We start from the raw sequence: 72089 nt of genomic DNA, 5'->3' as shown, positions 1-72089 counted from the left end.
TTTTGCTTAGAAACCTTGGATTCAGTAATTTGGACTTTTAATTTATCATTTGTCATTCAGTGTTTTGAGATATTCATTATCATATATATCATATATTATATATATATATATATATATATATATATATATATATATATAATATTTTTTAGTATTAATGGTTTATCATGTACATACATTTACAGCTATATCAATGTTCATAGGTAGAGAATAATTGATATGCATTAAGTTTGGTTCTCATCTCTCTTACAACTCTGCCACGTGTGACAAGCTGAGTTATATTCTTTTTCTTGTGGATTTGTATGATTGGTGATTGTATTATTGTGTTTTCATAAGGTGGAAACCCTGGGTTTTTTTTTTTTACTGAAATATATTGTATTCCTGTATGAATATCTTTTCCGTTGCGTATTGCGCATTGCTCTTGTATTTTCATATACTATAGATACGATTGATATGATCTATTAAAAATATGTTCACAGAATCTTGTTGTTGTGAAGGCCAATAGAAAGGTGAACGTGAAATTTAAAGGGGCCCTGAAATCCAAATGCATGTTGATTTGGGTTGATTTATGATACCCTCAACATCACTTTTGCGCTGAAACGAATATCTAGAAGCATTCCATGTATTTTTATCATTTTTTTTTCTTCTTTTTTTCTTCACATTACTTGGGAACGCCCACAAAAATCCTTCCAAACCAATATTCTTGAGATGACCTCATCTGTCAATCACTGCGAAAGTACTGAAATGTTTAACAAAGGACATTGGAATGCACCTTCCCCTCGACTCAGCATAACTTGCATGTTCCCTCGCCATGTATTTTGTTAGTCACATTAATATCACAGAAACAGTTACTCCAATATGAGAATCGCCTGGTATTTAATTGATGTACTGCAACGTCGCCATCGGTGGTCGCATCGCGTCGCGTCGCGTCGTCTCCCCATTCAACTTTTACCAATTTCACAAAGGTATAGCGCCATCATCTGTCGGTAGCACTACCCAAGCCTCATCCTTACTGTGAACTACTGACGGGCCAGATCTCCGATCGCGGCTTCCGTTGATACCCACTCCAGCAGTTGTATCATCAATTTAACATCATTTTCGTGATATCGTACAACGATGTTGATGAAGGCGCTATCATGGAACACTTAGGTAAAATCGTTCCTTTAAAGTTAACTCTGCTTTTGATTGGTACTTATTTATTTCGATATAACTATCATGAATGTTGACGATTTTACTCCCGCTCGGGATATGACATGGTTATTTTGATAACACTGTTAAACCCTTTCTCTGCCAATGAGTCAAATATGCTCAACGAAGGGAGTTCAGTATTTGTATGATAATCCTTTTTTGCCGATTTTTTTTTGGGTTCCTTATTCGTTACACATTTTATTCTTTCTAGGCTTTTCATGTTTTTTACTCTTTGTTCTTATTTTCCTGCTACATACATGAAGTCTAATATTTATAAATCATTAAAAGCCATATGTTTATAAGTCAATTCATTTCCAGAATCTCATATACAAAAGTGTAAATGAGTTAAAAGTGATTGCAGTCAAAGTATATTTGAAGCGTTCACAAGCAAGTGTCATGTCTGTGTTCAACACTTGGCATAAACCACCCTCTTGCGATACGTGTTTTTTTTTTTTATATGAAAATTTTCTTAATAGTTTAGTTACATATATAGCTTGAGTTATGATTTACTGTCTCATCCTTAATCTGGTATCAATATCGATCTTGATAATTAAATATGCGTTGATACAGATATATTCCACAGTCTTTCTGCTACTTCGGTTGATCATCTTGTAACTTATTATCCCAACAAATGTAAGAGGCATGGTGTAATACATGATGGGCAGTGGTCAATTCCAAACTTTCTTCCGTATCTGTCACTACATGCGGGGTCCCCCAAGGCTCCCTTTTTAGGACCACTGCTCTTTATAATGTACATTAACGATATGAAACAACATGATAAATTTTGTAATGTGCAATTGAATTATGAGCCGATATTACAGGTTTTTTTTTTTAATTTTTCTTATTCATCAGTACCCGATATTGAACTTGCTCTTAATTCGGATTTAGTAAATGTTTACAACTGTATGTGTCAAAACAAGTTAAATGTGAACTGCTAGAAAGCAATATATATGTTAATCAGAAGCAACCACATGATTTCCATGGAGAATGTGTTGCGAGTCTCGTTACACGACACCCCTCTGAATCAAGTTCATCATTTTTAAATACTTAGGTTTGTATTTGCAGAAATTGGTAAACTCATATTAAAAAACATGTTTAAAAGGATTGAAAAGATGGTCGGCTTTGTTGGAAGACTAGACACTCTGTTAGTGAGTCAATTTTTAGATTGATTTAAAAATCACTCACTCTTACTTTTATTATATAGTCAGATAGTGGAATTATATGACTCATCGTAAACAACACCTCCATAAACAAACAAAAACATCTGAAAAGGGCTTATTGAATTATACTAAGATAAGGCCTACAACCTGACTCTCATGTTTCTGTTCTTGAGATGCATAACGCTTTTAATTAGCAACTTCTTGACCTGAAAAGACATGATCGCTCTCTTATTTTTTTTTTTGTTTACTATTACTACTACTACGACTACTACTACTACGACTACTACGACTAGTACGACTACTACGACTACTACTACTACTACTACTACTACTACTACTACTACACTCTAAAAACACAAATGTTGAATTAGCATTTAAAAGGGCCGAGGAGTGACAGCATTTTCAAAGTGTTGGTTTTCCTGCTAGATTCAACATTTAAAATGCTATCTTAAAAGTTGGATGCAACACTTCAAAAATGCTGTCACTCCTCGGCCCTTTTAAATGTTGATTCAACATGTGCGTTTTTAGAGTGTACTACTACTACTACAACTACTAATTCGAGGGCATGTATTAACTTCAGCCTATGCCAACTTGGGTTCCATAAACGAAGTTGCACCTCCAAACCTGTCTATCTAACACGGATATCCTCAGTTAATTAATACTATCAAGGCTTGTGTCCTTCTTCAGTAAAATTCGTTTAAAATAATGAGTAATTAACTCTTTTTATTTAAGATTTGAATTTGAAACTCTAACTCATTTTTATCCTTCCTATTTCTGGCAAATTAAGATTACCCAAACCATATGATTAAAAGGACTGAATATTTGAAGCAATCATTAAAGGGGGTGGCTAGTAACCGATCAGTGGGAATCAGTGGGAATGCTGGGGGATGATTGTTCCAATTCTTGTGGGATTCATTTAAGAGTACACTATATATCTGTTGTTGTGTGAAAATTATTTGCTTCAGAACGATCTCAATATTCAAGTAATGTGCAGTTTAATGCCCCGTCACTGTACAGGCATGCTAACCTGGAAACATTAAACTGCACATTAGAATATGAGACCATTCTGAAGCAAATAATTTTCACACAACAATACAGATATATAATGTACTCCTAAATGAATCCACAAGGATTGGAACAATCATCCCCCAGCATTCCCACTGTTCCCTCTGATCATCACAGGTACTAGCCATCCCCTTTAAATGAAGAACATGGTAGAACTACGATGACCTTCCTGAGGATAATAAGTTTTCCCCCCAGAGTTGATATATTCAAATGTAAAATAGCATGCTGTATAAGGTTATTGCCCAAATGATTCCAAGATTTTCTAAAAATAACAATTATTGTTACATCAAAATATTACAAGTAATGTAAGCTTTGGTTTGCTATCATTCCCTTCTTCCCCCTTTTCAGCTTTCCTTTTCGTTATTTGCACGTAGTAATTGTAATATGCGAATTTTTTTCCTTTTCAATTTATTTTCTTTATATTTTACATTAGTTTTGGAGTTCTAGACCTCAGGAAAGACCAGCGATGTCACGTTGGCATCGCTGAATATGGGCTATCCAGCCGATCGGGCATCTAAAATCAAAATATCTTTCTTTTTTGTACTATTTTTCTTTCATTTCGGGCCATTACATTTCCTTTTCGGGCCCCCAAATTTCAAACTTAAAGATTTTAGTGACCCAAATTGGACATCAAAGAAAAGAATTGGGCCAAACTCTTATTATGATATGTACGTATGTATATATATATATATATATATATATATATATATATATATATATATATATATATATATTTATATATATATATATCGATCGTATGTCCCCCCCCCCCAAAAAAAAAAAAAAATCAACGGCACACTCAGCAATAATTTCTTTAAAAAAGGTGAATCAATCCAAACACAATTTTAGAGTATGAAACTATAACTCATCGCCAACATCATACAGAAAACACCATCTGATTTGCTTCAGTGGCCAAAGACAAATGAGGAGTTTTGTAATGCATGTCAGGAATCCATTCCCTCCAAGTTCTGTCCATTGTGTTCACACACCAATATGCAGTTCCAAGAGCATCCAAGTGCTAAACTATGCTTTACAACAATCCACATTTCTCTGGGACCACTTAACCAAATTAAATGGGGTTTTCTGTAAAATAGAGCTAAGGTGTTTTATTTTAAGACCCTGAAGTAGCATTGAGACAGTTTAATCATATTGGGAGTTATCAATGCGAAAATTCGACTGTATTCTCTTTTTTTTTTTGGGGGGGGGGAATATACGTATATATGTATATTATATATATATATATATATATATATATATATATACATATATATGTATCATATATATATATATATATATATATATACATATACATATGCATTATATATATATATAAATATATAATATATATATATCAAGAGTAAAAACAGTCGTATGAACACCGCAGGAGCCAAAAAATTGGACTGACGTTTCGGTCAAAGACCCTTATCAAAGTAAGTCTGAACATAAACAATTTGACGCAACAAACTAACATGACTAAGTTGCCAAGATACAAATAATGATAACAATCTTTTGTTATTATTATTTGTATATTGACAATATATATATATATATATATATATATATATATATATACATATATATATATATATATATATATATATATATATGAAGAGTTTGTTTGCAAAAACCGATAAGTCCATATTTGCCAAATGGAAATATTTGCGATTAAAGCTTAAGAAAAATAAAGAGAATAATAAGAAATTTATGCTTCTTTTGACCATAACTTCAAAAATATACCTTTATGTGTAGTGACCAATGTATCATTTAAAAGGTATTATTTTGTACTTTATGATAGAGATCGTACTTCAAAATCTTCAAAAATGGACTTATCGGTTTTTGCAAACAAACTCTTCATATGTATATATGTAAATATATACATATATATATATATATATATATATATATATATGTGTGTGTGTGTATGTGTGTGTGTTTGTGTGTGTGTCTGTATATAGGTATTGTATCACATGAGTGTATGTGCGTGTGTAGGGATTGGTGTTTTATGAATAAAAGCATACTGAAATCACCCCTAGGTAAAGTATGACGACAATTTCAAAAAATTCAAATTCTAGTATAAATAAGATCTCCGGAGAATTTCTGGCCAGATGCCAATCGTGAATGCTATGACTTAGTATTTGTACGAACTCATCATGGTTGCAATATAGATCTCTTTGAGGGATCATGGAGAGAGAGAGAGACAACTGTAAAACGTATTTCAGTTAGCTCATTTGGAGAAGTACCACGGTGAAAACACACAACGTGCGAGTGGCCTACACAGGAAATATGGCACACGGTTTGACGTAGACGTAACTTCCTTGGTTGCAATGGAGAGAAAGAATTACACCGTTTCCATGACGACAAGAGAGCCTGCAGTGCAATTACACTTCAGCGAAGGAAGGAAATCGGACGAGTGAAGTTATAGAAATTTAATGAACATCTGACTTAGAAATAGAAAGTTAGTAACTTTTTCATTTAATTTTACAATTATTAAACATGCTTTCATTGAGTATAGTGATACATGGTGCGGCCATGTAATCAAATGAAGACCTGAATATAAGAACGACCCAAGTCCAATTTGTGGCCAAATTCAGTTTTACATGGGAAATTGTAGCTTATGCATGGACTCATCTTGTGTATAAATGATAAATCCTAATTACCCCCGGAAGTGGCTTAAATGAATGAGTTAAATCTTATATGAATGTAAGAATGAAGGACTTGGGTCATTCTTACATTCATATTATAGCGCCCTCTCTCATCCTTCTCTCATCTCTATAGCAGAATATCATGTATATGAATCAAAGAACGACCCAAGTCCATATGATTCAAAGAACAACCCAAGTCCGTCAACCAAAATGGCCTCTCCACAATTAATGTAAATGTTAATTGTCATAATAATATATGTTTTAATTTGTATATACAATGTTGCCTTCCCATCATAGTTAAATAGAATATTATTGAACAAATAAAAAAGATATGAAGTTTTTTAAAGTTTACTCGAAATGGTCTTCCATGGACTTGGGTCGTTCTTATGTTCAGATTAATGTAAAATTATGTCGATACTCTTCAATAAACTTGCACATGATACATATCGTAAAAAAATAAAACTTTGGCATATAATGAAGCAATTACAAACCTTTCTCCTTGTGAAGGGTCACTATTTTCCGCATTATAAACTTATGCATATCGTATAAATGACAGAAATAACATAGTGCCAAAATTCAAGAAGAGGTACCACATCGACCTGAATGTAAAAGTGATGTCCTGCGAGTATCAAGTTAAGTTGTAAATTTACTGGCGTTTAAATAAAGTGTGTAAAAGTAACCAGAAACTCGTTAGGAGCGAAACAAAGAATGAAATAAGTTTGAAAATAAGTGTTCCTCCCTCCTGCTTGTTCAGAATTGACTGGGCTGATCTCGAGTCCTTGAATGTAATGAAACACCATTGTGCGATGTCGAGATATCGACGCACTTAAAAAGAGCCCCTTCAGCTTGATCAAAATTATATCGACTGCCGACTGGAAATTGGCGAAGGTAACAGAGAATATTAAACGTGCGTACATACACACTCACACACACACACACACATCCACACACACATCCACACACACACACACACACACACACACACAAGGAAACACACAACCACATATATGGGTTCACATCAAATAACACAGCTAGGCAGTTCGCATGAGTATTTCATTGCGATACGTTTCACTACAGCCTATTGAACATGAAGATCATTCTTTGACAATTTCATGAAGTGTTGGTTTCTCTCGCATATCTATGCGATATGAATATTCGACGAGAAGATTAAAACTGCTGTACACTTCCTGAATAACCTGAATTACCTACGATGACGCCCGGTAAACCTGCTTGTTTTCCGGTTCGTTAAGCCCCGATTTTGATTAGCCTTTTGTTGTTGTTGCTGCTGATTTGCAGTTTAAGTGTTTTGTTTTGTTTCTATTCTTCCTGAAAGCATAATGGGGCTGCCACCCTAATACCCCCCCCCCCCTTTCCTCTACACAATTCCAAAGGGATCATGTATATCCTATCGTATAGTCGGGCTGTGTCGAAGGATGGACGAAACCAAGCAAACAAACTCGGGGATAAGCAAGACTGCCAACCTCGTGAGATTAATCTCGCGATGATTTTAATATGTTTTCAACAAGAAAAATAAATGCACTCTTGACAAAGACGTGGCATTCAAAAGGATTGGCTCTGGCCATTGTCTATTCAGGGTTACAATCATCAAAATGAACCCATCAATGCGGCGATGTTAAAGTGAAATTAAAGTGGAATACCCCGTTGGAAGATACTTTTCAATGGCGATCTTCCATTCACCTCAACGTGTTTTATCCTTGCTCGACGTGATATATTCTTTATCCATTAGATTTTATATAAGCATTATTCTAAAAAAAAAAAAAAAAAAAAAAACATGCTGCGGACGCTCAAGTTAATGGAAGACCATTTTATTGAACATGTTATTCCTTGCTATCTGTGTATCATTCCATAAAGTGAATGTCAAATTTACGTGTGTGTGGGTGTGTGTGGTGTTTTTGTTTTTGTTTTTACATTTTGATGAAAAGGTGAAAATAAAGTTTGAATTGAAATGAAATTTAATTGCAAACTGAATAGGACTGTTTCATATCACTTCGTTTCCATGGTTTGTGCGGTAAATATTGTCTAGCTAGCCAAACAATGTAATTAATCACTTTCATCAGAGGCTATAGCTTGTCAGTAAGTTTATCAACAAATTTCCTCTTTCGTGTAATCAAAGTTTTCGTTATATTTCATTTTATCTTTGTGCGTGAATCAGACAGTGAAAAATGAATAGATTTCAAATGAATTTGGTATCCAGATATGCATCTGTCGTCGATCTATATATCATACAAATATACATTGCCTTGAGAGTTTCTGGTTAAAACTATGGGCAGAGGTGACTCCAAAAGAACCTTTCACTGGCGGGCGCAGCCTCGAATTGAATAGTTCTTTGGAGGCGCCCAGGCGTACAGTTTTAAGCAGAAAATAGAAATTAGGCAAATCATATTTGTTTTATACTTATATTGTGGATAAAAAACACATACAACAAAAGAAGGGGAAGATGGGGGATGCGAGGCGAGAAATCGTGTGGTGGATGCGATGTTGTGAAGGGACCTCATACACTGACCCCAATGAGCAGCGCACGGTGTCAAAACTGCTTTATGATGTTACAATTATTGTTTTGTTCAAAATGTTACATTTAATAGAAAGACAGTTACGAAGCAGTGCCCAATATCAGAATTGCTTTGTGACGGCACAATCATTTTGTTGGATTGTTACATTATTTTCACAGAGTGACGGTACGAAGCAGTGCGCGATGTCAAGATTGCTTTGTGATGTCACAATTAATTGTTTTGTTAAACATTCGCGGTACAATTAAAGCTGCGTACAATTTCAAAATTGCGTTGTGACATCATTTTGCAAAGAGTGCACTAGTGCACTACATAATTAGGATAAGTATTTTCAGTATATGTAGCTAATATTATCAACATGTTACCACTATAATCTTCGCGAAATCATTATCGTAACTGACACATTCCTTGCAATATTGGCACCGTTATCACCATCATGGCGGCTTTTATTTATATAAATATTTTTTTCCTCTTCACCAGACATGTCTTCATGCAATCCGTCCATTTAGAAAATGTTGAAGTGTTTGAGCAGCATTGCTCGCCACGTGATGAGACGTGTCCTCTGGCTTGAGGCATGCAAGGACACATGGTCCCATCGCATGAACTTGTGCTTTGTCATATGCGAGGATAAAAAGCAGCGGCAATTCAGTGCAGCACCTTGCACCGTGATAAAACAACGATTGTACTGCGATCGAACAAGGTCATCTTTGCATTGGTTTACTGGGCATGCGCAAGCTGAAAGACCAATGATCTGCGAACTTTGCAAGAGGATGAGGAGGGGAGAGGAATTATCGACAAGGATGCGTTTTCCAAGAGCTCATCAAGCCCTGTGGTGCAAACATCGGGTTGTTGATTTCTCCGTTGCTGTAGTTCGTTATTGTTGATGGAAATATTGTGGAAATGCTGTCGACTTTCACTCACTTCTCTTTGGTATTTGGCATCCCTATACTACGTCCAGAATATACAGGTAGTCACCCAGAGAAAGAGTTTGAGTTGTGAACAATCATCATTTGTTTCCATGACAACGAGGTCCTTTCAATCTGTTTCTTTAGGATGAATTCTGCAGGTTTATTACATCGAGAATGTGAAACAAGCTAGCCTGATGCAGCAGGCCAACTTTGGAATAGCAGGAGGGGATGAAGTCTGATATTTATACTGTCATTGTAATAACAACTCTAGGAAAGGGAACAAAAAGTATTTGCTCAGTTGCCACCTGGGGGATCAATTCCAAGAATCTGCCAGACAAGTTAGGAATAAGGAATGAGATGGTTTGCTGTTGATCGTCCAGAATCCAAGCTGCATGTCTGTTATATAAAAAGAAAATCATCAAGACAACATAACGCTCGCAAGTGATGATGTGACCACTCGATAATTTGTCTTCAAATCCGTCGGGATTTTTGTGCAAGACCGTCAAAATCACTGTAAAGTTCGGCTGGTCGCTAAACAAAATCATCTCTGACTTCCTTGCCCGAGTGTATTGGAATGGTACACGGTTCGTGGATGTTTTGGTGTATAGAGAATATACAAGTGTTTGCGCTTTCTTCAAACAACGACGTTGGTAATGGTAAAGAGAGTATTACCAGTCTTTCATCATGCTAACTGAGATGATGTTAATGAACTTCACTGCAGGCTACGACCACGATCCCGACGAGAGCGGGACTAGTCTTATGTTAATTTCCCAGGGACTCATCATGTTCGTCTTCGCCATGCTCATTATCGCTACGAATGTGCTCAACATCGTGGTCATCCCTCGCCTACCAGACATCAATGACGCAAGTAAGGTCTTTTACAATTTCCTTTCGTTTGCCGACCTCATTCTCGGCTTCGTTCTTCTCCCGGCGCTTCCCTCAACCATAGTCGGGGGTTGGCCCTTCGGCGAGGTATTCTGTAAGATCTGCGGGTACTGTATGACGCTGGTAGCTGGTATCTCCTCGGCAAGTCTACTGCTCCTGAACTTAGATCGCTACTTTAGCATCTCATCACCGTATCGCTACATGGCCTTCATGAGTCGTCAAAAGGCGTTCATGATCGCCCTCAGTCTCTGCTTGGCGGAAGCTCTTCTCCTTCTTGCGTTTCTTTTCGTAAATCCTTACGGTCTGGACATTGTTGAATACTCGCCACTCGGGGTTTGTTCCGTGTTATTCAACAAGCCTAAATTCATTCCATATACCTTGGTCATTTTCTCTCTCTGCATCTGGCTGTTCGTACCCATCTTGTCCGTCATGTACTCAAGGATTGTCTGCATAAGTAGACATCACGTCCGTCGCATCCAGGTCCAAGAGCTGACTACAGCTGACAGGAGTAAGTCATTGAAGCGTTCCACAAAAGACGATAGTGAAGATCAGCCGAATACTGGGAGCGAGAGCAAGCAGAACAAGAAATCTACCGGCCACCGCGCCTTGAAGATGACCATCATGGTGACGGGTACCTACGTTATGGCCTGGATGCCGTTCACTATTTGCCAGTTGTATGTCGCCATGGTGTGGCCGAAGGAAGTGTCAATGATGATTAGAGGCATGGCGTGCTGGCCGCTGATGATGAATCCACTCTGTAATGTCGTTATATATTCAGTAACGAAACGCTCATATCGCATCTGTGCCAGGAACATTTTGAGGAGCTGCTTAAGGTGTTCGCTGGCTGATATGAGGAACGCGTCTCCTCACGAAGTACTCTCTTGATAAGATAGCGCCTATCCTCCACACAAGGGATCTATGCGTGGCTCATGGATGTGGCACCAGTTACACGTATCCTACATCCAGTAATATTTTATCACGATCAAATAGATAATGGTCACTTATGCTTTTGAAATAAGCTCACTTAAATTTGTTTTATTTCGTTGTAGAATTTTCAAAAGTCTCTGAACTTCAAATTTGTAGCACATATTAGGTAATGAAATTTCTCTTTTCTCTCTCAAGTGCATGTACAAATACCAGTACCATTAATCGTCGGGTGATAATGTTTACTAAAAAATGGGGTTGTGGTAAAATTTAAGATGAGCTATTCAGGGACGTTAAGGCGCCTTTTGACAAAGTAAAGGATCAAAGTAATCTTCTGCAGTAACAATATTTACGATGCATATGCAAATGAACTGATGAAATGATGCAAATGAACAAAAGTGCTTTGAATATGAATTTCATAAAGACTAACCACAAACAAAATACTGACTAAAATACCACATCTTAATGGCTTGTAAGAACACCAAGAACAAAACAAATATGAATACTAATAATCTGAAAGTACATTGTATGATATGTATTGTAGATACGGATATCCGTGGAGTTAAATTGGTATATTTGCACCAAAAAAAAAAAAGAAGAAATGTTTTGAAAACTTAGGTCTTTTTGTGTTGGTGGATAAATCCAACATTTAGCTAATCTATGTCAAGTACAGAGTCACATGGTTCTTTGACTGAATGTGAAAGATGTCAAAACTTGCTCATCTATGAACCTGAAGGACCAAAAACAGATGACATGTGAAAATATTGTAAATTGGACTTTTTTTTTAATGTGTTTCAATAATTTAATGCAGTGTAACGTGTTCGAGAGGACGAATACAGAAGTAGGCACGACCACTGCGACAAAACCATTTTCGCCCTCTGAGAGCAGCAGTGGTATATGAAAACCAAAATATTTCTTTTGAATGTAAATTAAATACAAGCATTGAGATCATAATATTACAGAATACAGTATAGAGTATACAATTCAGACACTGATTTGTTGTTTCCGAAGAAAGAGAGACGATGTTATAGACACATGTCAAAATCAATTTATAGAGCAGAGCCCTGTTTTATGAAGATTTATAATGGATTATATAGTTGATTTCTATCATGAGTCTATGGCAACCTGTGTGGTACGGAAATTTATAATCGATTATATCTTTTGATGAAACAGGACCAAGGAATGACAACTAAAGAAAAAAAAAATTGAGTGCCGTAATTGATAGAACGATGTCATATATATAATGTATTATACAAATAATGAATGTTTATGAGTGCAATGGACAGTATTTCATGAGGTGAAAGATGAAATGATCCATTCAACAAGGCGCAACCGAGTTGAATGGATCAAACATTTCATCTTTCACCGAATGAAATATTCTGTCCATTGCACGAATGAAAAACATTATTATTTGCTTTATATAATGCCTAAAATAGATCCTTGTCATTTGATGTTTTATTAATTTAGAAACAAGAGAGAATCTGAGATCGCGAGAGTGCTCACTGAGTGCTTTACGCTAGCGCGGTGTCGCATACACACACTGCAAACGCAAGCGCGTTTGACACGCGCAGTGTGCCGGGCTCTCAGCGAGCGTGCAATGGAGCAAATCGTATGGATCCAAAATTGCACGGTAAATGGATCCACAATTGCACGGACGATGACGTCATAGTGAAATGGGTAGAATGATCAATGTCAAACAACCAATCACATGAGAAGGATCTCTTCAGGCGTTTTATATATATATATATATATATATATATATATATATATGCATATAAAACATTATACCTTAATTATAATACATGATTGTGTGAGTGTGTATGTGTGTTTGTGCAGGGGTGGATGCTTGATGAAAACTCAAGCGGGGATATGTGTCATGTGTGTGTGTGTGTGTGTGTTTTTATTATTGTTACTATTGCCTAAACTTTGACTATGATAAGATCTTCTTTAACCTATACTTCGCAGTTAAAGAGTTTGTTGTATGTTCTTTTTTTTTTCTTCTTCTTCTTTCTTCCTCAAACTTCCGAGGATCGTTGTCCCTGCTGCATATTCCTGTCTATTCTGTTACCTTTTTTTGTCACGCTATAGTCTTGTTTCCTCTCGTGTCGTCAAGTCAGTTTTCTTTCCTACAAGTAGTCTTGTTGCTGTCCCAGTCTTGTCTCATGCTCATTACTTTGTTTGTTGTTTATTTATTTATTTATTTATTCTGTCTTCTTTATACAGGGTAGTCTCTTCAGTACATAAAACTGCTTTACAAGAGAGCCCTGTTGTTGTTGTTTTGTGTGTAACTGTTTGTCCGTCTGTCTCTTAGTGGGCTGCCAAACTTTTTGTGCCAAACTTTTTGAGGTCCTTTGTTGCTGTTTTCAATTCAATTTTTGCATTGAGCTTTCAATACAAGAGGGGCCCACACTCTACAAGAATTGTCTTTTTAGTGGGTCCCTCCGTTTTTTCCACACAGTGCATATACTGCTATTGACAATTATTTCACTTTCTATATCTCAGCAATTATTGCAATGTATTGCTACTGTTAGTTTTTTCCATTACTGTTGTTTTCTCTGTACAAATTTACATGCATTGTTTCTGTCACTCAAGAAAGTGAGATTTATGTTTATATATTGTGAAAAACGAACAAATTTGAACTTGAATTTGAACTTGAACTTGAACCATTTCTTGACATCAAAACTCTCGTAAAAATGCAATCTTTGGACAATTTCTGATCAGGCGTTATTCGTGAGCGACCTGGTACCTGTATATAGGCCTACTTATCTTGGTCGAAAAATATATCTCTTCATTGCTCTTGATGAAAGGTAAATCTAGTTTTCTCATTTTAAAATATCGTGGTAATGCTCAATTAATGCGTGAGTGACGGACAGTAAATACGGTACAATGCTTAACGCAGAGGTAATTTTCAAATTTGCTGCACTGAAGAAAAAGAATTGCACCGTTTTCATTATAACCTGTAGTGCAGTTCCACTTTTCAATAGTGAAGAAAGAAAATCGAATGATTAAGATGATAATAATTATGAGATAGTAATCAATTGAAATGGTGAGTTATTATAGTGCTACGATTATGCCTTAAGGTAAGGCCCTATGTGGTGCCACCACTTTGGCTTAATCTGGCTTTTTTCCAGTAAGATAATGGAGCAAAACCTGCACAACACAAACCATGACGCACATCTGCTGCCTGTGACCACAGCACTGGCAATGATGGGAATACAATAATTTTCTCTAAATATTAAAGCTTTGTATAATCATGATTATCAAATTGTATATGGAGTTACAATGTATATGGCAAAGTCTGTCGTGTGCTATATTATAAAGCTCAGTCTGACATTTTAAGGACTGGTGGAATTAGGAGATGCTGCTGCTAACAATCATTACACAATCATTACACACTCTAAAAACGCAAATGTTGAATCAACATTTAAAAGGGCCGAGGAGTGACAGCATTTTTTGAAGTGTTGCATCCAACTTTTAAGATAACATTTTAAATGTTGAATCTAGCAGGAAAACCAACACTTTGAAAATGTTGTCACTCCTCGGCCCTTTTAAATGCTAATTCAACATTTGTATTTATAGAGTGCAGTTACCCTGCTGTTGAGTAGTGGGTTATTTTCTTTCATCAGTAGGCCAATCCAAAATTTTCAGTGGTATTTTGTGAAATGACATCTTTGCGTTGATGCTTCTATGAACTCTGTGTTCTAATCATACGCTTTGATCATGTAATATGCTCTTTGTCACGGCATACGTTATCTTGCTCTACTCGGAGAGATTTCGCGATAACAAATTGTATCGACTTTGTCTCGACGTTGCCTATACATGTATAAATAATATAGAACTATTCAGTGCGAGTTTTACAGTTTGACACATTATACCAACTTGATGCTGATACTGTTGAATACTGCTCATAATCAAATAATATCATAAAAGCACAAATTGCAAGCTATGTGTGAGATATCGTAATCATTCGCTTTGGTTTAAAGGGTTAACTCAGAACACAATTTAAATTTAACTCCTCACATGTATGGAAGCATGATTTGAAGATATTGCCTTTGCGTTGATTCTGTAGCTCAGACAGTGCATATTATGGGTCACATAATTATGTGTCACTGCTGTATTTAGATATGCTTCTGGAGCAGATACTTTAGAATTCTTTGCTATAGTTTCTTTCGCTTTTACCATAATATATTGCACATACTCATTGTAAAGCAAGGCAAGTTGTACAGATGTATTTGGTATTAATGTGTAAATTCTTATTTGGGACACTGACGTGCTCTCTCCTCTCTCCCTTTCTTCCTTTCTTTCTCTTTTTTTTTTCCTTTCTGGTTACACTTTAAATGGTCGATTATCGATACGTTTATACTCTCTGCGTATACCGTCCTTTTTACTTCTGATTCTTTCATGCTGTTCTCCTCTTGAACTCGTTTGCTTTGTATTTCATATTAATCGGAGCCTTTATGTAGCCCTAAACAAATGATATTATAGAAGTTTCACCTATAAGTTATGCACTTTTTATTGCTGTAGTTCTGTTCAAGGGTTTGGTTATAGTTATATCATTACCGTCATGTCACTTTCACTTTCACTTGAATAATAAATGATATTCTCTTTATCAAAAAAAAAAAAAAAATCGCGTGATTTCTTGCGTCACATATTATTATAAATAAAAAGTATATATTTATATAGATATATTTATAATTATGTAGGTCCTACATTATGTACATAGTCATAAATATATCTATATAAATATACCTTTTTATGATTATCTCTCTCTCTCTCTCTCTCTCTCTCTCTCTATATATATATATATATATATATATATATATATATTTATATATATATATTATATACAGCATGTAGATATATAATCATATATAATAAATACTTATATATATTCATATGTATGTAAATATGAACTAGCAGTTTAAAATCCTCTCGCTTATCAGATACCAAAGAAGGGCAGTAAGAGAAAGTTACCTAAAGGAATTTCTTGTGAAGGATGAGAGAATAGGAAGGAGATGAGAAAACAGGCCTTCAGGAAAAAGGAAAATCTACTTAACGAAGTTAAGCTCAGTTTATTTAAGACACAAGTCAAGAATTCAAACTTTAACGTACTATAGCGTATAATCGCGCTCACTGGTTTTCCATTCATTAAATTCATTGTTTTATCAACAATGTTATTTTCCGCATTCTATTTCCTAAACCGTAACATTTTACGCAGTGCTTTGTCCCAAGTGATTGGATATTCTGTCTGCATACAAAGTCAGTTTCATTTAATCAAAGTTTAATTTAAGTTTCATTGTCCGGACGCTCTATGACTAGTCATTTGATTTCAGAATTACCATGCCATTCAGTCTTACATGGTGTGTATTCAGTGTAAAAGCGTTGTGTCTGAGCTGTTATTTAATTCACATTGTTTCGAAAATGAATATAAATGAAATGAAGTCAAATACCTCTTTAAATGGCACAAAATGCGAATTATTTGAGTTCAGTGCAACAAGCACTGGATTTCTTTCACACAATGACGATTTCCCTTATATGACGTAAGGCATATATCTTTAACACACATTATTTACATACATAATATACTGAATCGTGTGTGTGAGAGAGAGAGAGAGGGAGAGAGAGAGAGAGAGATAGCAACAATATTGATTCGTAAAAAAAAAAAGAAGAAAAGAAGGGAATTTATGTGTATGGGAGAAAAGAGCTAGCAGTTCGTGGTGACTATACTCTTGCTCCTTTCCCACTAACTCGGCCTTCATCATGTTTATACTTTGGAGTCAGAACAATCTCACATCGCTAGCGATCATGCGCCAAGCCATATCACTTTACTGTTAATTACTGTAATTGACCAGAAAGCCTAGAGCAGTATATAGCATGGTTTCATATGGGACCTCTGACCATTCGTGCTAAGTAATTGATATTGTAAGCTATAATCGATGTTTTTGTAACGATCTGACGCTAATTACCTAACATGGTGTAGTAATAGCCAATTCTTTTCTTTTTTATTTTTTTTTTCACAACACTTTGAGAGATTCACTTTTCTTCATGTCGTTGATATAACAGCCTAATGATATGTCTAGCAGATATAAATTATTTCAAAGCTGATAGCTTTTAATTGCACTGTCCCATAGTTAATGTGCTGTTCATTATCCAGCTGTTCCAATGCTTATAAACACACTCAAAATATGCTGGGAGAGTAAGGATTTCATTGCGTCGACAGGTAAACACGAAACATCATTGTATAGTTCTGACGTAAATTGATCAGTGGGCCATAATATTATCAATTCTCAATCAGATTGGATGGGGATACGGATGAGGAGGCCCCGTATTTGTACGCTGTTTGTTTGTTTATTTGTTTGTTTGTTGTTGTTTTGTTTCATTTCGTTTCATAACTCAGTACGAAAATGTTGGACGAGGTGGAAACATCTGTTCGTAGCTCTGCTGTCCCAGCTGATCGTTGGTATGATAAGCGATTTGTAATAGGCCTACATGAACTTTTCAAAATCTCAGATCTGATCATGCTTGTATGAAAGACAGAGTGATCATGTGGTATTATAACCAGTAAACTATGTTGCCATCCATCCCACGTGCAAGGGGAGGAATATAGGAGGATATTTGAACACCACTATCTGTGTGTGAAAGTGTGTATGTGTATGAGTGCGTGTGTGTTGATGCATGTCGTAAATGACAAGTTGGTCATGATTCACTATGCCAATTATTTTGTTTCATTTTCTCCTCAAAAACCTCGTATGATGATAATTTGTTTGTATTATACAATTGTTTTCGCTGCTTCTTTTTCATGACATCGGATAATACTTGTACTTTGTATGTTCCTTCGTGTTTGATTTAATCTTTTCAAATTTCTCAATTTTCTCCTTCAGCTTTTATTTATATTTCCTTTAGCTAATGTGTTCCACTACTGTAGACTAATTGTTATCAATTTGTTCCAGCTCGATATTCTTTTTTTTTTTAAATTTCAAGGGCACAATGTGATAATATCATTCCGGTGACATTATTGTTGTTGTAGTACAAGTTGTTGTTTTTAAACATTTATCTTTCATTTCGGGTATATCTAGATCAACATTGGTCGAAGCTTGTTTAAATCCAAAATCATTGTTCCAGACAGCATGTGCGGCAATGTAATCAGGACCGTGGGATTGTTAAGTCCTCGCTTTCTTTGCTTAGATAGCATGGATAGTAAAGTTGTGATGAAAATCGATGTTCAGGTTTGCGTTCCGCGTCCTCGTGTAAATGTCAAATGATTAGCATCGCTAGCCCAAGCAAAAAAAAAAAAAAAAAAAAAAAAATGCTCAAAGAGGGGGCAATGGACAAGAAACATTACCATCTATAAGGCCACGCGTATATGAAGCGAGTCGATGTGATTGGACGATAATTAAGTACGATAACCATCATAAGCACTGCAATCGGTAATCATTTATGTACGTCTGCTCTCTTGAGCAATCACTTTCTTAATTTGACAAAATGTCGTTTGGAAGATGACTATTTACATGCGTAGACCCAATGTCGCTCTCCAAATTTTGTGGCAAAAGGGCCTTTAAAGTGGCAATTGAAAAATATTCTCAAATGTCATTTTCTCTTCTCTAAAAGTTGTCTGTATCATTCAAATGGTGCACATTCGATTTCATTGATTGACAAATTGCTCAATTGCAAAGTTTGCAAAAGATGATTTGCAATCGATTGCAAGTAGACTTTCTTTCAACGCCCCATGAGGTAGTAATGGAATGTTTAGTTGCACATGCTTTCTCTAAACAGACACATTGGAAACTTTCGCAGATAGGGAATAACAGAGAAGGATGTTTCTTTTGTTTTATCACCTCTCTTCTCCTTCCTCTTAGAATTAGTGTTATTATTTTCATTATCATTATCAATTCAATTTAATTTAATTCCATTCGATTCAATTGTGATTCATTTCCATCAACGGAAGGTAATACAAATACAAAGTACATTTGATGAATCATATTTTAATCAAAAATGTAAAAATACCAATCATGATGTTTAATGCAAAATAATGCAACGGATGAAAGAAAGAATGCATACTTCGCAAGGTTGACAAAAGGTAGCAAAAATATCATTATATTATCTTTATTACTCATTCATTAAGAAAGCGATTTTCTCACCTGGAATAATATTCTATTATCCTATTACTTTGTGTCCCATTTTGATGAACTACGCACTTTTATCTTTTTTTGTTGCCTTTTTTCATTTTAGTTTGTTTGTATACTTAAAATTAAAAGAGATGACTTTCTTACCTATCTCATGGTCAGTAATGAAAGTACAACGGTCTGCACTGTCATGTATCATCATCAATGATGTGAAGTGATGTGTGGTGTTTATTTTTCTTCATGTGACCTTGGTGATTTTCATAGATATCCCATGTATGACAACAACTGGATTCATTATTCATCCAGTCTTTCAGGCAAGACGTTTCATAACAAGCTCCCATCCTTGACCGCTCAATCTTGTTATCGCGCTTGGTCATAAGAATCAAAATATGGACGGCGATGCCAAACTCTCTATATGAGACTACTGTTCTTTAATGCAAACGTTATTTGTATCGAAAAAAAAAAAAAACGTCACAGACCATAGACATGAAAATGAATAGCATTCCTTCCACATAAGAGCTCGTCTAGCCACAACGCTCAGTTTCATTTTAGCAGATGCGTAAGGAAGCATGAGGGCTTCCTTATATATTATACACAATGTTTTGTCACGAACATGGGTTTTAATCTGCTGAAGTGGAAATTAATTAATCGGTTCATACTACCAACAATGGCTGCGTCTACGGTGATATAAACAAGTCGTGGTGTTATACAACACTCTTTCAAGAGTACTGAGTAGGTGATGCCATCACAGACAAACACGTGTCACAAGAGAACATAATTAAAATCATGATAATGATCACGTTGACATTAACATGGCTATGTTATTTTCAACTTGTTGTTGTTTCATTCTTGATTCACAAAAGCATGGAGGATAATGTGAAGCATAGTATCCAAATAGTATCTTATAGGAAACCTGCGCTGAAGTCACAGCATTCTTTATTTTAATCTTAGTTTCTCGCGGAAAATCAAATATTTGTATACCTATTGCTGTTTTTGTTTTTGTTTTGTTTTTTCATTTGAAGAGAGAGAGAGCATTGTTCTCTAAGTACTTCAAGTTATTCATATTCGTTGCTCTTGTTGTTGGGCCCTGCAAATGAATTGCCGAATTATGATTTAGAGAAATCATTTGTGTACTAGTATACTGAGCTTTGGGCGAGATTTCATTCTCTGTGACTCTTACTTTTTACACTTTGAATAGACCTGTCTTAATTGAATTTGATATGACAAATAGTCTTCCATCAGTTTACAGGAGAGATTTCAGAAATAAGCTGTATATCATGTAACATTAGATTGATCATAGTCCTTTTTCTTAAGATAGCTATACGCAGCTAAAAAAGAAACTTTCTACGAGTTTCCTAATCGGCTTCCTTATCACGCAGATCCTTAAAAACTTCACTCTTTAGGGTATTTCTGTCGAACTTTAAAACGGGCAGCGTTAACTGAAAATGTCGTGATGAAGTCCAGGGAGAGAGGCTGAGACATTCAAACTCTCCATAAGGCGATGATGACGAGAAAAACTACTTGAAGGAGGGCAATGACCACGAGGACGTTGACCTTCAGGGCCGTGTTGCGATACTGGCGTTGTTTCTCTTGAAGTCGGCTAAAAGGATTGTAATGGTCACAAGAATACAAGAAAGGAAACTTAAGCGAAAAGAAAAGGTGATATTAATAGTCCTCTCACTTCCAAAATCGTTTGCTGGCAATTATTGACCCAAAGTCATCTCATGTTTCTTTCACATCAGTGAAAATTTGGGGAAAATCGGACAATCGTTCAAAAGTTAAGAATTTTTAAAAGATCTGCGCAGTCACTGTTGGATGAGATGACTACTACAGTGTGTGATGTCACAATATAAGTCATGCGCACAACAATATAAGGAAAATAAAAAGAGAATTTCACATAACTTTACTTTTGAATAAAGTGCACATTTCTTCGACTTATTACTGACGTATGTTAAGGGTAATATAATTCCCCCTGCCTTGTAAAAGAGAGAAGTCGAGTGATCTTTTGTTATGCAAGAAAATTGAAATATGTTGAATTTTCTTTATTCTTTCTTTATATCTTTGTACACATGTGACATCAAAAGCCATAGTAGTCTTCTCATCCAGCCCCGCCTGAGCACAAATTTCAAAAATTCATAACTTTTGAACGGGTTGTCCGATTTTCCTCAAACTGTCATTGATGTGTTCTACTAATATTGCTGCAGTCACTCAATCCACATGTCTATGAAGGTGAACTTGTCCTTTAATGTTTAATCTCAGAGTATAATAATACTGGAATACTATACGACTTTTAGGAGCCCTGCAAAGAGCTCACCTTTATGTTTAAAAACAGCACCCAAAACGTATTACTACAGTCAATGGCTGGCGACAGGGTGTATCTGCCTAGGAATTATTATACAGCGTCGATTTTCCTAAACGCCGTCAAATCCCCGAAGGCGGCTGATCGTGATTTATGGGACAGGTAGGATAATTTTGACAAAATGTGGTAAAAGGGGGTGGGGGTGGGGGTGGGGGGGGGGTAACTTCCCTGTAAAAGAACATTGAATTCATTAAGATTTAGGGATATATCGATGTACCCGGAAATTCAAAAGTGTATAATAGAATTGAGGCACAGATATCAAGTGGGTTACATATGCCCAAAGGATTTGATATAACATCCATGTTAGCCCGACCAGACGCCGTGCGCTAGCACTAGCACAGCGTCTGACGGTGTGTGATACACATATCTACGAAACCCCATACACATATCTACTAAACCCCTCGAACACGGCCACACAACAACAAAACTGTTGAAAATTTGTACATTGTTATAATAATAATAATACATACATACAATTTCTATAGCGCCGTTCTCCACTTTGATTAAATGCTCAAGGCGCTTTACAATTGTACATCAAAGCAAACAGACTGAAGATACAAGTACATCACCGTGATAGAAGAAGATGAAGAAGCAGAAGAAAAAAAAAGACATGAAAGTCTGTCTTCAAGTTATCACAAATTTTACGAATCACTCACGTGAATTGAGATGTTTGGACTATGAGCATGGTATTTCAGTCCATAGTGAGCCCTCACGCAATATACACTGAGCAAAAAGTCCAATCTTAACCCGGAATGCTGTGATCATCGCTGGGCCATTCAAAATAAACCTTTCCCAGCTTTGAACGATGCAAATTGCGCTGCTAGAGTTTGTACGCCCGCGAAGTCGACAGCCCCCTCTTTGCCCAGTGCTGCGCCGACATTTCGAATCATTTCTGCGATTTCTACGATTTCTGCGGCGTACAGGATTAAAAAAGGTGCAATTTTTGGTAAGTTGTAAAATGAGTATATCAATATCAATAACTGAAAACGGTAGCTAAATAGATAAAGTTTTCACCTTATGTAGACTTAGTAACAAATATGGTGCAATAAATTCAAAATCGAGTCGGCGCCCCGGAATCCTGAGATTACGTAGTGTCCACACCGTATACAGCCCTGTCGCGACTTACACTTGTGTACAGCGACAGGGCTGTGTATAGTCACATCCATGTATGACATTCCAAACTATTAATAATACCTGTTGCATTGCTCCATCTGTACTTTCCTTTCTTTCTCAATCCTGTGATCGAGCAGTTTGATCTCGCCCGCTGTGGCTCGGAGCATGATGTCGGTCTTCCATTCTCTCCGCTTGAGAGCGCGCAGGTCATTCTCCACCGCTCGGCATCGGGATTCGAGGGATCTGGTGTCTCCTTCCATGCGGGAATAATGTAGGAGAGTTTCCCTGGATGGTATGATGAAATGGAGACTATCAAATACGAGACAAACTAAAACAGTCCAAAAGTATGAACGTGTTAGACTTTTCCTATACTGAGCTGATTAAGTCTTGGTACAAAGTTTAGTGATCAAGGCCAATATTACGCACTGTGCTTCCGATTCATACTCCGCGAGTTTTGAGTCATCGACCCACGAATTACTTCTTCTTTTTTTTCAGTCGCGCTTATAGAAGTGTCCTTCAATATCTTAAAAAAAAACACAAAAAACCCGAGACATTGTGGAAGCCTGCATATATCCAAGAAAATTCAATTCAGTAAATGACAATAGGCACAACATGCATTGTCTGAAGTGATATTCAATGCAGCTTCCGGCTCAGCTGGTAACATGGGTTATATCAGAACAATATCACCAGGAACAACAACAGTATATAACAAGATGTACCATGACATTTGATGCAGAATAGTTTGCAGTAGGGATTTCTGACTTTCGACGTTTTGGGTTGTTGTATCAAAATGAACATTAAACCGTTATTTGAAAACTACGAAAGATAAAATGTCTGAATAAATTTTACCTGAACAAGTTTTCTTCTTCTTCAACGTCCTGCTCAGACCCTTCGCAGTCCACTTTAGCCTTCTCCATCATCTTCAGTGATTCATGAAGCCTGCTTTCGGCTTCCCGAAGATCCTCGCTTGCCTGGACCAACTCGACCGTTGCCTTGGCAATTCGGGTCTGTCGTTTCCTCCTCACTGCTTTGTTGTGCTTGCCAGTCCGAGCAGGCATCACAACGACGTCATCAAGGAAGGAGCGGTTGATGGGTGCAGCAGTGCGTTTGAATTTATCGCTGTCAAAGTGCGAATCCACCCCTTCGGAATTTGAAGTATCTGTGTACGCGATGTCAGTATACTTCTCATCGACGTTCTGAGTGTCGGCAAAGACGTTATATTTTTCATTCAAACATTCCTGGCTTAAGATGTGTGCTGGTTCTGGGGCAGCAAGATGCTCAGAGTTGACTGGAGGTGACGAAAAATCAAAATTATAAACCGATTCGCTGTTGGCCTGAACTTTCTCTTCCTGTTGCGCACATTCCACCAACTTTTCATGGCATTCTTCATTCTGTAATACCGGCGTCCCTTCAAGTTCTAAAACAGTGGCACGTGTGGCTTCGAACTCAAAGAACCAATCCGGGACAAGAGGAGTTGTCAAGAATTTGATCTGTAAACGGCCTTCCGCGTATTTCATCGCGGCATCGTCGAAGGCAGTTGAAATATCTTCAAACAAGTGTTGTTTGCGCGGGTCGACCGCATAAGCCATTTGCTTGCTGCTCGAAAATTTTGACTCTACCATGTTGCCCTCTTCATCTGCAGGAACGGCAGCTTCAGCTTCTGTTTTCAAATCTTCTTCCGGAGTGTTGGTGTGGACCACGTCAGGTTGATGTGCCGTCGCCGCGGACGTAGTGAAGATAGTGTCTGCTTCTAAAATCATTGAAATCTCAGTTGCTTCGTCGTTAGCGGTGGCAGTATCGTCCTCGTCATCCTCGTCTTGACCATTTGTACTATCTTGATCAGGCAGAAACCATCTCGCAGTGACTGAGTCGATGTCGTTGTGATGAGATTGATTGTCTCTGATATCAGCTTCAACCATTGTTCTTCTGTCCGTTACTGTCTTCACATCGAGGAAATTATCGCCCTTAACAGAGTCGCGCTTCTCATGCTTGTTACTGTAATCTCCCGTTGCTGACATAATTTCCGACAGGGTGATCCGGGTGGGAGTGCTTTGCTTCATCAAACATCCTACAGAGTCCCCAGAGTAGGAGAGGGTTTCACTTGCATTTGAGGAATCATTGGGTATTTCATCATCAAAATCACCTTTTCTTGGCGAGTTCTTAGTATGGTCGATAGTGTCTGAAGATATCGGCCCTCGAACACTTTGGCTAATTTCTGTCAGCTCGTTTGCTGGAAGGGCAAGGTCGCCTTTAGCAGACTCATGTGATGATTGAGACCTGTCCTGTGTCGTCGTCAGTCTTTCGCGCTCTGTTGCCAATATAAAGTTATCTCTTCTCGACTCATCTTCAACTTTGTCCGCAGTGTGGCTCGATGGACTACTCACGTCACTCTTCTCGCTGCTACTATTGGCCTCGTTTGACGATTCGAGGGTATCATTTGCGTCACTATCAGGTGTCCCTGGGTCCTTGGGTCCACATTCATTGGTGAAATGAGGGCTTTCGATTTCTACATTGTTTTGTGCAGATTCAATTTCCTCCTTCAAAGAGACGAATCTCGGTCGGTGGTGCAGGGAAGTACGCCTGGAATTATGGTTGGAGAGTATTTGCCTTGCACTGGCATGTTTGTCATCTTCAGGCCTACTTATCTGGAGGTTCTGTCCTTCTTGTTCTTGGTGTCTCCCTTGTGGCTTGTCCTGAGTTACTTCTAGCTGTTCACTAGCGCAGTTACTACTTATTACCGTTGGGACAGAGGCTATAGGGATGCATTTTGTTGGCGTGCTTTCATAATTCCTGGCTTGTTTTCTTGAGGTAGTAATCTGGGCAGAAGTTTCAGTTACAGGCAGGTTTTCCACTGTGCATGGACAGTGTTCGTTTTGGTCAACATCTTCTTGACAGAACCCCGATCGTGATTTAGCCACTGTGACGTCAGGAACCACTTCGGGGCAGTCGAAAAAGTCCTCGGATGAAAACTGTTCGTCGGAACAGGTCGACCCCTGGATAAGTTTTATGGCATTTGTTGAGCTTGAATCGAGGGTGCCCTCCGAGGTAATGGCAGTGGTATCCGGGTCTTCCGGTGAGGTTATTAACTGGTTGGGCGAGTGTAATGGAGAGTGAGATACTGTTTCAGAGTCCTTAGAATGTCTGGATAAACAAAGAGTAAATGAAAGGTTTTTACAATACATACAATGTAATGTATTATAAAGTATAGAATGTTGATGCATTTCTTCTTTTTTTTCTTCTTTTTTTTTTTTGTAGATCAGGGGGCCGTTTCATAAAACTTGTTATCAGTGACAAGTTGTCATAGATGTGACAAACTACTGAAATCCTTGTATCTGATTGGCTGAGGGAAAATTTGTCATGGAAATGTGGCAGTTGTCACTGATGACAAGTTTTATGAAACGGGCCCCAGGTTAACTTTGAGTACATTTCTTCTTTGAGGCAGGTACATGATTGTAAAACAAAAGTACAAACTGTACGAAAGTTTGAAAACTTAGGCCCTACATCATAACAGAAAACATAATAATTTCTATAGTATGATGTACAATGTAGAATCCAAGCATTCACACGACTTATTTTTTCGATGGTACTGCATCGTTCCAACTCTTTCACTGCTTAAAATCCCAGTTAACTCGTTAGAGAACTTTATTTACCAAAGTAATATATAGAGGCTAGGAGTTTCACAGAAATTTCCTCACCATTTGCTCAGTACATCAGCTCTTTGAGGTAAATACACAAACCGGCACTCCGGCATTCCAGCACCCATCCACTCCGCCAATCATCTATTCCGCCCTCGCTATCCTAATGTACTCTCATCTCCCTCAGCTGTTTGGTATGATCATGTAGTATAGTTGAGTGTCCAATACTCAAAATATCTCAGATTTGCTTGAAATTTTACTCAATTGTAAAGAAAATAATCATGAATTTACAGACTGCGGTCCAAGATAGTGTCGATGTGTTGGACACCTACCATACTATGTACGCTGCCTAAGAACGTACGACGTATGCTGTCATTATTATGATGTAGGCCTATATCAGTTATAAACTCGAAAACATGGGGGAGGGAGGTAATGGGGGCTAGCAGATATAACAGAAATAACTTACTTGCCATCATAGAAAATGATGAAATTGAAGGAAATGTACAATAAGCAAAGTATTAGTATCTTGAGGAACCCGCACCCCGCCAGGGGCCCTGATATCGTCACCCTGCGTAAAATTGCTACAAGCGCACTGACCAAAATGTACACCCGGGACTGTGTTCAGTACACTTGAAACTTTGTAGGGTTACCACAACCAAGCAAAATAATGTGAAAACCAAAAATATTAGATCTATCAGTATCATTACGGTCACCGGCACGCGTGGTCTGTGGGAGTGCGTGGTGGCGAGGTGCGGGCCGGTGAGGTGCGGGCCCCTTCCTAAATAGCGCACAACTATTCTGCTTCGTTCACGTTTGATGACGATCGATGGCTACAAATTTACGGTATCCATCACTGAACTTGTAGTTCCGCTGGAATCTTCAGCATTTTTCTCTTTGTGAGTGGGCTTTCATAGGATTTCCAGTGAGGCAGTGTGATATTTAAACATGCATAAACATTAAAGCCCAAACAAAGTTCTGGTACGCCTGCAAAAGTTGTCAAATTTTGCTCCAAAATGTGAACGTATGCCTAGGAAATGTGCGGAATAACGCTGTAATAACAAGCTATTCGATGGGTAACGACGAAAATGGGAAATATCAACCAAAAACGTTCAGTCTCAGAACTTACCCGAACGGGGTCAGGCTAGACTCGAACTCGGGGACAACTCGGACTCGCTTTGCTTGACGGCGGGATGAGTTGTATTGGTTGTCCCTCTGGATTGTACAGCGTTGTACTATGCATATGGGAGCGGCCTGTATAAACTACATTGTAGCGTTCTGGCTACTCGCAGTAATGGTCCGAGTTGTTACAACGCGCGCATCAAAAACCTCTGGTGCGCATGCAAAATTAGTGTGCGCCTCTCAAGCACCTCTAAAATCAATCAAGACGCTTGATAAACAACAACAAAAACTTCAAAGACCGCGCGTCTCAGCCACTGAGGTGGTGTGCGTATACTAGTAGGCAAAATTATACTAGTAGGCTTGAGGACCGCGCGCTGTCCATTTGCTTTGTACAGGATTAGCACGCACTTTCCTGTCTGCTCAGTATAAGGCCTCGTTTGGTACCCGTAGTATTATAGAGTATGGTAGGGGTCCAACCCACCGGCCGGGTCCGTAACGACCGACCGCGCATTATAATGGCATTGCGCGTACAGAAAGAAAATGTACGCATGGGACTACGCGCAACGGTGTTCGATTCTTCACTGGGCTACGCTACCGAGTAAAATGTGGCGAAAACAACTAAGTATTCCCTCTAAATTACCGAAATTTAGCAAAATCGAATAAGGTTTATCGTGTAACTACATATAACTAGGCCTACCTTTGCTGACTCGTTGTTAGATGTAGAGTATCCTTCCGTAATAAATTTGACGATTTTGACCGCAAAATTGTCACCGCCGCTTGTACGATCGTGCACAGCGTTACACATACACATGACATAAATATTTTGTCGCCCGCTACGACCGTACGAGTTGATGCAGAAACGAGAAATGAATGTGAAAAAACAAACCGACTCATCTAACACCGTTAATTTATTTCAATTACGATGAAAAGTTTCCTAATGAAAATCAAGTCAAATTCATCAAACAGACCTTCAAAAGTAATATCGAAGGATTCAAAATATATTCAAATATTATTGGGGAAAAAAATTACGACTAGAAAAGAACAGCAGCTTGTCGAAAAAACGCGTTTAAGTACGTTTTATACGTATTGTCAATAGAGGGCGGGGTGGTCGGTCGATATGAGCCCGGCAACTGAGTGCGGAAAAAATGACACCCCACGCGTTCGAAGCCGCCATCTAGAGCGCGTACCCGGTACCTCAGATCGCATTTTCAGTGCGCGCTTGTGAATCCGGAGTATTTTCTCCACACGTGAGTAAAATTTCAGGCAAATTGTGAGATTTTTCACGTTTCTATTGATAGAAAAACGTTAGGTGTCCGATATTATGAACACCCAACCATACTGGGCCGGTATTCCATAAACTTCTAAGACAAATTGCTTAAGTTTAAGCAATTTGTCTTAGATTTTTGCTTAGCAAAGAAAATCGCCCTAAACTGTAAGGCATTTTTCTTAAGTCGGGCGATTTGGCTAAGCAAAAATCTTAAATTCTGATGATGTCATTTGACATAAGCAAGATATTCATGTCATCACTGTTCGTGAACAGCTGCCCCGCGGTGAAAGTCTATGTATTTTACGTGTTTAAGCAACAATCGCAACTACCCTAGCCACCCATGGAAAAAGATACCTAGGCCTATTACTAAATGCACACTTTTTCAGAGGCTTTTTTTATATAGGAGCAACGTCTTCATATTACTCTAGGTCTCACAGTGTCTAGAATGTCAGTAAACGGCCTACTTATTTAGTAGTAGGCAACCTAGACCTAACAGTTACGTGTTGTTTTTGATCTTTTCGGCCAAAGTTACGGCCTTACAAGTGAGACTCACACCGCAATCACATCACACCACATTTCAAGTACGACACCGAGTGAAAAAAGAAACATCATGAAATCACGAGAATCAAAATCAAAGCGAGTACTTTATGTTTATACCCTAACGTAGTTACTAGGCCCAGATAATTAGTCCGTACTCACCGATCCGGTAGAGCCGGAGAGGACGCTTTGTGACAGTAAAACTCGCCTGACTCGATACACAAACTGTGATAGCCGCACGTGTATAAGCAAGCTAGGGCATATACGTAATGTAGTGGGTTGTGGCATAAACGTAGACTTTATATCCGGGCGGCTATGTGCGTTCCTCTAGCTGCGCGCTCCACTCCGCCGCTAATGCGCGCTGAGAAGGAGGTTGAGGGCACGCGTAGTATACGCGCAACACATACAGTACCCCCCCCCCCCCGATTCCCCCGTGGCCCATGGCCCACCGAGTTTCTACCGTATTGTTACTGTGCAAGTTCCCACGAGACGCACACGAGACGCTTCGTCAAACCCTGAACTCATTTCATTTACATTACTGATTACTGATGAACTTCTTTATTTAGCAAAAAAATGAAAAATCATGAGCTAAAGCCGCCATCTTTTCTACATTGTTATGCTACACCCATAATTTTTTCTTACTGGAACCCAAGTTAAGACAGCTCAATAGCTGTCTTAGATTTAGGGTAAATTTCTTAGACAAATGTCGTTTTGGAATACCGACGGCACATTTTTAAGAAAATATGCTTAGCCAGCAAGCCGAAATCTGTCTTAGCTAAGACAAAATTCTTAGCAAAATGCTAAGACAAATTCTTAGCCAAATTTTATGGAATACGAACTTAAGCTAAGAATTTTATCTTAGCCAGAAAATAAGCAAAATTGCTTAGATTTTCTGACTTAAGCATGCTTATCTAGTTTATGGAATACCGGCCCGCTAATGAACATGGCGATCACGAACTGTGTGTAAATTGTCTGAAATACTTGTAGGGTCGAGTTTTCCCTGAGACCGAGTTAGTCTGGAGCCTTCTGGAATAAAAGTCGGTCTACCGACTTTTATTATTTTTCTCAAAATACTCCAAAACGAATCATCATTCCGGCAAACTGCGTCAGCCAGGTAAGTTTCTTTGTAGACTCTTTCGATATATTGCAAGCAAATATGAAATGGTGCCAGACGGGTTCTCAGGCCCATACCAGAACTTTGTTTTCACTTTAACTGTGACGAGATGCGGGTCACTCAAGTATACTCACCGGTTTGTTACGAAGCTTTCTATCCGGCTAAGTGTTTTCCTAGTGTTCCTGGCTACCACTCCGGATAAAACCACGGCCGCAAATATAACTACCATATCTGCCGTCTGGACGTCGCGCAGAATCGGAAGATATAATATATGTCGACATAGTTAACCAAAAAGTTCGACATTTTCCTCTTCAGTATCCGATTTTTTTTTTCAGTTGTTTGTTGTGCCACTGCTTTGCTTTGCTGCGATGATCTGATGCACCAATGGTGCTAGTGTTTTATTACTAAGTACACTTACACTGTAGTGAATGAATAGCAAAGACGCTTAACTAATAAGACACGAAAGTGCGCGCTAATCCTGTACAAAACAAATGGACAGCGCGCGGTCTTCAAGCGTATACGCACATCACCTGAGACGCGCTGCCTTGACGCTTGATAAACAACAGCAGCGGCTTCATGGACAGCGCGTCTCATGTCTTTGCCTGAGACGCGCTGTCTTTGAAGATGTTGTTGTTTATCAAGCGTCTTTGATTGTGAGATCATGTTGTTGCCAAATTTTTACCTCCACGAAATAATCCTTATTACATTAAAATCCCCTTCTTCAAAATAATACCCTTAATCGAAAAAAAGCTACGACTATAATTTTTAAATCTTTTTAAGATAATAAAGATATCACTACCTTTGGAAATGAATGATGCTCCTAGGTGTACTGAGTTTGTACTTAGTTCTCTTTTGTATCGTCATGTAGGGTAGCCATTTTGTGTCCATTGTTATCGCGCGCCTTCGTATCTTTATCTCTACGATGAATAGTTTGTGCGCGCGTAGTGCACAGACTTTGCCTTGGTAACGGAAAGGACGCTGCGTTTTCAGCTCGCGCACGTCACAATTCCTAGCGGGTGACGTCATAGCTACTCAAGTACATGTACTCAAGTACGCGCTTGACAAATTCATGCCCTCTGCTTTGCACTGGATGGACTCAGACTATCACCCCAGGGTGCTTTTCATGAGTTCTTTCTTTTTGCTTGTTTGTTTTTGTTGTTGCTGTTTAGTCTGGGGAGGGGGGTCGAGTCAATAAGGAGATAAACAAAGATTAATGAAGGAAAGGGACTAAACTTATGTTTTTCTCGTTAACCTTAATCCCTTTTACATATTTTTATAGCTAGACCCTGACAATACAAAAACTATGACGTGTCGTTTCTTTAATTTGATTTGATGTATTAATTAACTGATTAATACATAAAATAATAATAAAACTAATTAGAACATCGGCTATTTTCTTTACATCAATGAAAGAACTTCCCATTCCAGCTCAGTTCGGAAAGAGCTGCTCCAGGGATTATCTCAACAAGGAACTGCGCTTTTTCACTCTCGGAGGAAAGCACCTGAGACATGTCAGGGGCGGATCCAAGAATTCCGTAAAGGGGAGACGCCTTTGCAAAATTAAAGGGGGCGCACGCACCCCCTCCCATTTTTTTTTTTATTTCTTTGTTTCAACCAAAAATAAAGAGAGGGCACGCGGCTGGTGCGCCCCCTCTGGATCCGCCACTGCATGTAATAGGGACTTCTCGATAAGCCAGTTCGGAGAGAGCTCATGTGCACATGGGTACAATGTAAAGATCTTTTAGTTTCTCAGTTGCTTAGGCACTTCACTCGATTCAAAGCGACATAATGCATGCATCACTTTGCCCAACATAGCTACATTGTATTTATGGAACAGGGCCGGCGGAGCGTTTTTAAAAGCGTGGGGGCCCACTTCCGGGTTTCATGAGCTAACAAGCAAAAAAAAAAAAAAAAAAGGTCCTCACCTCCTCTCTCCCCTTCCATTTCCGAGTTTCTTTTTCTTCAGCTGACAAGCAAGCAAAAAAAAAAAAAAAAAAAAAAAAAAAAGGCGTCAGCTCGGATCTCCCCCCTCCATTTCCTTTTTTTTTTTCAGCTGACAAGCACAAAAAAAAAACAACATATCCCTATCGCGCTCACACTTCAAGATCTCTATCTAGGCCTATTTCTATTGAGTGCCGCTTACGTACTTCCGGGTTAAAAAAAAGTGTGGGGGCCCAAAGTGATGACACCTTATGTATTTCTTTGTATGGTGCACAAAAAGTGTGGGGGCCCTAGCCCCCACGGCCCCCACGGCTCCGCCCGCCGGCCATGTGGAACTCGTATTCGAACAAAGAATGAACCTGCGTAGATCAAAGACATTAAGGCGCAAAGGATAGGAAAACAGTTGATCTTTCTCTGATGGTTGTGGAGGAACGAACAGAATTCAGTACAAGCTTTTGCACGTACTATCTCCATGTGGTGATGTTTTGAGTTGACTTGTGTACATGGGGTTATGTACATGTATAATATGTTAATGAAAATAATAATGAAAGTTATTAGGGACTTACAATCTATCTTGTGCATAATTAATAAAACTGTTTTTAAACAAACAGCCTTATTTGTATTAACTTGAGGAAAGTAGCATAAGGAAAGCAGCCCACGTAATTCTTTACACATTCTATTAAACTAATACATTGACCGGCATGATACATGTGTGGGGATTTATTTTGAACCATTCATTAGCAGTGTATCCTCTTCCGTTATTGCATGTACCACCCCTCTATACACCAATACATCAGCCCACATCACTTATTCACATCCACACATGCATCCATGCACCCTACCTATCACAGACACTCCACAAATCACATGACATTTTCCCGCCTTTTCAATCCCCATAATAAAATTATTGGTCCTTATAATGCTGAAAACATGCCCAACTTACCCAAGCTTACACATCCATTTACATTTAGTTTTAACTACTGTTTCCTCATTTGCATGTTTTGTTATACTGATTTTGTGTATGAATATTTATGTTACATCTCAAATTTACATGTAAACCCATGCCAAATTCTCTCATCATCAAACTGGCTACAAAGCAGTTGGCCAGGAGACTCCATCCAAGCAACTTGTGTGCTGTCCTGTCTGTTTTTGATGTGATGAGTGCTAGAGAGCTAAGCGAACCCGAGCCCTACACATGTTAAACGCAAGTCGTTACATTCTCATGTTAAACGAAGATAAGCATAACATAACACCTTAGCAGTCTCAAATCAGGTAAGGCAAAATGAACTGTGAGTTTGTTTGTTTGTTTTTTTATTGACTAACTGAAATATAACATTTATGAATCATATCATTTTTATTACAAGCATGCCTTTATGGACTAAAAATTTACTTTTGATCATGTTTATTCTAGGTACTTGTTTATTCTAGGTACTTTGTGATGAGAGGGGCACTGTGAGAATTTCAATTTACAATTTCCCTCCACAATATTTCCGAATTCTACAAAATGTAAACCGTGAAGACTGATAACCATATACAGTCCCAGGCTGTTTACACAGTCCACACTCGCGCAGTGCATACATGCTTGTTTTCAAGAGACGAATCGCGACTGTTTGGACGGTTGTGAGTTGTGCCTCTCTTGCATCATCGATTTCTCCAAGCGTCGAATACGATAATGTTAAAGGTATAATTTACCTTTTGCAAATAAAACAAAAACACCGACATTAGTGCTTTAAAATAGTTCTAAAATGTGACTTAGGGATAGAAACAACCACTGTAACAATTGAATCGGTAAAATCGCTTCTTAAAATGGTTAACCATACAAAATGTGAACAATAGTTATGATAAAAAAGTTTCCAGACTAAAAAATATAGATATCTCCTTATATTTTAGGCTTTATCGCGAAAAGATTATGTGATAGGATGTTTTGTGGTCAACATAATATGCATTAAACGTAATATCTTGATTTTTTTTTTTAAATCATTGTTCCCAAAGGCAAACAGGACCTCTAACACTGAACTTGGCATTTCCCTATAACAGGGTATTTCTAATTTATCACCATTGCATTTACTTCTTGTTTATTGTATTGTGATCTCCAAATTTTCTCGGTGATTGTTTGATATTGCTATGGTGATAATTTCAAGGCAGATTCGCCATCAGCAATAACACAGTCTTAAGGCATGCTTCAAAGTCAAAGAGTAGTTAATTTTAAAAGCGTTTATCTCCAAAATACATAATACTCTTCGGGGGCTTTATTTTGCACTTCACAACCTTAGAACTTTATCACATCACAACCTTAGAACCAGTAATAACGACAACAAATGTTATGTGAAAATGTTTTATATTCCTTTTAATAGTCACGCTAAAAGGTAAAAAACAACAAAACAAACACATCAAACCAAATATGAAATATTGGCTAATACAACATATCTATATCTATAAAAAAAAAATGGATTCTTTAAAAAAAAACCACACACACACACTCACAGTAATCCACACAGAGAAACTAAAAGTACTTCATAGGATGATAGTAATACAATAAACATTATTCTATAGAAATTTCCACCGAATATGAATAAAAAGAATCTTGTCTATTAATATCTGTCTCGAATTCTACGTTTTATACTGAGCGGACGAAGAATTAAGTCCGAATGTACGTGTTAAAGAGATAAGAAGCACTGTGTGATTACTATTATGTTAAAGAGGTTCTTTAGACGACGGCATTGGCGATTACCAGATTTTTGATGTCATAATCAGAAATGCATTACACAATCTAAAATGCAAATGAAGTAAACTATTCGATGACAATAATTATAAAGCAATGTGAAATACTTATATTGAAGTTATGTACAGCAATGGTTAATAAAGGCATCATTTACCATTTGCAGATGAAACAAAAACCCAGCTTTAGTCAAGTTAGTGCAAAAAAAGACCTAAAATGTGACTCAGGGATAGAAACAACCTATGGACAAAGTAGTAGCAAAGAGGAATTCCAATTCATGATGAAAATCGGTTTAGAAATGGCTGAGATATCTAAAAACACAGAGGTCCTACTGAAGGGTTGGACCCACCTTTTATTAGGACCACTTTGTTTTACTTTTGGTTGTTTTTTTTTTTTTGTTGATATCTCAGCATTTCAAAACCCATTTTCATTTAAATAAACTTTAAATTCCTCTTAGAATTCTATGCTATTCAACATCTTCTAATTATCTCGCAAGGAGTTAAAATCTAATTACCCATGTCGTCCAAAACTATATCATCCCTTTAATATTGTTGAATATACAAAATGTGAAGAAGAGCTACAAAAAAAAAAATGTTTCTAGAATAAACCGTCTATAGTTATGCTTCACTGAGAAAAGGCTTTGCTGAAAAATGTTTGTATGGTAAAATGTGATAACTCAAACATTTTTTTTTAATCATTGCTCCCCCCCCCCCAAAAAAAAAAATCCTCTAATAACTATATACACCACTTGACAAACTTGAGTGCGTGGTCAAAAAGATAACAAAAACAATCGTCACTTGCAAAACGCAATAAACATTTGGGCCTACTTGACTAGAAATTACTAACCTATGTCACCAAGGTGCTAACCTGAAAAATTCGAGTAACATAATAATGATGCACACAGTTTAAAACATACACACACACACAAACACACACACACACATTCAGTGCGACCTCTCCTATCGGGCCTCCCTTTATCTGGATCTCTCTATTATCCGGATGCAATTTCGCCGTGATTTTTTTTTTTTTTTTTTTTCAATCTAATGATTTCGGGAAAAAGGAGATTTGAAACTCAAACAAAATTCCTACACAAACTAACATGAATTACATATCATTTTCAACGTAATTAATAACACACATTTTTATATCGAATTTTCGTCTAAGTAACATGCATTCAGAAATGCATTCCCCCAAAATCACAGCAAGAACATGCACAGATTTTTTTTTTTTCATTACATCAGGGAACGGTACACGCGATCGTCCTTTGGCAGCTGCGTGTATTCAACATTGAGTCTCCCATATATTCGGCTAAATTCCTTATCTAGATTAGCGCCAGCCCATACATGCAGGATAGGAGAGGTCGGACTGTATTTAGGCCTACAAAGGAACGTACGCTATCAAAACACCGTGGTTTTTGTAGAGTGAAATTAAGGTAGGCCTTCATGTTCGTAACTCTGCCACGGGCTATGTGGGTCAAAATTGTACGGAACGCTTGAAGCCGCGTTTATTTCTGTGCAAAATTATTTTTCTACTTTGGGGCGGAGGTTTGGCGTTTGTTGTTGGTTTTTTTTTTTATTGAGGGTCTCCTTTTTCCCCTTTCACACAGAAATTGTTTATGATGCTTCTCGTAGGCATTCAACAACAACAACAAAAATAATGATGATAATGAAATCACATTCAAAACAAAGTTATGAACCTCCAATGAGCCTGCGAAGAACAAAACCATTCCCTCTTTGAATGTGTCATAGGTGTACAGAAATGTATTTCAAATACCGCTATTTTCCCTCAAATTATATCACAACAACAAAGTGTAAATTCACGTATTTATAAGACTGACGATTCTAATTGATGCACGCAAATCGGTTCACTACGTGTAATTGACTATACATAGAGCATCAGAAAAGAAAAAAAAAATCCTTACTTAGATTCCTTGCAAATGTAATGTCAAATTAATCCTTGTGATAGTTTTACGTTGCCAATTACACGGAGAAATTGGATGTTTGGACTGTCAGATTGCTGGTGAAGTGACATAACGAAGTGTCATTCCTATTATATCCAACTGCTCTCGATAATACAGAGTATGTGACTTATCTCCCCAACATTCCCATGCGCTGGAGATTCTCGACAAACATATTCAGCTGTTTGGCCTGCAGCGTCAGTCGCTTGATATCTTTCTGGAGATCGTGCAGCTTGTCATCCTGCTTCTTCTTTTCCGTCTTCGCGCCGCTGCTCGACGGGGATCCTTGCATCGAGTTGGCGATAAAGACGTCGATCTTGGAGTCCATGAAGAAGACACGATTGATGATGTCATCCAATTTCATGTCAGTCGACGATTTAACCTCAACGTAGCCCTGCTCCACGGAATCAAAGGTGCATGTATCTTATTACGATCACATGTATTTCATAGCTGTTTAGACAAAGTTGTATGTCAGTGATAACAAAAATGATGCTGAGTTGTTACGTCACTAGAGGCAAATATTCCTCCAATTCCATTTTGTGCAATAAGAGGCATTGGATGTCTTTTTTTCCCAAAGAAATTTTATTCATATTAACATTCAGGTACAAAATAAATGTCACATAGAGTATATAAAGACAAATGATCCAAATTTGATAGGCGAATGCAAAACAAATAATGTAAATGTGATTCCAATTAATGTTAGATAAAACCCTTTAGTTCTCTCAGACATATTATATTCGTCTACTTTCTTTGCTTGCTTTAAAGATTGACAAAATTGGCTAAAATGTAACGATTTCTTTTAATTGCTTACAGAAAATATGAAGTACTTTGCGTAGAAATAAACCACGTTGTCACATTTTGTAATTTCTGTCGAACCAAGTATAAAGGAACTTTTAGTAACTTGCGTTTTATTCTGTAACATAATTTCTTGTATTTGAGCAATAAACCTTTGGGTAGCGTCACATTCCCAAAACAGATGTGCAATTGTTTCTGTGGAGCTCGAACAAAACGTCCAGAGGTGTGTGTCAGATAGCCCCATTGGACTGGATGTCGTTTTTTTTTTTTTTTTTTTTAATGCATGAATCATACTGCACAGTCTTAGAGGGAGTTTTAAATCAGGGACGTGGACTCATTGCTTAGACGGAACGTAATGAAACATGCTCTGATGCTGGTCTCCGAAAGAACGTGTCCACATGCAACCCATTGCCATCTAGAATGACGTTTGTAACACAAGTAAATGGTCATGGCCCTTAAAGGGATTGTATAGTTTTGGTTGAGACCTAATTTCAGGTTTCTAACATATTTTTTGTGAGATAATGAGAAAACTGTTATGAAATATGAAAGAGCATGTAATTCTATGAGGAATTCAACGTTTATTTGATGAAAATTGGTTTGAAATGGCTGAGATATCCAAAAAGAGCAATTCTAATAAAGTGTGGAACTCACACTTTATTACAATCGCTTTGTTTTACTTTGTTTTTTGGATGTTTCAGTCATTCCAAACCCGATTTTCATCAAATAGTCTTTAAATTCCTCTTAAAATAGTATGCTCTGTACTGTATCATAAGTGTTTTCTTGGTATCTCGCAAAAAGTTAAAAGTCCAATTCTCATCTCCACCAATACTGTACCATCCCTTTTAATCTTACAAGTCGACTTTCTTCATTTTTGAATGTTTGACTAAGCTGGTTGTGTGTTGCCTGTTAGGCGCTAAACCTGCTAAAAGTATCATGTGAGGCATTGTTTTCTTCTGCATTGCTTGCCTCGAATTTTTCTTGCCATTGTTTCAACGTTTGTTTGTTTGTTTTTTCCATTTCATCTCAAGGCAAACGTATCTTATTTATTTCATTTGTCTCTTCCCTATTGTAAAGTCAAGAAGGCATAAGCGTTGTCATTGGTTTTTTCATCAGTACACAATGTACAAACTACCTTTCCAAAACCCACACCCTGCCATCAAATTTCCTCTATAGATCTTCGCATTATATTGTCCAACAATCACAACCATATAAAGACTGACTACTTGTATGCTTATGTGCCCCCAAAACAAAAAAACTTAGATACTAAGGTAAACAAAATCGCAACGTTGTTGGGAAAAATATGTTGGAAAAATGTCTTTCCGAAGTGTTAGGGTACATAATAGCTTTGTCAGGCTAACTGCGAAAATCATCTATTTTGTTTTTCATCCTTAATGCAAACTGCCGCATTAAGGGTAGATTACATGAGGGAAGAAAATAACACATATACATTTTTTTTTTATTCTTTTCGCAAATCTACGCAATATTCATCGAGAACATAATTTATTGATTTGGGGGCAAGTTCCAAACTTAGGATTTCCTCTTCATCTAATGAATCCGCTTGGTGAAGATAACAAACAAACGCAATAATTAAAGTGCCCTTAGAAAGACACGTAGTCGTTGGGGTAATATTGAGGTAGAGGAAACATCATGGTTACCTTCTTTTCGACAAGGTCCAAGAGTTCCGTGATATAGTCGTAGCTCTTTTTGAAGCCGATGAGTTTGTAGAGTCCGCGAGTCCAACACTTGGCATCCTTGGCCAGTGGGATGACCTCCCAACTCACCACGGCCTTACGCCAGAACCACGGGGGAAATCGCTGCTGGAAGTCGAGCATATCGTTAGCCTGCCGGGAGAGGAGGGCAGTATACATGAATAAACGTTGTTATGGAGGACATTTATTGTAACCACGCACATCGCACATCAGTAACATAGTACACAATTTCCTTGGCTGTTAACCTATTTGATACTGAATTCTGAAATCTCCATAGACTTAATACACATGCCACCAAGTTCCTGTATGGAACGGGTTAATTGAGGATAGACAGTAATGATTGGTACTGCTTTGCAGTGATATTACTGTCAGTGTTGGAGCTCCGTTTAAATTAGTGTAGTTTGGGAGAAAATCAGAAAAGATCATCATTTGATTTTCATACGGTTGCAAGACAGCAGGCTATGACATTTGTGTCACCGATTCTAATGAATTTTGCTTTGAGAATCACACTATTATCAGATTGCAATGAATTATAATGAATTGCAGATAATCCGAAGTATTTTTAATGATTTAAAATGATTTTACGTTTTGTCGTTTTTCCAATTTGCTTTCCTGGCCATCAGTAAAAATGCGAAGGTGGAGCACTATGCATCAGCAAGAAACGTCCGTGTCTGCAAAAGATATAATTCTTATAGGGGAAGTACCAAAGTAGCTTTCAGGACCATAAGGTGGTTTATCAAAATAATGGGAATATTCAATCGTAAAATTTTTTCACAAAGAAATTTCATTCACTTAAACATTCAGGTACAAAATGCTATTCTAGAATTTTGTTTGTTTCATTTCCATTGCTCTGATACAATAGCTGGATAGCCCATATTCAGCTGGATTAGCTGGTCTTCTATGGGGTCCAGTTGGATGTATTAAAGGCGGGACAACTTTACCGAGTAAAACATCCTGCTCTGTGCGATGAATACATGAAGCGGGATCGTTTGCATGCATGAGTTGTGACTCTCTCACACACGGGAGCTCCATTTTATGTCTAATACGAAGGACAGAGTGCTTTGCCTCTTACGAGACGGGACGAGATGAGATGGTAGTATTGCTCATTATACCCGGGAATCGAACCGAGGTCCTTAGAATCGCGACGTAGGTCTACGCGCTACCGATTGAGCAAATTAGCAGCCCTGAAGAACGGCAAGCCATTTTCCTATATTCGCTAACCCGAGTCTCCTTGGCTGCACTAGATTCAAAGTGCTGAGCTAGCACTGAAGTTACATTGAATGTAATGACATCGCGACCTTCAGCTGGCTCACGGGTAGGACTGATATCTTATGGGGAACTGACAAGATCTCGACGGGTAGGATATAATATAAGTAGACAGCCAAACTGGTAAAAGTATGAACTGATAAGGTAGAGATTCTACTATGATCATACCTTCAGAATGGACCTGTACGTCTCGGCTTTTGTCTGGATTTCTCCTACATCACCAACGGCCAGACCGGTCTACAAGTACATCATTAGTACAAGAATAGATAGATAGATAGATAGATAAAGAGAGAAAGAGAGAGAGGGGGGAGGAGAAACGGAAAATTCCTCGATTAATGTAATAGGTATATTCAAATGAGAAGAATGCCTTTTTTTTTCAGAAAGAAATTTCATTAAAAAAAATGCATGTAGAGGTTATTCTGTATGATACAAAATAGTACTAATGAAAAGGAATTCAGATTTTGCTGACATGTTGTATTCATCTAACTTTTTTAGCTTGCTTTCATGATTGACAAGTTTAACTTCATTTAATGAGTACTTTTTTTGGAGGGGGAGGGATTTTAAAATAATGAAATAGTTTGCATACCAAAATGAAATGTTTTTGCAGAAATAAATGCAAATATGTAACGTAATATATGAGTGGAAAACTGTGTAAACACAGAGTAGACAAAGAACCAGTTCAAATCATCAAAGACATTGAATAAGTGGATCACTATCGGGTCATCACGTTCATGACTGGGGGAAAACTATAGGTTTGATATACTAGTACTTGTATTTCGTTCTTCAAATGGTCGATATACAGGGTGACCCAGAAAGAACGGAACACCTATGATCTTTAATTTCAGCAATATTGTTGCAATATAATATGTCATTATTTTGCATACTATTGAAAAGCCATTCCTTTTTCCAATAGAATGACACAAAGTTCTTTAATTTTGGTTAATGCGTTATGATTTCAGGACCATTTTGTCCACCCTTTCAATTTTCAAAATGTGACATTTTGCACTCCCAGAGATACCCAAATTAGCGAGAACTCGGCTTGCCATAGAACCACTAGCGTTCAGAATGTGTGGAATGTGGGGCGGACGGTGTGATTGTCACTAGGCGTTTTCACATCAGCCCGATGTTTCGAAATAGCGCGCTATTTTCTCACTTGGGAAATTAACCCGATCACGAAATAGCGCGCTATTTGATAATGTAAATACAAATTAGCGCGCTAATTGATCGAGAAAATTTCTCGAGTCCAACTCGGGAAATTTCCGAAATAGCAGGATAATCAATGCGAACTAGCGCGCTATTTGATAATGTTCGGGCTGATGTGAATAGGAAATGAAATAGCGCGCTAATTTGCGATCGCGAAAAATATCTCGAGCTTGGATTTTTATCAGGCTGATGTGAAAACGCCTATTGTGAATGAGACGACCTGTTGGGCTCATAGGCGTTTTCACATCAGCTAATTACTAATTGATTGAGAAAATTTCTCGAGTCCAATTCGGGACATTTCTGAAATAGCAGGATAATTAATGCAAACTAGCGGGCTGTTTGATAATGTTCGAGCTGATGTGAATAGGAAATGAAATAGCGCGCTAATTTGCGATAGCGAAAAATATCTCGAGCTTGGATTTTTATCGGGCTGATGTGAAAACGCCTAATGAGCCCAACAGGTCGTCTCTAAATCACAATGGTGACGGACAATAAAATCATAATCACACCGTCCGCCCCACATTCCACACATTCTGAACGCTACTGGTTCTATGGCAAGCCGAGATCTCGCTAATTTCGGTATCTCTGAGAGTGCAAAATGATCACATTTTAAAAATTGCAAGGGTTGACAAAAATGGTCCTAAAATCATAGCGCATTAACCAAAATTAAAGAACTTGGTGTCATTCTATTGGAAAAAGAATGACCTTTCTAATAGTATGCAAAATAATGACATATTTGCAACAATATTGCTGAAATTAAAGATCTTGGGTGTTCCATTCTTTTGGGGCCATCCTATATAATAAATGCGGCTCGTTTGTAACGCCTACATAAAATATCTTTCTTGTTCTCATTGTACATTGTAGGAGTATAAAAGCAGTCAAAATTTATGGGTAAGAAAACAAAGAGAATAAGTAGATTAGAAATCAATACAGTTTGCATAGTTCTCCGAGAAGTGAAGAGTGAAATGTTTTAGGCGACTCACCAGGAGGTTGCTGATCAAGATCGGCATGACAACGATGAAGATAGTGAACAGTATGTACGTAGTAGCAGGGTAGAAGAGTATGGAAACGAAATCCTCGGCCACATCGGTCTCATGAGTGTAGTCCAACGAGTGAAAGACGGACCCGAAGTCAATTTCCCCCGTAGTCATGGCAAAGACTTTGAAAACGGCGCCTACGAAGTTATTGAAGGGGGGCTGGAAAAAACAAACAGAACATCACAAGGTGGTTACTAATAGCACCGCAAAGAATATGTGGAGGTATGTTCTATAAAAGAATAGAAACAAAGTGAACAATATTGGTCCCGAACTAGGAAAGCTATTGAATTATTTTACTCTATGTCACAAAGGCAGATAATGAAATTGAAAATCCCTGTGCATCTCACTGGTATACTGTGTGTCACGATGATATTTTCACCATACCTAAGATAGATTCTGGGTATTTGCTAATATCACGCATTCGTCCAAACATATGAAACTTGAATCCTCCACAACTTTCATATTTTATGTCCGATTTTGAGAAAAAAAAAACACACAAAATATTTCGAGATTTCTCCTTGGCCAAAAACAAAGTTCCTAGATATAGGGTGTTAACTTCAACTCTAATAAGGCTGATTATTCCTAAGTGTGCTGTGAGTGCCGATTGGCGCAGAAAATCCCGAAGCAGTATACACATTTTCGGAAGTCTTGGGTGCAGAGAGGGTCAAATTACGTAATTCATTGTCGGTCACGTGTTTTGGAAGGCCAACCCCCCCCCCCCCCCCGAGGGTCAGGTCTAGGGGTATCAGACGTCCTGATATCCGTACCTGATTCATCAGGAGCAAGTAGAATACAGAGGTAAAGGCCAGGAGGAACATCGGAAGTACCAAGAAGAACTTGATCGACGTCTTGAAGACAGCTGCACACGATGATAAAACAAATTGAACTCATTTTGACAGAGAACATCATCCAATGGTATCAGTGGTAGATATCAGTGCTCAAATACAGGAAATTATGTTACAGATTCAAACTCAAATTACCAGAAGTGCTTTTATACTTGGTTCTGCAGAAATCCCAAAGTGTTACAAGAATTATTCGATCATTTTCGACAAACAGCGATGGAAAATCTATTTTATTGAAGGATGGCACTCACAAGGGATTGAGTAGTCACAAGACCTGCCGTAAGCTCTTTCTGTTTCCTTTGCATTTGCGAGATGATTTCAGTGACGTTGAAAATTTCGTGAAACAACACGTTCATGTGATGTTTTACATTTCCTATAGTTGATCGTATTTCATCTCAGATAAGCAACGCAGTGACAACGTCCTGCAGCGACGCCGAGAACGAAAATATTTCATTGCGTACTTTTAAGAAAATCTTGATCAGTGGAAAAACACACACATGTTTCCTTATAATTGAAAAGAAGAAAGAAATTCATACGGTTAAAGGAAAAAAAAAACATGGACAGGTTCAGCAGTTCTGTACCAGAGCTGATCGGAGTGGACCGGTGAGAATTAGATGCGCGAGTTTAACTTAGGATCGCAGCGAGTGGGTTTTAGACTGTTCGAGAGTTAAACAACAGCATCCAATCCTCACCGATCTACGCTGTCCTGTCCACCATTCGTGTTATAAAATGGGCCCGTAAATTCAGAAAACACAATCTTTCCTCTCCTCTCCCCCCCCCCCCTCCCCCCATCATGCATCCGGTACACCTGTAACACTATACAACACTTGACCCATGCGTTCGGATTTTACAAGACGCATGGCTCTGTGTAGATCAGTAAAAATCAAAGCATCGAAATGCCCAATCAGATTGCAGAGATTCTAAAGCCCATTTTATAATGGTAATTAACTCACACGTGAACATCAAGACGTAGATGCCGACGAAGGCCAGTCGTCGGCAATGCAGGATGAGGTTGATCCACACCAGGAAGATGGCCCAAGCTCCACATTGCCACTGCCAATCCTGTGGAATGATGATAACATTATAGATGATGACTGGCGGGGGAGGGAACATACCGAATGTTCCACCCAAAGGGTTTGTTCGTCTCGGGACTTATAACCTCCCTCAATAGCATTTCAAACCCTGAGGGTGGAACGTTTGGTACATGTTACAGACAACAAAAGTCATCATCTGCTATATGGACACGTCAAATACGTCAAATACGTCTACGTCAACCGAACCACCAGCACAACGCACTCGATCGCTCGCTCGCGCAGAGCCAAATTCACTGTGCCCGCGCGGTCCTTGGCCTTCTGTCATTTGTTACGTGAAAATGTTTTCCCATGGGAGAACATTACAAGAATGTTCGCTAATAATGGGCGAACATAACGAATGTACCTCCATCATGTGACTGTGCTTAGCCAATCACTAACCGGTATTTGACTAACCCATTTACTATAATACAGTGACGCACTAGAGTCCTTCTATGTACTTACCTGCTGGAAAGAACACAGTGTCCCACAGTGTGAAACACGATGTAAACACACTGTGGTACACTGTGTTCCTTCCAGCATTGTTATTGCTTCGGTCTTCTCTCTTACTAACCTATTTACGTCCTGGGCTAATCCATGTTCGTTATCTTCCTATAATACATACCTTAAAGATCATAAGAAACTAGTTCGACTAGTAAAGTGAGAATTGCATAAAGTAAAACGAGAAATACAAATATTTACCAATGTAGGCTAGAAACTGCAATCTCAATCAGACTCTACCTTAAATGTGTGAACAATTTAGAATCAGCTATGAATAAACTATAAACCAAAATCTAATACACCGGGGACATAGCTGTACGTGTCGCAAACCCCTTTATTGAGCTTTCTGGCTATGTCCTTCATTTCATTTCATATCATATTTATTTCATTCTCATTTTTCTTTCAACATAACACAAAGTAAATCGAAAAATCAATCATATTAAGCATAATACACTACAAAGTATGACAATGATTGGTAATAAAAAAAACTAATTAAGATATGCACACATACTGGAATTACAAATTTATGTTTGAAGGGTAAAAATGAGAACTGAGAGGTTTTGCCAACAAAGAATGAATCTATTCGACTCGGCATTTTCAGCGGCCTCCGCCTTCTTCAGGAGTCTTGACAATGACAATGACGGCTTTGTATTGCTACCGTCATGGCAAAAAAAAAAAAAAAAATGGCAAAAATAAAATGCATTACCAGTTTATTTCTTCATTTCATAATCACTGTATATGTAAAATCATCTACTTGTCGTTATCCTACGATCCGGGACTATGACCACGGATCTTCATCGAAAGGACACCAAGGTCTTGTAAAAACGCCGGATCGATGGCTGATCCCCTAACTTACCGGCTTGAAGGGAACGCCTTGCATGTATTTCAAATCGCCCAGCGGAAGGACCAGCAGAATGCAAAGAATATTTGGAACCAAGTCGAGGAAGGCGTTCCATAAACCGCTCGGGGTGAAGACGGTTGTGCGCAAAAGGTACGCCTGGTAGATCTGGAGCAAGAATTTAAGGGGGGAAAAAGTAAGGATCAATTGCCATGGAGTCAAAAGGCGGCCATTCGTTTTCACGACGGGGAGCGGGGAGGGGTCGATTGGAAGATCTATATGCGAGGGAGCGAGGTGACCGAGAAGGTGGAGGGAGGGGGAGGGAGGGGGGAGTGTATCCCCCCCCCCCCAACACACACACACACGAGGGGGATCATGTATTATCAGACAAGTAAAAAATCAACATTCCCAGAAAAGTGAATGACTGAATCGCATTATCTCAGCTCTTGCTCGAAATGTGCGTTATTCCCTAACGAGGGAACTTTTGCATTTTTAAGAATCTAAATGAAAATATCAATATGACATAAATGAGTGAATATATCAATATCAATAATGCCAGCAAATACAATTTCATTTCCCAATATAAACCCATCTTTGGGAAAATGTGTTTCGATTTTTGCCTTACCGAAAAGAACATGCTGAAGATGGCTTGAAGCAACACGATCCACCCACCCACTTTGCCTAGCACAACGAATGCCGTGTCGTCGGCGTCAGTTTCCCAGCGGGTCTCGCCGTCAGCAAGCCACGTGTAGTTTTTCACCCCGTTGGCGGTGTACCGATTGATGAAGTAAGTGGGCGGAAACACCATGAGGTGTCCAGAGAGTAGGATCAAGTAGGTAATGTAGAAGAGCAGATGGAAATAGAAGGTGAGCTGGCCCAACCTGCGCCACTTGTAGGCGAAGAGGCCCTTGATAACTGGGTGTTTGAGGAGCTCCTCGCTTGGCGATCCGATCTGCCGTTGGCGAATGAGATGTAAATAGAGAGTGATAAACGAGAAAGGACACAGATCCATCTGCTATTACTATTATGATTTCCAAACTTTCTTCAGCTTTTTATAATCAGCCCCTTCCCTCTCGCTACATTCACATACACTATGCTGCTAGAAACGTTGGGAAACTATTATAGCTTTACATGTATTTATATTAACCTGAGACACTAAAGATGTACTTTGGTCGCGTCTTCTCCCGTATCCGCCGTCAAAGTTCCCTTCCTGTTTCTTCTTTTGATATGTGTCCCTGTGTGAATTTTTTTTCTTCAAGTCCTTCTATACCTGCCGATGTGTCAGATGAAGCTTTCTTGCTCTTAGCGTGTAATCTTCAGGATCGATATCTTCTCCCCTTCGCACTCTTCAAAGGAACCACATCTCAGACATTGCCCTAAAACCTTCCATCTTGCGTCTATTCCTGCTTTTCTTCTTCATTCTGCTTTGACCATCCATCTCGGGTATAGAACTTACCCACCTATATTTCATATCCCCTCCATGGAAGTTATACATCTGTTTTGTACTAATGGCGCTCTACTTTCTTGTATATGTATGATTAGTGACCTAATCCCTCCGCTTTCTTCGCTTATTTTACTCAGAAACTGACGGTCATCAACTGAATCGTCTACTAAGACAGAGTCATAATTTTGCATGTACATTATCACAGATACTCAATTCATTTCGACGTGACCAGCAACCACTGCAAGTATCTTTCCGCCTGTTTCTGCTACTGCTACTACAACGGGGCTGCCAACATTCGCCCATCCAAATCCGGGGAAACCAAGAGTCATCAGGGAGAAACCTATGAAATACATGCATCTCAGTGGAAAAATTATTCCTAAATCAGAGAGATTTCATAAATTCTATCATCTAGACAGGACAATTATGTGGAAGTTGTCATGAAGCCCCCTGCAGAATTTTTGAAACTTGGCAGCTCTAACACTGCCCAATCTCCTGGCTGAAGCAATAGCTGCTACATCCAAGTTCATGAAATCCTTCCGTCGAGATGGGAATCATCATGGCTACTACTAAAACACTGATCAATTCAGTGCTTATTTACGTCGATGTAGGGCAATTTGTCAATCAGTTGCAGCTGCTATATCATACTACTACCGCGCACTCCCGTTATAACAAACACGGTTATAACGAAATTCCGGTTACAGCGAACTAAACTATCAGGCAGCAACAGTATCCGCCCTGCATTTTATTGTTTGTTTGTTCGGTTCTAACAAAATTTCGATATAACGAGAGAAAACGGCCGGTCCCGCGGACTTCGTTATAACTGGAGTCCACTGTACTTGTACGACTTACACTATTCTAAGGGCTTACTAGAAAAAGAGATATGTAGGCCTACTACCGCAGTCTTTATAACGACTTCGTCAATCATGATTTAGCGATGTCGTTTAATCTGCAGCTGCACTCTGAGGAGGACGGGAATAATACATCAAAGTATGATTGCTATTAACTATAACTAAAATGAAAATGAAAGATTGTTTTCACCATGAGTTTCAGGGGGTGATTTTCCTGACGGACTTCGTCGTCGGCAACGTAGAGTTTGGCTGTCTCTTTGAGGGTTCCCTCTGCTGTGAAGTTGGTATCTGGTGTCTGGAGGGGTAAATCACACATGTGTTTTCAAGGAGGAATGAAGAAATTACGTCAATTAAGTTAAATCCCACCCAGAATTTATAGGAAAAGTATAGTTTGTATCTGGTATCTATTCTGGTATCTGGTATAAGTTGGTGTCTGGTGTCTGGAGGGGTAAATCACACATGTGTTTTCAAGGAGGAATGGAGAAATAACGTCAATTAGGTTAAATCCCACCAAGAGTTTATAGGAAAAATATAGTTTTAGATGAGATGCCAAAATATTTTCTCACCCAGGTACAGATAAACAGCTTTGTATAATGCCAGGTCAGTATCAGATACCTTGAATCTACGTAAGAGATTAAAAGTGCGGCGATATTTTAGAGGGATGGTACAGTGTTTGGTTGAAACCTAGCTTCAGGTTTCTAACCTTTTTTGGTGAGATAATGAGAAACCTCCTATGAAATATGAAAGTGCGTGTAATTCCAAGAGGGATTCAATGTTTATTTGATGAAAATTGGTTTTGAAATGGCCGAGATATCCAAAACTTAGCAAACCTAATAAAAGGTGGGACCCACCTTTTATTAGGATCGCTCTGTTTTGCTTTTTTTTGTTTTTTTTTTTGGATGTCTCAGCCATTTCAAAATCGATTTTCATCTAATAAACCTTTGTATTCCTCTTAGAATGGTATGTTCTGTATGATTTCATAAGTGGTTTCTTGGTATCTTGCAAAAAGTTAAAAGCCCAATCCTCATGCCCACCAATACTATAACGAATTTCATGTACAGTTCACTTACAAAGACACGACAAAATCACTGTATCCAAGCAGAAAGCAACATTGTTTTTACAGCTTTCTTAAAAGAGTACATATGGACTTTAAATTTTGAATAATATGACAAGGAAGCAAGTTCCAGATATCGGGGCCGATGTGTCTGATTTTTTTCAGAACCAATTAGTGTTTTAAGATTATGTATGAACTTGTATTGTCACTCCCTCTCCCTCTGTGCCTATCGTGACATATTACACTTTGGTTCCGTAAGTAGTGACGAGTTAAATAACCTACTCACAGTGTTTGCAGGGGTGCTGTTCGATGGAGTCATCGCCATATAGACATTTCCATCCGGACCTCTGGTTGCTTGTGTGCTGACTGGCGACCAGATAATATGATAATACAGTTCATGTAAAGAAAAGATTAGATACACATGTCTTAACCTGTACTGCATAACACTATACAAACATTCCAAAATGTATTTGATATGAAGTCCGCAATCGCTTTCACCTTAAGGGATCAGTCCATTATTAGACGTGAGTGAAAAATGTTGAAATTAACTTTATTTCTTGGGTTTTTTTTTAAATGAATAATGGGAGGCTATAGAGATTTTATCCACTGGCTGCGCTTTAACCACTGGCTGAATTTGTGTACCATGAGAGGCCGTTCCGCGCGCAGTCTCCTTATTTGAAAGCTGATGACTACTGTGAAAAATTGAGAGATATAAGTTCTCTTTTTATAATGAATGACGTAAAGCTGTTACGAGAACAAGAGGGAGTGGAGGGTGCTGACTTCTCGTACATCCCATTACTCATATATAAAATGCAATTTGCATTATTGATTAATCAGTTTAACAGTTTTCATTTAATTTTCTATTGAATCTCTTAGGCCTACTGCAGAGAATTCAGCCATTGGCTTCAAAAGAAAATAATAACTGATGAAAGGCGAACTCCGGTAATTAGTTTCTTTAGCGGTGGATTGTCTGCAGTTACGACAATAGTACTAGTAACCGGAAGATGTGTGTGTGTGTGTGTGTGTGTATGTGTGCGCGCGCGCGCACACACACACACACACACGCACATTGTAATATGAGTAATACAATTTAATACAATACAATAAATAATACAATAATATATATGATACAATATATTATAATTATATTTATATGATACAATATAATATAAAGAAAATTCCACCAAAATTCACTTTTCTAGCATAATGAAAGAGCACTTGACTATTAAAACCGCTTTCAGAAAGCAGAGGGAATAATTGTTACCTTTCACATATTATGTCAGTATCAAGTTAATGGAATGTGTGATTTTCATTAAAAAAAGAATTTTTGTGGAATTCCCTTTATATTTTCTTCATACTGTTGTCCACACATATGTCATAATCTCTAGTAGTCTCCTCATCAAGCGGTTCCAACACCCAAAATTTAACAATTCATAAGTTTCCATCGATTGTCCGATTTTCCTGAAACTTTCACTGATTATGTTCTACTAATGTTGCTGCTTTCACTCAATCCACATTTCTCTTTGGGTTTGGGTTTCCCTTAAAAGAATTATTCCCTTATGCTGGTACAGTAATACCAAAGAGAATTTATGTATTTTGTATTATTTGATTGGAAGTGAATACATATCATTATTTGAAAAAGAAGTATGTGTGGGTGTGTAGAGGAGGGATGCTTGAATACCATTTCCTCCCGATCCCGTGTTAGGGTCCTTCATCCAGGGAGAGAACCAGTCTTCTAGGAGCTCGTAGTCGAACTTGATGTCCATTTTGCCCGTGTTCGTCGTGCTCTGTACAGCGGAGATGCAGCGATCCAGTACGAACTTGCACGCCACTGCAACATCGATTTGCATAAAATCAGTCGAATTTCGTTTCATTGCAGAGTAGTAAGATATATAGGTCTAAACGCTGTAGCGAAGTATTTATATTTAATTTTAACACCGTGATTGCAAGTCGTCATCGCTTGAAAAATTGTCTTAACTATACACTCCAAGTATTCTCTTCCCAATTTATTACAAAGGTATTTTGGAATCTTGGGTTTTTTTTTCTACATAAACAAAATCATACGTCATCTAGACAGTTCGAGCTGAAGCTTTCGGCCGTAAATGATACTTTAAGATGGCTGCGAGGGATAGAATAGCTGTGGTTGAAAAAGGGATTCATTTTTCATATAAATCTATCAGTGATACTACAAAGAATATTTACAGAAAATATTAGTTCACTACTATTGTTTAGGAATTAAGAGCTCAACATCTGATGCACACACAAACATGACAAAGAGATATGCATAAATTAGCATAAGTAGCATATTCAAGAGAAAATGACCAAGTTTTGGTAGAAATTACTGATTCATTTTTAGAGATCACGTGATGGACAACCGGCATGCCGATTTTCGACATAATCGCGCGATCGACGACCGAGATCTTATGTGGGCCAAGAAATAGCCCTGATGGCGATATAGGGTTAAAGAGCATACAATCATAATAGGAACTAAAAGCTTATTTGACAAAAATCGGTTTTGGAATGGCTTAATTATAATATATATATATATATATATATATATATATATATATATATATATATTGTGGGTCCCACATTTTATTACAACCTTTGTTTTATTATATCTCAAACTTTGAATTCCGCTTAGAATTGCATACGCTTTAATATTTCATATAATTATTTGGTTTCTAGTAATCTGGTACATCTGAATCCCCACATCAATCAATACTATCATCCCTATAACCTGTAGCCTTAGATCATTTAGATCGCATATACCTTAAAATCTATTCTGAATCAAAGACTTAGTTATTTTAGAATTGATATCTTACACGGAATTATTTCAATCAGAAATCATTTCTCGCCATGGGCATCTCTTACAAAAACCTCGCTACATTTTGTTAAAGCTCCTCAGAAACGATCGCTCTGACTTTTATTTTTTTTTTTTATAGGAGTGCAAATGTAACACAAATATTGATATCTCGCAGATACGAGAAATCATGTTACACAAGAAAATTCAAATTACCGGAGTCTTGCTTACAGTTATATAAACATGATAATAAAATGTTCCAATGTCTTTCCTGCATGCAAATAATTCATATTTTTGGCCACAAATAGAACAAAATCACTGAATTTTCCTTAGTTTGTCAATTATCAAATCAGGCAAAAAAAAAAAAAAAAAACCAAACAAACAAACAACCAAACATTGAAAACGTACCCATGTTGTTGTTGTGATGAGGAATCAACATGGTATTTGTTACATTTGCTTTAGAAACTATTTCCTGTCAAAGTTTACCTGGCATCCGCTGGATAAGTTTCCTCATGGGCGTGGTTCTCAGGTTGGGTCTAGCAGGGTCCTCTTGAGTGGAGTGGGTTAGGAGCGCCCTCCAATCGTCGATGTTGAGGAGTCTGATTGCCAAAGACCTGCAGAAACCATTGGGAGGAGGAATTGTACTGTGACAAGCTTGAGGTGGAAGGGGGTAATATTACCCCCTAGAAAGGAATACATTGCATGAGAGAGAGAGAGAGAGAGTGAAATATACAATACAAAACATACCAAATGTACAATAAGTCATATCGTGTGTTTTTTTTCCCCTTTGGCCCAATCCATGATAATGTTCTGTTCTCTTTATACTCCAGTTTCCATATTAGCAAGCTAAGACAAATATTGATAAGAAACAAACAAACTATTAAAGGTATAGTTTACCTTTGGGAGCAGCGATCTTAAAAAAAAAAAATGAGTTACCACATTTGATGCATATGTGTAGGTCAGTTGTATCACAAGACATCCTATTATATAAAAAATGTGCAATAAAGCCTAAAATATATAGGGAGATATCACTGTGTTTCTCATCAAACCATAACTGTAGACAGTTTAGTCTAGAAACAATTTTATTACAACTATTGTTCACATTTTCTATACAACAATACTTAACATTGATTATACTAATACAAACTTTTTACATTGGTTGTTTCTATTCCTCACACACATTTTAGAACTACTGTGAAGCACCAAATCTGGGGTTTCATCTGCAAATGGTAGATTATTAACTTACTCATGACCTTCCTCGATGGCGTGGTCCAGACAGTTGAAACCTTTTGCATCGCATGTCAGTACATTGTTCTCATCTGTGGCTTCCAGCAAAATTTCCAGGAGAGATTCGCTACCGATGCAACAGGCGTAGTGAAGAGGTGTCACCTGTCGGTATTTAAAATGAAATGATCAAAATAAAATAAGTTTGATCACGTGATGGTGGAACATTTTACTATGCTTTCTTATGGATAACATAGTTTGTTACGTTCTCCCATGAGAGAGTATTTCCTCATACACCATTATTCTATAAGAGCCGAAAGGCTGGGCATGCGCCGGAAAAAAAAAAGTGTGTATGACGGGGAATTGTTGATTTGATATTCATGCAGTCTAACGAATGCAGACTTTCGTCATCAGAGTCCGTCAAAATGTCCTAATATAAGCGTCTGCAATGTTGCAGTTGGGAGATGTGAATTCTGTTTGCTCCTTCGCCGGTCGCCGTCTTTATATTATCTACCATTAACACTAACAACAAGCGGCTGGAAAAGTTGATAATATTCGGTAAACAAATGCAATATGCGGTTAGACATTCTTTTGAATTGAAGTGGCTATATAGGTTAGTGCCAATTTATTGATCCATCAACGCAGTATTACTATGCGTTGTGGAACAGTTTCCTATGCCACTATTTCTGACTATCCCGTTTGGTGAAATGAAAAACTTGCATATAAAAATTCATTTCATTTCATTTTGCTTCCACAACTTGCACAACTAATAAAAAAAAAAGAATGAACAATACAGGACAACATGTCAATCATATGCAATACAGAGTGTGGAGGAAGGAGCAAAGGCCATTGACCTGTCAAGGCTTCTCCCAAGTAAAAGGTAACAATTATGATTAGCACCAAGACGAAACAATACGAAAAAGAACAAAATAAAACAAAAAACTGTTGATATATATACTATCATCTATGAAGTCACTATTGCACATATATCATTTTACAGTATATTTTTTATGTTTTCTCTTGAATGAAGACATAGAAACACACTGCTTAATATTATCTGGAAGACTATTCCACATCTTAGGGCCGAAATATCTTATTGTGGTTCGTGAAAACTCATACTTAGTATTTAAAATTGGGTAATCTATAATCTTCTTCGTTAATGAAGAGAATTAACCTCCTCCGCAGAAATTTAAAAATATGTAGACATTTTTCAGTTACATTACAATTACATGATGCCATCATTTCCCCTCCACTTCCTTTGAAAATCACATCCACCTGCGTGCGCGAAAAAAAAAAAAAAAATACCCACTAGTAAAACAGCTTCCGCTCATACGTAGTTCGCACACTTGAGGGCGAGAACACTGTCCCAAAATGAGCGGGAATCAAGGGCCGCAGGAATGACGACATCACAATCAAATTAGAACAGAGTGTCTTTACCTTCTCATTGTCACCTGTCATGATGAGTTTTTTGTCGGCCTTGATCAGGAGTGCAGTAATTTCTTGCTGATAATGTTGAATTGCCATATGGAGTGCCGTCTTCCCTTCGTTGTTTCTGTGTCGAAGATGTTACAGAAAACAAATTCAAAATTTAGTGATGATAACTGAAGCAATAATGAAGCATTTCTTTATATGAATAAAATGCCTTTGTGAAAAAAACAACTGAAGCAATAATGTATATAACAATGATGATAATGATAACGAAGGTAATAACAATGTCTATACACTGATGATAATAAACTACAATAAGAATCAGTGATGATGATTTAAAACAATAAGACATCAGATGCTGGTCTCCATATAGGCATAATGTATATCAATAACATGTATCATTAACATGCTGATGACACTACTTTGCTATAGATCCGGTATTTGATAAATTACAAGTTTCAACACAGAACATTTGAAGAAGCATGCAAAGCATGGGAAATGAAAATCAACACCTCAAAGTATCGAATAATGTCAAAAGAACAAGGGGACATCATAATAGATGATGACGCAATAGAAAAGACAGACGAGTTCGTCTTTCTTGGCAGTACAGTTTACCATCAGTAGCAAATGATGTTAAACGAAGGACTAGCCTTGCAGCCCAGGCTGCCTTGCGGCCGTCTCAAAGGAACACTATGGTCAAACCACAACATCACGAGAACTTTAAGATGGGAATCTATGAAGCTCTCATGCGACCAATCGCCACTTATGGTGCTGAAACATGGACCCTAAGGAAGGCAGAAATAAGTAGATTCGAATCCTTTGAGATGAGATGTCTCAGGACCAATGCCGGCATTCATCTCCTAGACCGCATCTGGAATGAGGACATCAGGAAGTCTCTGAATGTCACAAGATCCATCAGCCAAGAAATCACCTCATGCAGAATGAAATGGTTTGGGCACGTCATACGTGTGCCAGAGAATCGCCTGCCCCGTGAAGCTTACTATAACGACTTCCACACAGAACGGCCACCTGGACGCCCTCCTCTCCGGTGGAAGGACCAACAACGCAGCGATACAGGATCATCCCTGCCGACCCTAGCCTATTGTCAAGGCCCTCTCGCTCTATGGTGAAGAGAGACCAGCTGAGTGGGGTTGCTTTCGCGCTCGGCTTGGCTCTCTTCGCTCACCCATTACAGCAAGATGGTCTTGACAAAAGGCTATGCCGACCCTTGAAAACCAAGCAAGGACAGGTAGGGATTGGAGTGAGCTCACTCGGAGGAGAGCAATGGGACACGCCGTCTTACGCCTGTAAGTCAGTAAGTCAAGACTAGAATCATGATGATAATGACAATGATAATGATTACAATCTTCTTTCCAGCTCTACGCCACAGACTCGCTCAATATTGTACGTTTACTATACAGGGCACATTGCATGCTTTTTGAAGTGTTTTGCCGCTCGAATAATGACTGACTTAGCATAGAGGTCAACGCCTCGCTTGACCAGTAGGCGAACGGTGACGGTATGCCCCTTCCACGCAGTCAGGTGAATGGGTCTATTGCCGTCATCATCACTGACTTCTTTCCAACCATCGTGCTCTTCCAGAAGCACAGCTAAGGTCCTGAAGACGGAGAGATTAAAAAAAAAAAAGAATTAATACATAAATACTTCCTAACTTAATAAACAAATTTAAAGGAATATTTTACTGACTGCTAAACTAAGTAACTACATGTAAATTAAGTAATAATGGATCAATACACAAATAACCATATGGATATCTGCGAGATACTGAATAGATAATTACTACCAAAACCAGAATCCCGTGATTTACTTAGTGAGAAGGGAGTTTTTAGTTTGACTTTCAATTCAATTCATATAACTACTCCGACAACAATCATGTAACCGAAGTAACAGATTTACGTCTCCGCTAAATGACTGCACAACGGGGAGAAAGTGGTATGGGCCTGGGCTGTGGCTTTGACACTTTACGCCAACTTGTTAACCTTTTCCGTAAAAGTTTGCTCGAAATTTGAATATAGACACGTCGAATATACACTTCCTTGCATGATCATCGAGGAACTTACTCGACGTGCCCGTTGGAGGCGCTCTCCAGAACTAATTCCTTTGTCACCTCGCTGCGCATGTGTTGTTTCATTTCTGGAAACTCCATGATAGCCTGAAGAAGTGTAGTCAGTAAACAATTAGAATTCCTGTTTGGTTTGTAACATTAACTAATATCGTCCAATGTCATGCGACGTCAAAACAGAGGTAAAGATACTATAATGTAAGTAATTTTGTTTTTGTTTTTTCACACAGTGCATATTGACGATTATTTCACTTTCGTTACCTCAGCAACTATTGCAATGTATCGCAACTGTTATTTTTTTTTCTGTTATTGTCGTTTTCTCTGTACTAATTTATATGCATTGTTTCTGTCACTCAAGAAAGTGAGATTTATGTTTGTATATTGTGGGGGAAAAAATAAATTTGAACTTGAACTTGATAATGTAAGTATCTTTCTTTGTTTTTCCTTTTCTAAAGGCAGTTATAGGAAGCTCAAAGTTAAAAAAAAAAAACAAATCTCTTTCTTGTAGCGAAAACATTCTGCACTTCATTCTGAATTTGAAAAAAAAAAGAAGGAATAGTTCTCTGCTGTCAGGAGAACTAGTGAGACTATGAGTTAAGCTTATATCCATATCAACCTTCGAATCCTTACCAGTGTGCAAAAAAAGGAACACACCTTTAAACAACTAAATCATTAGGTTTGACAATATTCACCGCCGGTCGACAATTGTTATTCAAATTTTCTTAGAACGTCACACACAGACAAAGTTGTACAGAGTGTTTTTACGGATGCAGTTTTGTACATGAAACTCTACAGTATACAAGATGCAAAGAAACTTGGTTCGGCAGAAAATCCAAAACGTTACAACGTGGTTTATTTGTACGCTTAATACTTCATATTTTCTGTAAGAAATAAAAAGAAATCGTTACATTTTTGCCAATTTTGTCAATTCTTAAAGCAAGCAAAGAAAGTAGACGAATATATATCTGAGAAAACCAAAGGTTTTGTATCTAATATTAATTGGAATCATATATACATTATTTGATTGTTTCGCAGTTGCCTGTCAAATTTCGATCATTTGTCTTTATGTACTGCATGTGATATTATTTTATTTTGTACCTGAATGTTTATACGAATAAAATTTCTTTCTGAAAAAAAAAAAGATGCAAAGAAAGCCATGTCGACCATTGTATTTGATCGAATTAACGATTGTAAACTGTCAACAACATGAGGCAATGGCATGTGTTTTACGATCACCCATCTTGTGGCAGATATTAGGAAGACTACCATTGTTTCTGGCGGCACCTTAGGAAATGACTTTTGCAATTATACAATTACATATTTCTGAGATAATCACAGGGCAATTCTATTCATTGAGAAAAGAAAGATTATTGAAGGGTTGCACTTCCAAACGAAAAAAAAAAGTCTCAAATACTTGAAATCTCTTGGTTTCGGCAAAGCTTGCAGCAATGGTTACTGATTTTGTCGTCATATTGCAAATGTCGTATTTTTTATGAAACGTCCGCTAGCTGTTTGCAATCACCTTGACAACTTCACTCTTGTTCTTGGAGGCAGCCCACTGGAGAACATCGAATGCCACCCAGTCGTTGAGCTTTTCCAGCCGGTAGGTGATCAACTCCCAAAGCGCCCCCATCCCGCCATGGTCGCAGGCGTACTTAAGCACCGATGGTATTCCGTCCACTGTTCCCATTTCAATTATTGGCGAGCTTGGGAAGAGAATACGAAAAGGGTCAGTGAGAATCGAGATGGAAAAACTTGGCTTGAAATGTAAGCACACATTTTCTTTGAGTTTCAGTTTCGGGTTTTGAAATTAAATGTTTTCTACATGGTGGCTAATATAGATAAAATGCTTGGGCAGTATTAAAGGACAAAGTGTCATGCGTACGGGCAAAAACGCTGTCTTCCGTGGACTGAAACTACGCGTCTCAAACTGCGGTGGTGGTTGTGTGAGTTGACGGTGAGTTGAAGTAGCAAGATTCGTCAAAATATTTGCAATCTCTCATATAACACGGAAGGGCGATGTGTACAAAGACACTTTTGTGAAGCTAATGAAAAGGATTCTGTCGTAGTGTATGTTGAAATCGTGTGCATCTTAATTACGGTTGTATTGATTTCCTAAAGAAACACATTATGTGTATTTGCGAATTATAATTTCTAACAAAGAGGGAAGAAAATATTTCGAAATTCTCTATTTTGGGATGTTGCGTCATCTAGATATCCCTCGAAGAAACATTTTGTAGATGAATAATTCCGACATTAAAAATGCATCGCAGAGGAACTTGGAATTAAGCAATGTTGAACAAGTCGCATTCGAGCGATGCTCTTTTGTTCGTTTAATCACTATACAAGGTAAGAAGCACTCGGTGAAAACGATAAGCAGACAAACAAACGAGCTAATGGACTAAGTTTCCAATCACCTCATCAGTTTGCACAGCTCCTTCACCGCTTCCGACTGATCATACTTGGAGGCCGAGTGCAAAGGCGACAGATGTTCCTCCGTGAGCTGGTTCACTAAGATAGGGCAGCGCTCGTGCACGAGTCGAATGACATCCAAGTTTCCCGCTTTGCCTGCCACGTGCATCAGACTCTCGCCCTTCTTCGATCTGACGGCCAGGAGCTTTTCGCCCGTCGACATTACGCCGTCGCCATCGATGTCGTCTGCGTCTACTGTGGGCGCATCTTTGGGACACACTGCGTATGGGAACACAGACTACAGGATTCCAGCATGCCCTTCCACAGAGCCTTCCTCTTCTAACAAGTTGTTTTTCGATAATGTGATCGTGAGTAAAACATCGTGTTGACATTATGAAGTTGAACTGTGTGTGGATGTTCCACAATTAATGCAAGAAAAAGTAATGATATTCGCTTTTCTGTGCTGTCGGGAGTAGCTTTATTATTCACTTTTATTCAAGCTATAGGCCACTATGATCCTTCTCCATTCAAAGGTGGCCTTTGATAGATATTCCATTGCAAGCAAGACAAATTACGTGATATAGATATAACATGAGGATGGTATTATAATCACTTTCTGTTAACGCGTTTAAGTTGGCAGATAAATAAAAAGAGATATTACCAATATCAAGACAGGTTTTGGCGAGCTGCTCATCTCCGGTCTTAACGGCCTGGTGAATGGTAGCAATACCTTTCCGGTTCTTAGCTAGCAGTATCTGCCAAGGGAGAGCAATGAGAGAATCCCTTACAATACACTTCACGCTGCATGTTTTACCTTTTCTTTTCCATCTCTACAACAAATTCCCATGCTATTTTACATCCTATCCCTATCTCCCCCCCCCCCCAATCTAACGGCACAGCAGGTTGAAAGTGAGAATCGTCAATTATGTTGATAATTTTGTAGTTATTGTTTTGATAGACTCACCGATTCAGCATAACAGTATACTCAACTTGAGATTGTGTAGAATTGGAAACATAGTTGGTTGTCCAGATTATAAGATGTTCAAAGAGACTAGAATCATTTGTTTCTAATGAATGAAGAGATGCTACTCACTGATTCTACTATTACTTTCTTATATCCCTTAAGTATATTCGGGATATTCGGTCAAAGTTGAATACATGTATATTGTTTGTTACTTAAAAGAATAATGATTAATTTTCTGGAGATTGGAGAGGTAATAGTACTACTACTACTACTACTACTACTAATAATAATAATAGCATTCATATGGCGCTTTACATGGGTGTTTGTAAGATATGTCTGTTAATCTCAAGACTGTATGTGATTTGGTTCAATTCCATTGGCTGTTTTGTCCTTCCGTTAACGGGTACATTGTATTAACTGTTATCCTTGCCCTCCTTGTTCATTCTAGCCATAAAATCTTGGTTATGTCGAAATTGGATTCATTTTCACGTTTCACAAAATGTTAATATGAATGAAGTGAAATGGAAGCCAAAGAAATACCTTCTCAACGACGTAATCTTTCTCCCTACAGATGGCGACGAACTTCAGCGCATATGCTGTCTCCCCTCGCTTCAAGATCAAGAAGAGGGGCGTGTTGCCCCACGGATCACGTGACAGCGGGTCGGCCCCTGATTGGAGGAGAATAATGGCCTTGGCAAACTTGGCCTGCAGAATGGCTGCTATCAGGATGGAAACAGGATGTCCGCCGTATCTCACCGGACTCTACTCCCGCGGTGATTGTAGGAGAGATGGGGATCACATTGATTACAGCAATGATAAATGAAGCAATGATAATGATAATGATAATGACGCTACCGATAGTGATACCACAAACAATAACAACGGTTGTCTTTCTATGTATGATATCATTTTCATAGCGAATTAGTGCAAAACTACCATATCCGGGCAGTACCCCCGAGGGCAATTACCCCCGGCTAAATACTGGTTAGTGGTAAGACTAGAGCTAAGATTAGGGTTAGGGTTAGGTTTAGGGTTGAGAGTATGGGTTAGGATTAGGGTTGGGTTCGGGGGAAGGGTGCGGGGTAATTGCCCAGGGGGTATTTGCCCTAAACCCCAAACCTACAATAACAAAATGATAACGACACAATACTAATGAAAGTAACAACATCAGCAGCGATAACGATGCCTTTATACATGATGGAATCAATAACGGGTGCTGTTTGTTGTTCCTAAGGTTCGTTATTCCGAAGGCTCGTTATTCCGAAGGTTCATTAATCCGAAACACACAAATTTCCTATACCTAGAGTTTCGTTAATCTAAAAATGAAAAAGGGTTCGTTAATCCGAAAATGAAAAGGGGGTCGTTAATCCGAAAATTTGTGGCGTTATTCCGAAGGTTCGTTATTCCGAAGTTTCGTTAATCCGAAAATGAAATAGGGTTCGCTATTCCGAAGGCTCGTTCATCCGATAATGAAAGAGGGTTCGTTATTCCGAAGGTTCGTCAATCCGAAAATGAAATAGGGTTCGTTATTCCGAAGGTTCGTTGATCTGAAGTGATATAGAGTCCATAACGAACCTTCGGAACAACGAGCTTTGTTTCATTTTCGGATTAACGAACCTTCGGAATAACGAACCTTATTTCATTTTAGGATTAATGAACCTTCGGAAAAAGCAAACCCTATTTCATTTTCAGATTAACGAACTTTCGCAATAACGAACCTTCGGACTAAAGAACCTTCGGATTAACGAACCTTCGGAATAACGAGCTGTAACCAAAACAACATAGGAATTACTGAAATCAGAATGGAGCCTGAGGTATATAACGATCGAAAAAGGCGACGCATGATCGATACACCGTGCAAGATGTAAGATATCGATATGACAGTATTGTTACCTGCCGACTCTCCTCACCTCTACGTTTGCGTCGGAATGTTTGCTTTCCACGAGGATTTTGAGGACGTTTTTGTGTCCCTTCAGGTTGACAGCCATGAGCAGAGGCGTTAGGCCGCTTCGGTCCGGCACGTTGACCTTAGCGTGACGATTCACAAGCGAGGTGACGATCAACTGCATGCAGTTCTTATTGACCTGCAAAACAACCAGTACCACTTCCTGCGTGAGCCTTACGTGTAGGGCTCACACCTGTAAATACAATGGAATGTCCCAGACCCCTTCACAAATTCGTACCAAAGATACCAAAATAAATGAAGAAAAAAATCATTAAAAAATCAATAAAGCAGTTTGGCATAAAACTGAATAGCTGCAGATATTGAGTATGAATGTACAAACTGCATTTTGGTTTGGAGATGAAAGCTTTTCTCATGGAATTTGAAGGGACTATATTTCATTGGGTGCATGTACAGAAAATAGGTGATTTCTTGAGTGACAATGACTCGTAGTCAGGCTTTGCGAACCCTTGGACAGAGTTTGAGCTGAAGAACCTGCCTTGGAAATTTGATAGATGACAGGGTATAGCTCATTTATCCAGGTTAGTTAAGATGAAACACTTCATTTCTCCCAGCTATTTTACAGAATTTTTTGAATTTTGAATTTTAACACACGTCTCTATGGGGAATTATTTATCCGTGTGAGCACTATAGAGAATGCATGCAATGCACACAAGTCAATTGGAAGTATTCATCCCATACAAGCTCTGCTGGATTATGTTGATCTTTTCTGTCAAATCCCTCCCCCTCTACACCCCTACCCCCGTACCCCCCCCCCCCATACCCCCTAACTCTGCTTAACTACAATTTGTTTTCTTATTATGTTCTTGTGGTGCTATATGTTAGACGGTATAGTCATCAGCATCACACAACTTTGAATGATTGTGGCATTTTAATGTATTTCTTTGTTTGGGCTACCACTGAAACAGCTCAAAATTCATAAAGTTAATCTGTTTGATAAATCAAAGTGTGTTACAGTACTTTGTGGCAATAAGGTGATGATGACACCCCCATAATCAAGGATAACTGCCTGCTTCATCATCATTCCTCTGTATTCATCTTATGAAGAACTGATCAACACTGCAAGATTTATCTTTGAAAAAACTCCAAAGGGCATCACTTTCAAAAGTGTCTCTTTGAGAAGCTTTATAACCCTTCAATGTGCAATTCCTCATATGATGTAGGGGCAAATATAATCAAAAACACATTAATGATGTTAAAAGCTCAATTAAGAAATATGACCGCAAAAAAAAAAAGAAAAAAAGAAAAAAGGGGATTGTTCAGAAAGCATCATGGGCGGTACACAACGCGGGCAGCCGCCCTGTCTCATAAGTTTCGTGCATTGATCATTATGATTGCGTCTGCAACTCTTCAACTTCCTTTGATTAAGAAATAGTGTTTGTTTGTTGTTGTTGTTGTTTTATTACTCTCTTCCTGCTTTACTTCTTCTTGCAATTTTCTGCATGTATTGACCGATTCGGGTTCGTTGAGGGCAGCAGACATTAGGGAGCTTTAGATTTTAGACGCGCGGACGTTCAAAGGCTGATACACCCACTATGGCTGCGCCCATGCCAAAAATACACATAGCGCGGCACAGAATCGGTCTATATGTATGACAGCATTGGTCATTGAGACCGGTAATGACGTACTGTGATTACAATCGCTAAATCTGTAAATAGACGGGGTAAAAAGGTACAGTACTGGTTGAGATGAGGATTCAGCTTGTAGGCCTAACGTTTTGGGAGATATTTAGAAACCACTCTATGATATGTTAAAGAGCATACAATTCTAAGGGGAATCAAAAGTTTATTGGATGAAAATCGGTTTTGAAATGACTGAGATATCTAAAAACAAGGTAAAACAAAGAGATCCTAATAAAAGTCGTGCCATGCCAATTTTATTAGGATCGCTTTAATGGATATCTCTGCCATTTCAAGGTCAATTTTCATCAAATAAACCTTGAATCCTTCTTGAAATTACATGCTCTTTCATATTTCACAAGAGGTTTCTCATTATCTCACCAAAAAAAAAAAAAATATCATAAACCTGAATCCTCACCTCAACCAGTACTGTATAGTCCCTTTAAGGTGACAATCTTTATCAACAGTAATATAAATGAATGTTATGTACGACCATCAATATAAATTTGATTGTCTCCATGGTTCTCTGCGGGAAAGATTATCACCTAACTGGTCTATACTAAAATATTTCTACATGTATTTCAAACCAGAGTCCGTTGTCTTTTGTCTTTTGTACGGTATTCACAAGCCGATCTGAAATATCAGTACCCAATTAAAAAAGGAAAGTAACATAGACGCCAAATCCATCCCAATGCCAACGAACAAATACAAAACACAACACACACACACACACACATACACACACACACGCACACCACTTCCGATTAGGTCAAAACACTGATCTCTATAGGGAATATCTTATATTCCCTATAGAGACCAGTGCATGGGCCGGAGGTACATCATGGCGCAAGAGACTGGCATCTTCACGAACTTGAATTATCATTGGAGTACGTGGCCTTATTACCTCTCGGGAAATCGTCTTGTCAGACAGTACGAAATGAAGAGGTCTCTTCCCGTGTTGTCCGGCTGTGTTTGGATCTAAAATGAAATTTCGAAAAACAAAACACAAGATAATAAAACAAAAAGGTGGGGGATTGTATCATAATCATACTCGTTTTCTGCAAAGAGAACAACGGCTCTTGTATTGTGTAAAAATTGGCGTACTACACGTTTTTGTATCAGTATGATGATGATGATGATGATGGTGATGGTGATGATGATGATGATGGTGGTGGTGATGATAAAAATGAGGATGATGATGATGATGATGATGATGATTATTATTATCATTATGATTATTATCTTTATTATTATTATTATTATTATTATCATTATTACTTTCACGATTACTATCATTATTGTATTTTATGCGGCATTTCAGACATGTGTACAGAGACAAACACAAAACAAATTTATTCAAGTACATGTACATGTATAATCAAGAATAACGTAAATTATAACCAAGAGACAAAGCACAATTAATAGAAAAACAGACCTAGATTGTGACATAGAACAGCTGCTAGGGGCAAGAAAATTAATAACCATAATCCGCAAGTCTTCCACCCCACACCCCATACAAAAACTTTGTCAAAATATGTATACATAAGATAGTCAGAGTGAATTAAACATGCAGTCGCAGAGGGGGAAAAGACGTACAAAAAAAAATGTTGGGCTTCTTTGATTTCTTAATTAAGCGTCCGCAATCGGTTATGGGCAAAGCTTGTACAACTATTACTCTTCATGGCACTAATACATTTTTGGGAATAAGTCTGCTTCCTAGAGTCAATCCTTGCTTTCGTCAAGATGGGTACCAGAACGTTCGTGGGTTAGTAACATTTTCTTGCAGAAAGAATAAGGTCTACGTTAATGCATATAATAGCTGTTCAAAAGAGCTTTTCAACTTGTTCTTACTTATGTGTTGTTTGAAGGTTTGCATGGTGAAGTTAATTTTACTTTGTAAAACTTGGAATCAAGTCTGCTGTGGTCATGATGGGGCGAACTTTTCTCTGGATCTATTTCAGGAGTGTACTCTCTAAGAAAATCGAGTGAAAATGTTCACTCTTGAAAGAGTGAATTTAGACTGAAATTGGAGTGAATTTTGAGTGAACTTGAATAATTTTGGAGTGACCTCAGGTATCACTCCAAAATCTTCGAGTGATCCCTGAGGTCACTCCAAAATGAGTGAAGATGAACATTTTCACTCAAAATTCACTCCTTTTTCAGTCTGAATTCACTCTTTTCTGTTATTCACTCTTTCAAGAGTGAACATTTTCACTCGATTTTTTAGAGAGTATAGTTTCACAATGTATTCACAATGCTGACCATAATACGAGCCAAAAAGATTTTCCTTGGCAATCAGGAAGCTTGCACAGCTTAACCCCCAAGCAACATCGAATGATGCGAATAGGTCAGGAAATTTCAGAAATTTCAACAAAAGATTCACAGAACTAGGAAGACAGGACGGGCGTAAACATATGCCTTATACATTGTTATACTTGGATACCCTGAAAAGGTATCCCCAAACACGGCCAAATTTGAATATGTTACGATTTTTTCCTACAACTAATAATTAGTTTGATTTTCTTTTCCCTACAACTAACAATCATTTTAATTTTTTTTTAAAGAAACAATAGTCCTATTGGGTAAAAAATAACGACTGTGAGTATGATAATTCAATTGTTTCTATGGCAACAGGAATTAGGCTATTGCAACTTGTGATGACCGCGAACCATGAACTGGAAGGGACTATCGGGACGGGGGTCACGAGGAAGCTTTGTTCTAAAGGAAAACATTCAGATTTGAATACAGCTACTAACCGGACCGGGTCTATCATGTATACCATAACGGTTTATCATAACGCACCTGCGCCGTTTTCCAGTAAGAGGTCGACACACTCATTACGCTTGTTTAAGCACGCGTAGTGCAAGGCCGCGTTCCCACGATCATCGACTTCTTGAACTGCCTGGAGACTCTCAGCGCGGTCCATGCCATCCAACAGTTTCCTGACTTTGTGATGAACGTCACCCCGATTACCCCTCACCGTCTGGAAATCGAATTCGTGGAAAAAAAAACAAACAAACAACAAACAAAGACGCGAACAGAGAACATAATGAAGAAATGGGAAAGAGTTCCATAAAAGACAATGTAGATCTATTATAGTGGGGGGGGGGGGGGGTACATAATTATGTACCCCCACTATAATAGATCTACACTGTATGAACTTCCTCTGAAGTCCGCATTATCTCATTACCCTCTATAGGCAGGGCTCGACACTAACGGTGACCCGGTGGCCCGGGGTTACCAAAAGCGCACATCGGGCCACCAAAATTTCAAAAATGAAGAATTTGGTGGCCTGATCGGGCCACCAAAAAAGGTCGGATGTTTGCCTTTGGGCCACCAAAAATAAAAGTTAGTGTGGAGCCCTGCTATAGGACACCGAGATCGATGTTACCCTAACTCTAACCCCAACCCTAACCCTAAACTGAGTAAATTCTAATCCTAATCCCAAAGCCACCTAAACTTAATCATGTTACTATACATAACGAATAGCGGGGGTGCATATGGAACTCCTGCCAAGAAGATGATGACATGCGCGTGGGACATTACAGAATGTTCCATCCAAAGTGTTTGGCGTGCTAGACTGTTGCAAATGATTGACAAATTGCCCTACATCGACGTAAATAGCACTGAATTGACCAGTGTGTTTTTAGTAGTTGTCATGATAAAAAAAAATCATGGGCGTACATACTCGAGCAGGATTCGAACCTACGACCTCCTGATCACCGGACAGGCGTCATAGCCACTAGACCACCGAGCTTTCGCCCGACAGCAAGTCTGTCCGGAGATCAGGAGGTCGTAGCGTAGGTTCGAAACCTGCTCGAGTATGTACGCCCATGATTTTTTTATAATGACTACTACTAAAATTACTGATCAATTCAATGCTATTTACGTCGATGTAGGGCAATTTGTCAATCATTTGCAATGAAAACATCTCGACGGAAGAATTTCATGAATTTGAATAACAGTGCTACTACTGTGTTACAGAAAGATGATCAAAATTTTCAGGAAATGTCCCTAGATGTATCAAAGTGCATTGACAATTCCTGACCCTCAACAAACGGGAGCGGTTGGCGTCACTTGCTAATTGATCGATTTTTTTTTTACACCATACTTCAAGAGAAAATTAATGTGCACATCTTTTAACATCTTTCATCGAAACTCACCGACAACACGGTTCTCCGTCGTCGTCTAGGTCTCTCCGTCGTCCTCCTTCTCATCGTCGGCTCGGCGTCCGACGAACTCATCTCACCCTCGCTGGTGGTCGCTCCCGATTCGTCGCTGGTACCCCCATGGGAATCAGAGGAGCTCGACCAGCCATGGCCGCCATTGTCGCTGTCGCTGGAATCAGCGCCAGAATCTGACTCCGTCTCGTGGCGAATGTTTAAGCCTCTCCGTGGTCTAAAGGGAAACGCCATGTCGAGATAGTTGTCCCTTCCAAAGCGTGTCGTATAAAGCTATCCGACGACTGTCAAAGAAATTTCGTGATATATGAAATAGACGGATGTTTCAGAAAGATTGGGGGTAGCCAAAAGTTTTCCTGTACTATTGATTGGAAACATCCAGCTATCATTTTACTTCCAGATGGATACAAACTTACTCTAAAATCAATCGTTGCATTCTATCGTCCACCGGAATGAAGTAGACGGCTATCCGAGTGTTATGTATATTATATTGTAGTAATAATGGATGATCCAAGGAGGTTTTAAGAGAATCGAGTCACAGTCGTCTTCCTTTGCTGGATGTTCGGTGCAGCCACACGAAAGTATTTGAAGCATGAAGCCAAACTGGATCTGCCGCGGAGATAGGAAGACAACTGACTCGTATCTCATTGCATAATCACCAGCCACTTTCTATAGGGAAGATACAGTGTATATGTCTTTGTGATGGTAATTACTTTTCGCCATCCCAGTGATATAAAAGTTAGGTGAATATATACAACTATTGCATCAACTTTTCCTGTAAGTTTCATCCGAATCCGTTCGCAACTTTTTGAGTTATTTTGCACACAGACAAACAAACAAACAAACACGCAAGCACACAAACGCCGGCAGAAACATAACCTCGTTGGCGGAGGTTAAAGGGGGCTTTAGATAGAATATGCGAAGCCGACGTTTTAGACGACAATTGCGTTTGCCGTTCTCTCTTCCTTCGTCGTGTTGCAAAGTAGTCCTACATAGCTTTAGGATACGCGAGGACACAACCTATGCAAAGTAAAATGGCGCCCCCTTTAATGGGATCATTGCATCAAGCCTAGGTCCATGCATCAAGTAGCTCATTACAGACTCTGGTGTCGATTTTTTGTTTTTCTAGGCAAACGTGCGCATGTGCAGAACACTTTTTTCCGCGTCCCGAAAATCTAAAGCTCCATAACAACAAAGAAAGACGGCGAGCGCATCACACAGAGTATCAGACAAAGAACTATAGGTTCTATCAGATAAACCAGGGGTCTGTTTCATGAACAGAACAGTCTTATGAGAGACTTTTCGCTCATAAGACACACTTATGGGAGACTTCATGAAATGGATTTTACTTCTCTTTGAAAGTCTCTCATATTATGAGCAACTTTGGCCATTCTCAGATTTTACGTAAAGATTTTTATTTGATGACTCTCTGAAATACGAACCCCAGTTCTCAAAAGGGTAGATCAAACAATCTCTTTAATTGGTGTAGACGCATTAAAGGAATGACATAGTTCTGGCATGGATGGAAATTCAGGCTATCATAGAAGTCACTTATATAAAAGAGTAATTAAAGAGCATAATAATGATTCTAACAGCGATTATATTTGATAAAAATCGGGTTTAAAATGGCTGAGATAAAAACAAATTAAAACAAAGTGATTCTGATGAAAGGTAGGTCCCACTTTTTATTAGGACCACTTCTAATTCTAGACGATTGCGTGAATAGCACATCCTCTAGGACTACACCTGGCCAATTAAAATTATTACAGAGTATTGTAGGTCTTTGATTGATTCCTGAACGAAATGGAAGGCTTCTAACAGTGAAAACTGAAATTTTGTCGATTTGTAAAACAGGGGAAATTAGATGGAATATAAATGTCCTGACAATTAATGTTCATCGAACATAAACTTGAACTTCAAAATAGGTAATATATACCAACCTGAGTTGCCTGGCGATTCGGTTTCCAAAAGAAATTCAATTTCTAATTGCCATTCTTCTTCAGAGGGCTACGATGGTGATATCCTGGGCCAGATCCTCACGATAGCTTACACAAGGGCAGAGATCGAAGTGTCCTTCCACGATTTTATATACACTTTACCAATGCACGAAAGAACGAGCAGCATATAAAACCAGCTAGGGATGTGAGAGGCAACCAAGAAGGTACTAATGGCGACGCTAGATCCAATTCTACGCTGTGATGATAAGTACGGATGGACTGTGGCACAAAGGAAACAGCATGGTCAGAAGGGAGAGCCTTTCATAATATCGGATAGTATGACGTCATACCTTGGTACTTTGTCGTGGTTCTTCCGTGCCACTCTTTCCTCAAGATAAAGAAGCATGTGGACCCCACATGCCCCCATATACAAAGAAGAAGCAGAGACCATTGTACACTTTGTTGCTACCTGCCGTCACACCACTGGAATCCGCGGCAAGACTTTATCAAACAGAACAGAAAGTGTCTGCTGGTTCCTTCTCCTTCCAATGACTATTGCGCCCAGTCTGCGCTCCAGTTTACTTACGCCACACTTTTACCATAATTATGACCCTAACCTCCCACAGTCTGTCAATGACAAAATCCTGCTATGTTCCCTCCACTTTATACTCAAACTCCATATTAACCGACTGAACACCAATCTATCCAACTCTGCCCCCTGATATATCACCTACAAATTTAAGGTGCCTAAGCCTGAATACCTCTAAGCTGCGATCCACTCTCGTCAATCTTCGACATGTAAACGGAGGGAGGAAAAGAAGAAAAAAATAGAAGAAGAAGAGGAAGAAGAAGAAGAAGAAAAAGAACAAGAACAAGAACAAGAATAAGAAGAATTGAGAAGATGGGAGCTTACCTCTGGTCAATTCGCAGGAGCCCGGCTGACCAATATACAGCACTTGCCTTTCACTCTGGCTACAATGCGGCTACACTGAAGGAATACAAGACGGGCAGACAATTTTATGAGCGGATATTTGTGTAGCCTTTTGTCAAGGCCCTCTCGCTGTAATGGGCGAGCGAAGCGAGCCCAGCCGAGCGCGCCAGCGCGACCCCACTCAGCTGGGCTCTCTTCACCATACAGCGAGAGGGCCTTGACAAAAGGCTAATATTTGTGTAGAACCATAAGTGCAAGAGAGAGGGGGCGTGGGGGGGGGGGGGGGGGGGTCAATAGCGTTGGGGTAATTACTCGCAGGATCAGAGGGCCAGAACCGCTCTATTCACAATTCACTATGCACACCAACATGGCCTGCTTTGAGACCGGGAGTCGTTTTACGCGTTCCATGATTACGTAACCATCCACCACGAATATGGGATATGAATTCCTTCGATCTAACGACCATCATTTACCTTAAAATATGTAAACGGAGCTTTACCCCCATGGTAACAAAAGAAAAAAAACAACTATTGTATCCCTGATAAATCTTGATCCGCGTGCCCAATGTACATGTGCATCCAGTTTGCAACGATTGCAACCATGCGTGAGTAAAACCAATAATTTGAGACTAGATTGGAAAGAAATTTATCTTCAGCAACAGGATTCAGTTCAGTTTTTATTCACCATCAATTTAGGAGTATACAATAAAAAGACACACAAAGATCTACTCCCAGAAAACAATGAAACTTGATGGTG

At 38.5% G+C, this 72089-nt stretch overlaps 3 protein-coding genes across 3 annotated transcripts; 1 reads left to right on the top strand and 2 right to left on the bottom strand.

Moving 5' to 3' along the window:
• The first annotated feature begins 10172 nt into the window (after positions 1–10172).
• LOC140242516 (beta-2 adrenergic receptor-like) lies at positions 10173–11258 on the top strand. Its single transcript, XM_072322252.1, has one exon. The coding sequence runs from the start codon at positions 10173–10175 to the stop codon at positions 11256–11258; it is 1086 nt and encodes a 361-aa protein (XP_072178353.1).
• Positions 11259–19292: 8034 nt separating this feature from the next.
• On the bottom strand, positions 19293–30957 carry LOC140242672 (uncharacterized). The gene is made up of 4 exons (XM_072322431.1): positions 30699–30957; positions 23742–26033; positions 22974–23177; positions 19293–21020 (listed from the first exon to the last, which is right to left on the bottom strand). The coding sequence occupies exons 1-4, from the start codon at positions 30791–30793 to the stop codon at positions 20903–20905; spliced, it is 2709 nt and encodes a 902-aa protein (XP_072178532.1). The 5' UTR covers positions 30794–30957; the 3' UTR covers positions 19293–20902.
• A 6354-nt stretch (positions 30958–37311) lies between these two features.
• Positions 37312–68699, bottom strand: LOC140242908 (transient receptor potential cation channel subfamily A member 1 homolog). Its single transcript, XM_072322655.1, has 25 exons — positions 68448–68699; positions 67087–67267; positions 65189–65262; positions 62613–62786; positions 61243–61464; positions 60400–60493; positions 59744–60017; positions 58849–59032; positions 57325–57416; positions 56715–56861; positions 55253–55367; positions 53838–53980; positions 53078–53205; positions 51470–51619; positions 50075–50154; positions 48925–49029; positions 47068–47394; positions 46461–46610; positions 45569–45571; positions 44987–45095; positions 43959–44050; positions 43138–43350; positions 41120–41188; positions 39632–39817; positions 37312–37575 (listed from the first exon to the last, which is right to left on the bottom strand). The coding sequence occupies exons 1-25, from the start codon at positions 68697–68699 to the stop codon at positions 37312–37314; spliced, it is 3828 nt and encodes a 1275-aa protein (XP_072178756.1).
• Positions 68700–72089: the final 3390 nt, after the last annotated feature.

This window comes from Diadema setosum, chromosome 19 (assembly GCF_964275005.1).
Source record: "Diadema setosum chromosome 19, eeDiaSeto1, whole genome shotgun sequence".
In the NCBI taxonomy this organism is placed as follows: domain Eukaryota; kingdom Metazoa; phylum Echinodermata; class Echinoidea; order Diadematoida; family Diadematidae; genus Diadema; species Diadema setosum.
This window is presented reverse-complemented; position numbering and strand designations above follow the sequence as displayed.

What these genes read in the sequence shown, in the direction of transcription:
- LOC140242516 (XM_072322252.1), top strand. Translation starts at nt 10,173, where the DNA reads ATGCTAACTGAGATGATGTTAATGAACTTCACTGCAGGCTACGACCAC.
- LOC140242672 (XM_072322431.1), bottom strand. Translation starts at nt 30,793, where the DNA reads ATGGTAGTTATATTTGCGGCCGTGGTTTTATCCGGAGTGGTAGCCAGG. An exon ending in GAAAGCTTCGTAACAAACCG is followed by an intron (nt 26,034 to 30,698) that starts GTGAGTATACTT and finishes TTGTTTATCCAG; the next exon opens with ACATTCTAAGGACTCTGAAA. An exon ending in CAGATGGAGCAATGCAACAG is followed by an intron (nt 21,021 to 22,973) that starts GTATTATTAATA and finishes CAATCCTTTTAG; the next exon opens with CCGACTTCAAGAGAAACAAC.
- LOC140242908 (XM_072322655.1), bottom strand. Translation starts at nt 68,699, where the DNA reads ATGGCGTTTCCCTTTAGACCACGGAGAGGCTTAAACATTCGCCACGAG. An exon ending in TCTTGATCAGCAACCTCCTG is followed by an intron (nt 41,189 to 43,137) that starts GTGAGTCGCCTA and finishes ATGTACTTGTAG; the next exon opens with ACCGGTCTGGCCGTTGGTGA. An exon ending in CGTACAGGTCCATTCTGAAG is followed by an intron (nt 39,818 to 41,119) that starts GTATGATCATAG and finishes CTCTCCCGGCAG; the next exon opens with GCTAACGATATGCTCGACTT.